This window comes from Trifolium pratense, linkage group LG4 (genome assembly GCF_020283565.1).
Source record: "Trifolium pratense cultivar HEN17-A07 linkage group LG4, ARS_RC_1.1, whole genome shotgun sequence".
Taxonomy (NCBI): domain Eukaryota; kingdom Viridiplantae; phylum Streptophyta; class Magnoliopsida; order Fabales; family Fabaceae; genus Trifolium; species Trifolium pratense.
The window spans coordinates 22,449,622-22,520,703 of record NC_060062.1 but is presented as its reverse complement, the minus strand read 5'-3'; the positions used below and the strand labels follow the sequence as shown (position 1 = coordinate 22,520,703).

Genomic DNA, 71,082 nt, shown 5'->3' with positions numbered 1-71,082 from the left:
GTTTTCAGTAATATTGTTTTTTTTTCTGTTAAAAAAATGAAGAAGAAAAGTAATATTCGTTGTGTGTTATATTTTTGTGTATGTTTGTATTAGTTTTAGTCATTGAAATAAAGATTGTTCGTTAAATTAGTGTTAATCATGTATATAATCTCTAAATTGTTAGTATACTGTGTTAGATTTCATTATCTATTTAGATCTCTTTGTTGCTGATATGGAATATATGTTAAATTCAAGTAACAATGATGATGTTATGTATACAGAGAGTTTTTTGTTTAATGCAACTATGCGAGAGAGTATTATGTTTGAGTTTCAGTATGTGAATTGACGATTTGTAATTTTTTTATTGTTGTTTCATTTTTGAAAGTATTAGGATTAGATTCATAGTTACAGAATTTTGAGAAACCCAAGTGAGTCACCGATTGGGGTTCTTTGATATATCAGTTGTTAAATTCGATGCAAGATTATTATGCTTTAGTATGCCAGTGAGTTTAGGGTTTGTCAGTTTTTTTTGTTATTTTATTTTTAAATGTATTAGAATTAGATGCTAGGTCACTAAATTCTGTCAAACCACCAGTGAATTTCGAATTTGGGTGTTTTTTCATGTATAAGTTGGTTTGGGTTAGGCTATGATTAGAAGGGTAATGAAACTATGAAACTATATGCTAATGATAAGGATGATAGGCTGTTTTCCAATGCAGAAGACATGAAGATTAGTCTAAGACTGTGTATTATTAGTTGGACAGACATTTCATTGATTGATTTGTTTTTATTTAGATTCACTAAACCTTCCCTTTAAGGTAACAATATCGAGACCAATTTAGTAAACATGATTGAAAAAATAGAGGTTGACAGTTTATGAATACATTACAGGTAGTGTACCGTACCGCATACCCAAAAATTGTGTACTATGTTACTATTTTTTGGCGTCTCTAAATTTAAGTTTAAAAATTAAGTATAAATGAGGAATTTTTTGGTTTAAATGCAAACTTCGATATTAATTTTTTGGTCATGATGCTTATAGGTCTTAGATTGTTATTGTGGTAGATTTTGTTGTGCAAGGTTTCTCTTTGTCAGAAAGTTCTTCCACTTGTATTTTTAGGGATATTATCTCTGTTGAATTTATAGATATGATTTTGTGTGGACTTTCTCAATTTGATTGTAGTTGTGATGTCTTATATTTGCACATTTATTTCTGTGATTGTTTGATGATTCCTGATTCAAGTTATTATTACCAGTAAACAATTATTTGTTCCCTTTGCCCTTCTTCCATTAAGTTCCCTTCACCACCAGAACCCCTGACCCTCTAAAACCTGTTTATTTAATGTTTATGTTATATGTCATTGCTGCTTTTTGATAACACGGTGATTACCTTGAAGTCAGCGTTTAATTGTTATGTTATATATCGTTGCTGCTATTTGATAACACGGTGATTACCTTGAAGTCAGTTTTTGGATGTATTCATACGATGGTCATAGTTATATGATCTAATCAATGTTATTTTGTTATGCACTATATAACATTTATTTGCATCACAGCGAGTCGTTGTCCTAAGTAATTTTTATATTATTGTAGGACGGAAATGAAGTATTTTTTAGGATTAAGAGAAACACTCAGCTGAAGAAGCTGATGAATGCTTACTGTGATCGACAATCTGTCGACCTGAACTCAATTGCCTTCTTATTTGATGGTCGCCGTCTCCGTGCAGAACAGACTCCTGCTGAGGTTTGTCCTTCTCGTTGACTTTTTTAACACCGGAAATATATGCAATAAACTATGCATAACACTAAATTCTTTATTCATTGTCCTTCAGCTTGAAATGGAAGATGGAGATGAGATCGATGCTCTGTTGCACCAAACTGGTTCTGTTAAAGCAAATTGTCAAAGCTTCGCCACTCTATTTGAGTGATTTTTTTTTATGATTCTTGAATCTTGAGTGAAAAATCAACTCATCATGCATGGTCGTGGCAATATGTCTATTGTATTTTAAAAGTTTTTCTTTGTGTAATTTGAGCAATCACTTAATTTATTTGGTCATTGAAACCTTCTACGTTATTAATAGAGCAAAAAATCATATTGTAAATGAGGCTTCAACACTTGTAAAAATTCCGCAACTCTTTATTTTGCAATGATATATAGTACTTTTATAATTCTAGTTTTCTTTACGAGTTTTCTACATGTTCTTACCAATGTTTTGAGTGTTCCAATTCTAAAATATGACGATGTCCCTTGATGGAGATTATGTAATTCATATCCTTACACATATACTTACTTTTAGGGCGGAAGAGGAATGAAACTTATTGGGTTCACTAGTCTAGTAACCGTAAAAATAGGGGATTAGGTTGGGTTAAGACACGCTTATGCTAACAGTTCTGTTTATTGTCTTGAAAGAGAACGTAAGTAATTTAAGTATACCATCTTTAATCAAGTTGATCACTTTAGAGTGAGGAGAGGATTAATAACTAACATAATTGTGATGACCTGTAATTCTATGATGCTTATTGATATATTTATTATTTTCTTTATTTTATTCCTAATAAGCCAATTCAATCTCATCTTAATTTTAATTTTATACCTTCAATTAGTTAATATACGAAACGAAACTTTTGTAACGCGAGTCTTTGTGAGATCGATATCTGATTACTATGACAGAGTTGTACGTTTGCGGACACAATATCATGTACATGCAATATACTCCGACGCTCAAGTAAGTATATGAGTGAAATGAGAGGTTTGAGAGTAGGGAAGTCAGATTACCTGATCCTTCTACACGAGAATGATGTATATAGCCCCAATGTGGGGACAAATCCATCAATGTGGGCGGTTTTTGCGACATCAACATTAATGGATGTTAGAATAACAATTGAAAAGCCATGATTAGTAATAAACGACAATTATTCTGATGTCGACTATTACAGAAGTGCAAGCTTCTATGGCCGTTGAGCAAGAGTGTGTGGGTCTGGGTCATCATGTCATTGGCCCGAGGTCGACGCCTAAGTGGGTTGTGCTCGACACCTAGTTGGGCTTAGGCCAGTCCAGAACAATTTATTTGTCACATGTCTGTTTGCGATGATAGTATGAACTATGGAATGCAATCTTTTGGTGGTTTAGAGTGCAATTTGTATTGCCTGTGAACATGTCGTAGGCATGACAATAGAACCCGTACATGTGGATACCTACCTTGAAGTTGATTGGGAAACTCTGAATTAACTGAGTTTGAGTTTTTTTTTTTTTAATTTCAAAATGGGAGGGTGGGATAAGTAATGAGAACATTGATACCTACTTGAACCCATCTCTGAACCCACAACACTTATATCAAAATTATATCTTACCTCTCATAGATTTGAAACCCTTAAACAAATTTTTAAATACATTCACATGTTTATTATTATATTTAGGCAAAATGCATCCATATTTTCTCTATTTTTTTTTGTTTAAAAAAATTATAATGTTGAAATATAATAGTTTTGGCTAGACAGAGATGAGGCTAGATGGGGATACCTGAACCCTATCAAGATACCGAACTCCGTCGAATATGAATTTAAAGTTTTACTTTTGATCTCTATTAAAAATTGCAAAGGATATTAGAATACTCAATCTCATGAATTTTGATTTGGAGGGTGCAAAACTCGTCTTCCACCCAGTCCTGTTGTCATACCTACATGTAGGTCCTTTTTGAGAGCTTCCTTAGTTCACTTAAACATTGTATGAAATGGTCCATAGTGTGTGTTGTTGGTGTGACATTCAATCATTTGACCAAGTCTTTGTTGTAAGGGGAATACTAGTACTACACGTACCCTTTGGTCATGTTAAATAGTTGTCATATAAAAATGAAAACAAAAACAAAAACTTTAAGTAAAAAATATTTTTTTAAAATATTTCTAGAATTTTATTATCTTTTTTATTTCGTTAACCAATGTACCAAAAATATGTTTAGCATTTTTCATACTTTTTTCACTACTAGAAATACTACTTGTACTAGGGACGAACATAAGGGGGGTAAGTAGGGGCTGAGGCCCCCCTCTTGTCATTTTTTTCCCCATATACATGTAACTTGATATTTGAGAGATGTGTTAAAAAATTAGTAACGACCGTTTGATGCAAAACATGCACCTAGAACATAACAATTGTAATAATTTACTTTAAAATATTTTGATTAAAATATATATTATATACTACTAAAATCCAAATTCAATTAAGTTAATCCTGATCGTTGACAAACAACATAAAAAATGAACTTCAAACTATATATTTTCATCTTATATTTTCACTACTAGAAATACTACTTGTACCTTTTCTCATCTTATATTAATGTGAAGTCAAATTGGAGCATTTGACTAAATGAAATCAAATGCCTTGGAGTAATCTTCGAAGCCACGGTAGATTCGTTATCACGGTGTATGCACTTCATGTGAATGTGATGTATCTCAAAGGTTAAAATTGTACTACTCTCCAAGAGATGCAAGAGCTACACATTGTACAGTAATTGTAGTGTGTTGGAACTTTCCCAACGTTGCATAGGGATAATTCAGTTGATGTATTAGTGGCATCGGTACAAAACAATTTTTATAGTAACCGACCAAGTATTGATTGTATTAGCCATTAGGCCTTAAATTATTTGTTCCTTACCAATACTATATTTATTTGTTTTTTTCACTAATTTCTTATTATTTCAACTTACTAATAAGAGTGCATTTTAGTAACTGAAACTCTTTGAAATTGAAATTAACACAATTAATTATTATCGTAAGAAATGTTTTTAACTCAAAATAAAAAAAAAATGCTAAACAGTGTCCCGAAATACTAGAAAAAAGAAATATTGCTAACTCAATTTTTTCGGGTTACAATATTGCTAACTCAATTGAAACACATGGGGTAATAAATTGTTAATTAAAAATTAACAGGATTTTAATATATAATAATATATAGTATTTTTTTTAAAAAAAAAATAATATATAGTAAATGAAATTAGTTACGTAAACCAATACATTAACTTCAAGTGGTTAATAATATCCTTTAAGACAGATCGTTCGGGAAAACTAAGTTCAATTTTTGGTGGAATACTGGGACCCCTTCTTCCTGGAACCAGAAGGCTAACGACAGAAAAAAGAAAAAGAAAGAAAAGAAATTAATAAGTACATCGTACATGTAACTATCCTTAGTAAAAAACAAAACAAATAAAGGGAGGTGTAAATGTACGAATTACGGTGCACGTCTTCTCACGACAATTTATTGCTTGAATTCGAAACGTTTATAAACTGGACCATTCAAGCCCACTATAAAAAGCCCATTAAGGAAGCTTAATAAAAAAGCAAAACTGACACACACACACACTTCAAAATCAGATTCGAAATAGAACCCTAATTTTCAGAGAGAAGAAGAAGAAGAAGAAGAAGAAGAAGAACCACGATGTCTGCTACTCCAAACCCTAACCCTACTCCCAACGCCGAGGAAGACAAGAAACCTAACGACATCGCTCGCATCAATTTGAAGGTCATATACCTGCAGGTTCGTTTTTCCGATCGATCAATTTTCGTTCCTTTTTGTTTTCGTTATTATTTTTTTATTAATTTTACTTTACTTTATCTGTGACTGGAAATTATGTTTTCGTTCTATTCGTGTTAGTTTTCAGTAATATTGTTTTTTTTTCTGTTAAAAAAATGAAGAAGAAAAGTAATATTCGTTGTGTGTTATATTTTTGTGTATGTTTGTATTAGTTTTAGTCATTGAAATAAAGATTGTTCGTTAAATTAGTGTTAATCATGTATATAATCTCTAAATTGTTAGTATACTGTGTTAGATTTCATTATCTATTTAGATCTCTTTGTTGCTGATATGGAATATATGTTAAATTCAAGTAACAATGATGATGTTATGTATACAGAGAGTTTTTTGTTTAATGCAACTATGCGAGAGAGTATTATGTTTGAGTTTCAGTATGTGAATTGACGATTTGTAATTTTTTTATTGTTGTTTCATTTTTGAAAGTATTAGGATTAGATTCATAGTTACAGAATTTTGAGAAACCCAAGTGAGTCACCGATTGGGGTTCTTTGATATATCAGTTGTTAAATTCGATGCAAGATTATTATGCTTTAGTATGCCAGTGAGTTTAGGGTTTGTCAGTTTTTTTTGTTATTTTATTTTTAAATGTATTAGAATTAGATGCTAGGTCACTAAATTCTGTCAAACCACCAGTGAATTTCGAATTTGGGTGTTTTTTCATGTATAAGTTGGTTTGGGTTAGGCTATGATTAGAAGGGTAATGAAACTATGAAACTATATGCTAATGATAAGGATGATAGGCTGTTTTCCAATGCAGAAGACATGAAGATTAGTCTAAGACTGTGTATTATTAGTTGGACAGACATTTCATTGATTGATTTGTTTTTATTTAGATTCACTAAACCTTCCCTTTAAGGTAACAATATCGAGACCAATTTAGTAAACATGATTGAAAAAATAGAGGTTGACAGTTTATGAATACATTACAGGTAGTGTACCGTACCGCATACCCAAAAATTGTGTACTATGTTACTATTTTTTGGCGTCTCTAAATTTAAGTTTAAAAATTAAGTATAAATGAGGAATTTTTTGGTTTAAATGCAAACTTCGATATTAATTTTTTGGTCATGATGCTTATAGGTCTTAGATTGTTATTGTGGTAGATTTTGTTGTGCAAGGTTTCTCTTTGTCCGAAAGTTCTTCCACTTGTATTTTTAGGGATATTATCTCTGTTGAATTTATAGATATGATTTTGTGTGGACTTTCTCAATTTGATTGTAGTTGTGATGTCTTATATTTGCACATTTATTTCTGTGATTGTTTGATGATTCCTGATTCAAGTTATTATTACCAGTAAACAATTATTTGTTCCCTTTGCCCTTCTTCCATTAAGTTCCCTTCACCACCAGAACCCCTGACCCTCTAAAACCTGTTTATTTAATGTTTATGTTATATGTCATTGCTGCTTTTTGATAACACGGTGATTACCTTGAAGTCAGCGTTTAATTGTTATGTTATATATCGTTGCTGCTATTTGATAACACGGTGATTACCTTGAAGTCAGTTTTTGGATGTATTCATACGATGGTCATAGTTATATGATCTAATCAATGTTATTTTGTTATGCACTATATAACATTTATTTGCATCACAGCGAGTCGTTGTCCTAAGTAATTTTTATATTATTGTAGGACGGAAATGAAGTATTTTTTAGGATTAAGAGAAACACTCAGCTGAAGAAGCTGATGAATGCTTACTGTGATCGACAATCTGTCGACCTGAACTCAATTGCCTTCTTATTTGATGGTCGCCGTCTCCGTGCAGAACAGACTCCTGCTGAGGTTTGTCCTTCTCGTTGACTTTTTTAACACCGGAAATATATGCAATAAACTATGCATAACACTAAATTCTTTATTCATTGTCCTTCAGCTTGAAATGGAAGATGGAGATGAGATCGATGCTCTGTTGCACCAAACTGGTTCTGTTAAAGCAAATTGTCAAAGCTTCGCCACTCTATTTGAGTGATTTTTTTTTATGATTCTTGAATCTTGAGTGAAAAATCAACTCATCATGCATGGTCGTGGCAATATGTCTATTGTATTTTAAAAGTTTTTCTTTGTGTAATTTGAGCAATCACTTAATTTATTTGGTCATTGAAACCTTCTACGTTATTAATAGAGCAAAAAATCATATTGTAAATGAGGCTTCAACACTTGTAAAAATTCCGCAACTCTTTATTTTGCAATGATATATAGTACTTTTATAATTCTAGTTTTCTTTACGAGTTTTCTACATGTTCTTACCAATGTTTTGAGTGTTCCAATTCTAAAATATGACGATGTCCCTTGATGGAGATTATGTAATTCATATCCTTACACATATACTTACTTTTAGGGCGGAAGAGGAATGAAACTTATTGGGTTCACTAGTCTAGTAACCGTAAAAATAGGGGATTAGGTTGGGTTAAGACACGCTTATGCTAACAGTTCTGTTTATTGTCTTGAAAGAGAACGTAAGTAATTTAAGTATACCATCTTTAATCAAGTTGATCACTTTAGAGTGAGGAGAGGATTAATAACTAACATAATTGTGATGACCTGTAATTCTATGATGCTTATTGATATATTTATTATTTTCTTTATTTTATTCCTAATAAGCCAATTCAATCTCATCTTAATTTTAATTTTATACCTTCAATTAGTTAATATACGAAACGAAACTTTTGTAACGCGAGTCTTTGTGAGATCGATATCTGATTACTATGACAGAGTTGTACGTTTGCGGACACAATATCATGTACATGCAATATACTCCGACGCTCAAGTAAGTATATGAGTGAAATGAGAGGTTTGAGAGTAGGGAAGTCAGATTACCTGATCCTTCTACACGAGAATGATGTATATAGCCCCAATGTGGGGACAAATCCATCAATGTGGGCGGTTTTTGCGACATCAACATTAATGGATGTTAGAATAACAATTGAAAAGCCATGATTAGTAATAAACGACAATTATTCTGATGTCGACTATTACAGAAGTGCAAGCTTCTATGGCCGTTGAGCAAGAGTGTGTGGGTCTGGGTCATCATGTCATTGGCCCGAGGTCGACGCCTAAGTGGGTTGTGCTCGACACCTAGTTGGGCTTAGGCCAGTCCAGAACAATTTATTTGTCACATGTCTGTTTGCGATGATAGTATGAACTATGGAATGCAATCTTTTGGTGGTTTAGAGTGCAATTTGTATTGCCTGTGAACATGTCGTAGGCATGACAATAGAACCCGTACATGTGGATACCTACCTTGAAGTTGATTGGGAAACTCTGAATTAACTGAGTTTGAGTTTTTTTTTTTTAATTTCAAAATGGGAGGGTGGGATAAGTAATGAGAACATTGATACCTACTTGAACTCATCTCTGAACCCACAACACTTATATCAAAATTATATCTTACCTCTCATAGATTTGAAACCCTTAAACAAATTTTTAAACACATTCACATGTTTATTATTATATTTAGGCAAAATGCATCCATATTTTCTCTATTTTTTTTTGTTTAAAAAAATTATAATGTTGAAATATAATAGTTTTGGCTAGACAGAGATGAGGCTAGATGGGGATACCTGAACCCTATCAAGATACCGAACTCCGTCGAATATGAATTTAAAGTTTTACTTTTGATCTCTATTAAAAATTGCAAAGGATATTAGAATACTCAATCTCATGGATTTTGATTTGGAGGGTGCAAAACTCGTCTTCCACCCAGTCCTGTTGTCATACCTACATGTAGGTCCTTTTTGAGAGCTTCCTTAGTTCACTTAAACATTGTATGAAATGGTCCATAGTGTGTGTTGTTGGTGTGACATTCAATCATTTGACCAAGTCTTTGTTGTAAGGGGAATACTAGTACTACACGTACCCTTTGGTCATGTTAAATAGTTGTCATATAAAAATGAAAACAAAAACAAAAACTTTAAGTAAAAAATATTTTTTTAAAATATTTCTAGAATTTTATTATCTTTTTTATTTCGTTAACCAATGTACCAAAAATATGTTTAGCATTTTTCATACTTTTTTCACTACTAGAAATACTACTTGTACTAGGGACGAACATAAGGGGGGTAAGTAGGGGCTGAGGCCCCCCTCTTGTCATTTTTTTCCCCATATACATGTAACTTGATATTTGAGAGATGTGTTAAAAAATTAGTAACGACCGTTTGATGCAAAACATGCACCTAGAACATAACAATTGTAATAATTTACTTTAAAATATTTTGATTAAAATATATATTATATACTACTAAAATCCAAATTCAATTAAGTTAATCCTGATCGTTGACAAACAACATAAAAAATGAACTTCAAACTATATATTTTCATCTTATATTTTCACTACTAGAAATACTACTTGTACCTTTTCTCATCTTATATTAATGTGAAGTCAAATTGGAGCATTTGACTAAATGAAATCAAATGCCTTGGAGTAATCTTCGAAGCCACGGTAGATTCGTTATCACGGTGTATGCACTTCATGTGAATGTGATGTATCTCAAAGGTTAAAATTGTACTACTCTCCAAGAGATGCAAGAGCTACACATTGTACAGTAATTGTAGTGTGTTGGAACTTTCCCAACGTTGCATAGGGATAATTCAGTTGATGTATTAGTGGCATCGGTACAAAACAATTTTTATAGTAACCGACCAAGTATTGATTGTATTAGCCATTAGGCCTTAAATTATTTGTTCCTTACCAATACTATATTTATTTGTTTTTTTCACTAATTTCTTATTATTTCAACTTACTAATAAGAGTGCATTTTAGTAACTGAAACTCTTTGAAATTGAAATTAACACAATTAATTATTATCGTAAGAAATGTTTTTAACTCAAAATAAAAAAAAATGCTAAACAGTGTCCCGAAATACTAGAAAAAAGAAATATTGCTAACTCAATTTTTTCGGGTTACAATATTGCTAACTCAATTGAAACACATGGGGTAATAAATTGTTAATTAAAAATTAACAGGATTTTAATATATAATAATATATAGTATTTTTTTTAAAAAAAAAATAATATATAGTAAATGAAATTAGTTACGTAAACCAATACATTAACTTCAAGTGGTTAATAATATCCTTTAAGACAGATCGTTCGGGAAAACTAAGTTCAATTTTTGGTGGAATACTGGGACCCCTTCTTCCTGGAACCAGAAGGCTAACGACAGAAAAAAGAAAAAGAAAGAAAAGAAATTAATAAGTACATCGTACATGTAACTATCCTTAGTAAAAAACAAAACAAATAAAGGGAGGTGTAAATGTACGAATTACGGTGCACGTCTTCTCACGACAATTTATTGCTTGAATTCGAAACGTTTATAAACTGGACCATTCAAGCCCACTATAAAAAGCCCATTAAGGAAGCTTAATAAAAAAGCAAAACTGACACACACACACACTTCAAAATCAGATTCGAAATAGAACCCTAATTTTCAGAGAGAAGAAGAAGAAGAACCACGATGTCTGCTACTCCAAACCCTAACCCTACTCCCAACGCCGAGGAAGACAAGAAACCTAACGACATCGCTCACATCAATTTGAAGGTCAAAGGCCAGGTTCGTTTTTCCGATCGATCAATTTTCGTTCCTTTTTGTTTTCGTTATTATTTTTTTATTAATTTTACTTTACTTTATCTGTGACTGGAAATTATGTTTTCGTTCTATTCGTGTTAGTTTTCAGTAATATTGTTTTTTTTTTTTCTGTTAAAAAAATGAAGAAGAAAAGTAATATTCGTTGTGTGTTATATTTTTGTGTATGTTTGTATTAGTTTTAGTCATTGAAATAAAGATTGTTCGTTAAATTAGTGTTAATCATGTATATAATCTCTAAATTGTTAGTATACTGTGTTAGATTTCATTATCTATTTAGATCTCTTTGTTGCTGATATGGAATATATGTTAAATTCAAGTAACAATGATGATGTTATGTATACAGAGAGTTTTTTTGTTTAATGCAACTATGCGAGAGAGTATTATGTTTGAGTTTCAGTATGTGAATTGACGATTTGTAATTTTTTTATTGTTGTTTCATTTTTGAAAGTATTAGGATTAGATTCATAGTTACAGAATTTTGAGAAACCCAAGTGAGTCACCGATTGGGGTTCTTTGATATATCAGTTGTTAAATTCGATGCAAGATTATTATGCTTTAGTATGCCAGTGAGTTTAGGGTTTGTCAGTTTTTTTTGTTATTTTATTTTTAAATGTATTAGAATTCAATGCTAGGTCACTAAATTCTGTCAAACCACCAGTGAATTTCGAATTTGGGTGTTTTTTCATGTATAAGTTGGTTTGGGTTAGGCTATGATTAGAAGGGTAATGAAACTATGAAACTATATGCTAATGATAAGGATGATAGGCTGTTTTCCAATGCAGAAGACATGAAGATTAGTCTAAGACTGTGTATTATTAGTTGGACAGACATTTCATTGATTGATTTGTTTTTATTTAGATTCACTCTATGTTGTTAATCTCGGATAGCGGCGCGTAGCGCCGAACCTCAAAAATGCTATTGCGGTATAGCGGGTAGTGCTATAGTGGTATAGCGGTCATGTACAAATTAAACATAAATTCCAACAACATACATAAATAGGAAAATACACAAAATTAAAAGGACTTTCTCACTTAATAATTATACTAAATATTGTCATTTACCATCAAAATATGTTCTAAATAAAGACTAATAACATTCCATGAAGTTCTAGAAGTACTCAAAATGACATCCCATTAAAATAAAGCATAAGCAAGTTCTAAAAGTAGACAAAATAATGACAAGCCATTAATCTTTTGAAGCCCTTGAGACCACATCTGCTTCTGCCTCATCTTCACTTCTAAGCTCCACCACATTAAGGTTTGAGAAAGGAACAAACCTTGTAAGAAGAGGAGAAGAGCAGTTGATTTGGAGAAAGGAAACAGAGGAGTCGATTTGGTGAAGGAGATGTTGAAGGAGAAGAGGTGATTTGGTGAAGGAGTCCGTTGAAGGAGAAGAGGAGAAGAGTGTGATGTGAGAAAAGAAAGAAGAAACAACTCAAATAGAAAAGTAAATCACGTGTTGTGATGTGTTGGTAGCTTTTTGATGTGTAGAAAAGTGCAAAATACCCCTCACTTATGATTTATTTCCAAAATAAAGATTTTCATCAATTTTTTCCCTCCAAAACGCTAAAGCGGCCAAATAGCGCTACCAAAACGCTACGCCACCGCTAACAAAACGCTATTTTCCTACAAATAGCGGCCGCTATTTCCGCTTCTCTAAATATCGGAAAGCAGTCTTATAGCATAGCAGAGAGGTGGTAAAACGCTACGCTATAGCGCTATAGCGCGCTATAGCGCCGCTATTAACATCCTAGGATTCACTAAACCTTCCCTTTAAGGTAACAATATCGAGACCAATTTAGTAAACATGATTGAAAAAATAGAGGTTGACAGTTTATGAATACATTACAGGTAGTGTACCGTACCGCATACCCAAAAATTGTGTACTATGTTACTATTTTTTGGCGTCTCTAAATTTAAGTTTAAAAATTAAGTATAAATGAGGAATTTTTTGGTTTAAATGCAAACTTCGATATTAATTTTTTGGTCATGATGCTTATAGGTCTTAGATTGTTATTGTGGTAGATTTTGTTGTGCAAGGTTTCTCTTTGTCCGAAAGTTCTTCCACTTGTATTTTTAGGGATATTATCTCTGTTGAATTTATAGATATGATTTTGTGTGGACTTTCTCAATTTGATTGTAGTTGTGATGTCTTATATTTGCACATTTATTTCTGTGATTGTTTGATGATTCCTGATTCAAGTTATTATTACCAGTAAACAATTATTTGTTCCCTTTGCCCTTCTTCCATTAAGTTCCCTTCACCACCAGAACCCCTGACCCTCTAAAACCTGTTTATTTAATGTTTATGTTATATGTCATTGCTGCTTTTTGATAACACGGTGATTACCTTGAAGTCAGCGTTTAATTGTTATGTTATATATCGTTGCTGCTATTTGATAACACGGTGATTACCTTGAAGTCAGTTTTTGGATGTATTCATACGATGGTCATAGTTATATGATCTAATCAATGTTATTTTGTTATGCACTATATAACATTTATTTGCATCACAGCGAGTCGTTGTCCTAAGTAATTTTTATATTATTGTAGGACGGAAATGAAGTATTTTTTAGGATTAAGAGAAACACTCAGCTGAAGAAGCTGATGAATGCTTACTGTGATCGACAATCTGTCGACCTGAACTCAATTGCCTTCTTATTTGATGGTCGCCGTCTCCGTGCAGAACAGACTCCTGATGAGGTTTGTCCTTCTCGTTGACTTTTTTAACACCGGAAATATATGCAATAAACTATGCATAACACTAAATTCTTTATTCATTGTCCTTCAGCTTGAAATGGAAGATGGAGATGAGATCGATGCTATGTTGCACCAAACTGGTGGAGCCCTGCTGTTTTAGGTTGTTCTGCTGGTTCTGTGAAAACTTCAATACATAATTAGGGAGTAGTTATTTGGGTGTATGTATCCTATGGATTTGCAATATGAGATTGTTAGACCTCTTTATCCTAGCTGTATTTGAAAAATCTGACATGCATGCTCTTGAGCAGTTGTCAGTGACATCAACTATGAAATCTGAAGTATTCTATTAATAGTTTGACCTTTTTGAGCCTACTGTATAATGTTGTCTTGGAATATCTCTCTCTTGTCTGCTAATCTGGGTTTGTTTATGATTGTATGCTTGTTTTGTCATGACTCATTCGAAGCGAGCAAGTAATGAAAGTTTAGAATTATTATATAGAATACTAATCGCGCATACTTGAAAGATATATATTCAAACATACCAATACCATCAGTAGTTTTATGCCATCTACACCATATATTATAAATGAAAGTTTTTTCTTTTTTTGACAATAGAAATGAAGTGAAAGTTTTTGTTGCACTGTTTTTTTTGGTAAAAAAATAGGTGTTCCATTCATTTGAATTGCTAAAAAGTCCCTGGCAATTTTGAATGCAATTCAGATTTGTGCAAAGTAATTATCAACCCTATGCTCTCTCTCATTATTGGTTTTAGTTTATTAGGTTAATGCTTACAGTTGTTTCCACACAGATCAAAGTTAAACGTGTACAAATTTATCGTTGTATTTGCGTAATTTTAAATTGATCCCAACGTACTCCTTTTTTGTTACAAGAGGTTCTTAAATTGAAACTTCAAATTCCAACTCCAAGGTCTGTCTTTCGAGTTGATACGTTTTGTTGTATAAGCAAGTTTAGCAAAATTGTAATTGAACGTCTGGTAAAATCCTTAATATCCTTTGTTTGGTGTGAATTTTATGCGGTGGGATGGTTAATGGAGACATATTATTAAATCGTTCAAGTCATATCAATATTATTCGATTTCTGAGTCATCAAAAGAATTGAGTAGAAATTCTAAAAAGACTATGTAGGCATATTAAACTAATAATAAATTAATTAAATATTTTCTTTTAAGAAAATGTATATGACTGAAAAATAAAAGTGGGATAGGGTTTTAATTTTTTCCGGTTTCCTATATAAACTCTCGCCATCCCTTCAAACTCTCTTGTAGCTGTTTTCTGCGGCGTAAGATCAACTTCACTGTTTAACATTTCATACTGAAAAACGAAAATTGAATCTTTCACCTGTCTTCTTGATTACTACTAGTATTTATATTTTCAAACGTGATTATATATATTTTCAATGAAGCCAATGATGATTACTTGTTATAGCAAGTGCCGTCTGAAACCTAAATCGTTTATACGATGCCTGATGCACACTTTTCACAATATCAGACTGAGGCTTCATTCTTTTCTTTTCTCCTTCAATTTTTTCTTCTAAATTAGTTTTCAAATTAATAATCTGTCCAATTTCATTATAATTTTTTTTAAACCATTGTTTTATTAAATTAATAAATCATAGTTTAGGGTGATCTAATTTGGTGGGATAGAATATTTAATTAGGCATATGAGTATTTTACAATTTGATTATCCCAATTTCCTTCAAATTTTAATTAACGGCTCGACCTGACTTTTTTTCCTCTTATTTAGAGCTTTTGCAAACAATGTAATTTTTACATATTATTATAAGTTTGTCAAGCTAGTTTATGATAAAATAGCTCATAAAATTACAATTTTCACCCGTGTGAACTTATAAAATAACATAAAACTTAATTTATATTGTATAAGCTGTTTGCATAAGCTCTAAAAAAAGCTGGGCCAAACGAACCCTTATTCAATCACTAAAATGTTATATGAAATTAGAGAGAAAAATAAAATACATAACAGAGCAGTTCAAAGTTCTACTGGAATTGGGAATTTAATTTTTTAGCTCAAGTTAAAGTGATATGATATAAAAGAGATAATGGTAGATTAAGGAATAAAGTCATAAACATAATTTTGTTTATTTATTAAGTAGCTTAGTTGCCTAGAAATTCATTCCGTGAGGTGAGAAATTTAGGGTTCTAACTTTAGTCTGCATATATTAAGTGATATCCCAACTAAGCTTGTTACAAACATCTAGCATAACACTGACATTTCAATAGTACAAAACACAAAACACAAATTATTATATCACATCGATTGTAGCTTACGCGAGATTATAGAAGTTGGGTTTAGATTTTCTCAAACTCACGGTGATACTAAAAAACACTATAACCACAAACACAAACTTATAAATGATAATGATAACATAACATTATTCATAGAGAAATCTAAGCTTAAAAGAACTACAATAGGACTAGTAACTCTGTTTGCCATTTGTCCATGTCAATTTCCCCTGGAAAACCATGAGGAGGCCAACCAATTGCCTCCATAGTTACCTGAGAGGTCTTCTTTTCTCCAATTTTCTTAAAAGTCAAGGAACTTGGTTGAACAAGAACCTTAAATTCTTCAAGTTGGAGAGTTTCAACAATATATGTGCTAGGAGACCTATCATTTGTTACGGTACGAGTAACATTTATAGTGTTCAATCCTCGATTTGTCATGGTAATTGAAGGATAGTTGAGATTTTCGATATTGTAAGACTCGGGACAAGTGTAAGAGTTGTTATTGAAGAACTTGAGTAAGTTTTGATTGTGACCAGAAGCACATATGAAGTTCAAGTAATCGGTTGTGGTTAGATCATAAACAAGTCATGGATCCATTGCGAGGTTAGGTTGAATATGTCCTGAACCATATTCAAATGGAGTTTATATCTTATCGAATGCATTATGAATCGGCTGATTGGTGTTATCTAGTGTGGTAGCTAGAAGAAGAACAAAGTTTTCTATTAGATAAAATTCTTCAAAAATGACACTATTAACATTTACATAGAACATTTGTCCAAAAAATAGGCCAATCTTTGATTATTTCAAATACATTGCAGGTGTTATATTATGCATATTTTGTTGATTTCGGTAAAAAGGTAACCTATAAGATAATTTATTTTCACCTATGGATATTAAGATGTTGATTTGCTAAAATACCGGTAGTCATGATGGATGATTTGATAGCTGTCGGACTCCAGTTAGGATGAAGTGTCTTGAGAAGACCAACAATGCCAGCAATATGAGGACACGACATAGAAGTTCCTTGTTACAGATTGTAAGGAACTCGACGTGTATCTGATGGTAGATTGGAAGGACTAGCGGCCTGTGAATAAGCAGCCATATATGTTGACTCTAGGAACAGTTATGTCAGGCTGAAACAGAAAACAAAAACATTGTAATCACAAAATGAATGAAGGAGAGTACTCATTGAATGTAGGACTAAAAAATGGGCGGCCGCTAGGTTGGAGAATTGAAGTGTCACATGTAGTCTACCGTACACTGATATATGGAAATCGCGGAACATATTGACGACTACCAACATTGCCATCTATAAGTAGAAGTTCATATTTCTCTATGTTCTTATGGCCTAGACAGTGATCATCAGTGCTGATTCAAAAACAATAAGAGAAGTCGAATTTAAGTTGAACTTTGAGGCACTAATATTTATTGTCTCAGTCATGAGAAGCAACATTAGTTGTTGTTAGAGTTTCAAATGATCTTCAAATATTGGTTCACCATAGATTATACGAGACACTTTTTCACGGTAGAAATACGAAAAATATTAATTTCATGAAGTTTGTAGACCTTAAGTATCAATGGCTGCACAACACTAGGACCCCTAGATGAGAATCCAGCCATAATAATTGGAGCTGGCTTTAATCCTGTATATGTTCTTGCAGCATCCATGTATGCAACCATTTTCCTGCAGTAAATAATTTATATAAATAAAGTTCTTCGTTTGCTACAAGTATTTTACAGTAACAATTAAAGTTTTTTTTTTTTGACAAAAAAAAACTCATCATTTCATTGCTCAATAAAGTAGTAATACAAAGAGGTAACGTCTCAAAAATACAGCGACTAGACCAAGATATGGCTACCCTAGCTAACGTGTGAGCCACCATATTCGCTTGTCGATTAATAAACTTTACCACAAAGTTTGGATTAGATAACAATACATGCTTAACATGACAAATGAGTGAACTAAAATCTGAGCTACCACTTTTTATATTGTGAATTGCATCCACTACACTCTTCGAATCCATTTCAAAAATAACGTTTGATATACCTCTTTCTGCTATTTCTTTCAATGCTTCTAGTAAGGCAATCGATTCACCTTCGACAATGGCGCAATTTCCTTCAAACCAATTGGTTCCAGCCGCGACAAAAACTCCCCGGTGGTCACGCAAATATCTTGTCATGTAAATATTTGCTGCGATGTTTTAGTAAATAATATAACATAGATGTGTTGCTGTTAGATGAAGAAACACATATACACACACAAACTCACAAGCAATATATATAACGATCAAGCAGATACATACCCTGCTATGGGGGAATAAGGTCAAGACAACTAACACCTAATAATAAAAATTGTAATAAGGATAATATTGAAATTCTAAAATATATTGAGGATAATTTTGTCCGTTTAATAAAATTAAAAAAAGCTTCCCTCCCCTCCCCTACAAATCCCCCCAATTTGGGGGGAAACGAAAATTGAGTTTAGGAGGGATTTGGCTCCCCTCCCCTCATATCCCCTTCTAAAAATTGAACCAAACATACAAAATTTAAAATATTACCTCCTCTCTCCTCCCCTCCCCTCCAAACCCCCCGAATCAAACACACCCTAAAATGGTTACATAGTAACTTAACATTTACATAAACAAATAAATAAATAAATAAATAAATAAATGGTATAACCTTACCAATGTGGACTTAATTATTTATTTTCCCAAATTACACACTAGTATGCTCTAGTACCCGATGAGTGACTCAAATTTTATTTTCAATTCACACACCAATGTGAAATTTGTTCCAACAATATCAAACTTCAAATCATACTTCATCAAGTAAGTTCGTTACCTTTTTTATCATTCTATGTATTCCTCATCACCATTAACATTTCTATTCGTTTTTTTTTTGTTCCTCCATAAGCAAATTTCTATCTCTGAATTTGTGTTAAATTGTTGATTATGTTGTTTGAATTGTTGATTATTGGTTAGTTGTTAGATTGGTTACATATTAGCATATGATTGTGTGTTGCAAATTAAGTTAAATGTGAATATGATGTTAATTTTATTATATTGTACTATAAGCGTTTGACAAAATGTCTGAGTGAAATGAAATGTTTTTCCATATGAATTATGTTTCTATTGGTGTAAGAATTAAATGTTTGATTGAATTATAAGTTTGAATTTATCATAGATTATAAGTTTGTATTAATTGTGAATTTATTTTTCTCCGTTTAGATATGGAAGAAGATCTTGGACGAGGTAGGCATGGAAAGAAGAGCAATGCACATTCTTCCGCTCGTAGAGAACTAGCTGCAAATCATCATAAGAGATAGCTTGGTGGAAAGTGTCGTAACATCCCCAACATGGAAGGGAATTCTACACCATACCTAGCAATCATTCATTGGTAAAGACAAGCAGCGCAATAGATATGCCGACAAGAAAGAACCACATCAACCCTTGCAGTATAATAAATGGAGCATTCTTCACCTTCATAAATCCTAGCATAGAGGGCTCTTTGCAAGGTAAAACCAACAGCCGCAATTGCTTAAAAATTTCATGGCAATTAACATAAGTCATACAACTTTCTAAAAGCATGCATATATCTGTTGTGGGTCGCCGCTGATTAGAATGGAAGTCGCTGATGAATTTCATTAAGATTCTTTTTTGTTTGTTTCAATCAAAGTTTTATTAAATTAATAACCAATACTTTGAATATGGAATAAAGAGAGTTTAGGGTTTAGTGATCCTAATTTGGTGAGACACATCTTTATTTGGTGGGATATAAACTTTAATTAGGTCTATGAGTATTTTACAATTTGGTTATTCCAATTTCCTTCCAAATTTAATTAACTATTATTCAATCACTAAAACAACATATGAAATTAGAGAGAGAAAAATACATAAGAGAGGAGTTCAAAATTCCGCTGGAATTGGGAATTCAATTTCTTTGCCGTAAGTTAAAGTGATATTGATATAAAAGAGATAATGGTAGATTGGCGAATAAATATAATTTTTTTTATCGAGTAGCTTACTGACCAGAAATTCACACTTTAAAGTGAATAAATGATAAATTTAGGGTTTGAACTTCAATCTCTGCATATATTATGCGATATCGCAACTGAAACTTATTACAAACATTTAGCGTAGATAGCATTGCCAATAAGACATATTTCAATAGTACAAAACATAAACTATTATTAATCTATTAGTTGAGTGTTTGGTATCATGTCAGATTGTAGCTTATACAAAATTTCATAAGCTCAATTAGATTTTGTCAAACTCACGGTGATACTAAACAAACAGTCAAACACTATAACAACCTAATAACCACAAACACAAACTTAAATGATAATGATAACATAACATTATTCATAGAGAAATCTAAGCTTAAAGAACTACAATAGGACTAGTAACTTTGCGTTTGCCATTTGTCCATGTCAATTTCCCAAACACCGGAAAACCATGATAAGGCCAACCAATTGCCTCCATAATTACCTGAAAGGTCTTCTTTTCTCCAATTTTCTTAAAAGTCAAGGAACTTGGTTGAACATGAACCTTAAATTCTTCAAGTTGGCTAGTTTCAACAATATATGTGCTAGGAGACCCAACATTTGTAACAGTACGAGTAACATTTATAGGGTTTAATCCTCGATTAGTTACGGTAATTGAAGGATAGTTGAGATTTTCGATATTGTAAGACTCGGGACAAGTGTAAGAGTTGTTATTGAAGAACTTGAGTAAGTTTTGATTGTGACCAGAAGCACATATGAAGTTCAAGTAATCGGTTGTGGTTAGATCATAAACAAGTCCTGGATCCATTGCAAGGTTAGGTTGAATATGCCCAGAACCATATTCAAATGGAGTTGATATCTTATCAAATGCATTCCGAATCAGTTGATTGGTGTTATCTATTGTGGTAGCTGCAAGAAGAACAAAGTTTTTATTAGAGAAAGTTCTTCCAAAATGACTATGAACATTTACATAGAACAACATTTGTCCAAAATATAGGCCAATCTTTATTATGCATGTTTTCTTGATTTAGGTAAAAGGGTAACCTATAAGATAAATTATTTTGATGCATAGATATTGAGATATCGATTTGCTAACATACCGGTAGTCATGATGGCTGATTTGATAGCGGCTGGACTCCAATTAGGATGAAGTGTCTTGAGAAGACCAGCAATTCCAGCAACGTGAGGACAAGACATAGAAGTTCCTTGTTGCAGATTGTAAGGAACTCGACGTGTATCTGATGGTAGATTGGAAGGACTAGTGGCTTGTGAATAAGCAGCCAATATGTTGACTCCAGGAGCAGTTATGTCAGGCTGAAACAAAAAACAAAAGCATTGTCATCACAAAATGAATGAAGGAGAGTACTCATTGAATGTAGGATTGAAAAATAGGTGGCCGCTAGGTTGGAGAATTGAAGTGTCACATGTAGTCTACCGCACACAGATATATGAAAATCGCGGAACGTATTGACGACTGCCAACATTGCGATCTATATGTAGAAGTTCATATTTGTCTATGTTCTTATGGCCTAGACAGTGATCATCAATGCTGATTCAAAAAAAAAAGTCGAATTTAAGTTGAATTTTGAGGCACTAATATTTATTTTTAGTGTTTTTGCCAAATAGATACTAGTTGGGTGGGTCATTGTGTCAGTTGTGAGGACGGGCAATATCATGAACTTCTAATTATGAGAAGCGACATGAGTCTTTGTTGGAGTTTCAAATGATCTTTAAATATTGGTTCACCGTAAATCATACGAGACACTTTTTCACAATAGAAATACGAAAAATATTCATTTCATGAAGTTTGTAAACCTTAAGTATCAATGGCTGCACAGCACTAGGACCCCTAGATGAGAATCCAGCCATAATTGGAGCTGGCCTTAATCCTGTATATGTTCTTGCAGCATCCATGTATGCAATCATTTTCCTGCAAATAATTTATATAAATAAAGTTCTTCGTTTGCTACAAGTATTTTATAGTAACATTTAAAGTTAAACATATTATATCTTGTCATGTAAATATTTTCTGAGATGTCTTAGTAAATAATATAACAGTGACATGATAGTGAAATTTGATTGAACATAGTAAATTTGTTATATATTGTCAGTGTATTCAGATTGTGATTCTTTAAATTCATATGTGTTTACCTGGTTATGTTCTCGTCAGTACCACCTTTTCCGAACCATTCACGTTCATCAATATCTTCATCTTCATTGCTATCCATACTTGCACCAGGTAAAGGATGAGGCTCAGCTAGAAGTACATTTCCACTGTTCTTATCATTCATCACAAAAACTCCGACTGCACCTGCAACAGCTGCTTCAAAGCCTTGAGCAATTGATGTTGTGTCGTCAAGTCGAATGCAAACTAATATCTTTCCCTTTACTTTGGTAGGATCAAGTGTTCTAGGCTTGCAATAACGGCTGCAATAACACACTATAAGTAACAAAACCAATACAAATCGAGATAATCTAACAAATACTATGTACTTGCTTGGAATCATGGTGAATTTGATGAAATCACATTAGCACATTGCTCGGAAATTGGAGCAAGTTTAGGGAATTAATTAATGCTTACGCATCTTGAATTGTGGCATTAGGAAATCTAGCATCGATAGAATGAATCATCGGATATATTTTCTTTTTCTTCGATGGACCTGTTGGTAAGCCTTTACTAAGACTAGCACCCTGAAATACAATCCAATAAAATAAGTTGATGCAAAATTTAATGGTTAAGTAATGTTCTTAATACTCCCTCGGTCCTTTTTATAAAAAAACAACTCACATATTAGATTCATTAAATAACTGATGCATCTGATCTATAATATAAACCAAATACATCAGTTATTTAATTAATCTAAAAAGTCAACTGTTTATTATAAAAAGACCTAGTAGTAGTTAAAACGAAAAAATGATACCTTCATGTAATGTTTGTGACCAATTAAAACGTGACTAACAAATTCCCTATCAATTGTACTAGCTGCAACCGTAAAAGACCAAGGTGCTACATTTGTAACAGTTCTAGGAGCTGGTCCATCATTTCCAGCAGAACAAATAACCACAACATTCTTAGCAACAGCGTGAAATGACCCAATTGAAATTCCATCGGTGAACAAAGCTTCAATATATGGATCAAAACCACCCAAAGAGATTGAAATGACATCAACACCATCATATATAGCATGATCAAATGCTTCTAGAATATCAGCTTCGTGACATCCACCTGTTTACGATGATATTTCTTAACGAGTAAATTCACCAAAATTCGATACACAAATAAATGTTTAATCACCTGCGTCTGTTTTTGACCAACACACTTTGTAGGCTGCAACACGCGCTCTAGGGGATCCACCTTTTGCTGTGCCATTACCGTTACCAAATATTGTTACATTGGGTGAAAAGTTACCCGCGGCTGTTGATAAGGTGTGTGTACCGTGGCCAACAAAGTCACGCGCTGTGAGGTTTGAGGGATTGAGTTTTCCAAATTGTGCTTCGTAGTTTTTACTGAATATTCTTGCTCCAATTAGCTTCCTAATTTGTCACATAATGTAGGGTTGGTTAGGTAATGTTGTATCATCATGTAAAAATATTTGGGATAATACAAAGTTAAAGCATCTTTTTCACTTAAATATGCTGTCTTTTATTATTGTGTGAATTGAATACAAGATGTAAAATTTAGTTATACTAGTTGGTTAGTTGTGCGGACGATATCTTGCAAGTGAAGATTCATATCTTGTTGCCGATCAATATGGTAAAAATTTACCGTAAAACTAATCTAAGTCAGTAACAACTAAGATCCATGTGTGCGACGTAAGTCAATGACATTAAAGATTTAAATGCACATAAACCTTTGATGGTTGTAACAAGATACTTAGTTGGGACGTAATTCTCACAATTGAAGTATGAGAATCAAACATTTCACAAAGGTCATATCTAAAATTAAGACTCAAATTAAGCATATGACTAAAGTGGGAAGAATATTGTTATATGAATTGTACATGTTTGGAATCATTGCGAGTTTGACAAATCATAGTGACACTGTGATTCTGATAAATTTACTGGGAATCCAACATTTTTTACTAGTGACACTAAAATAACAAAACATGTTTTAAATAGAAAAGGACAAACAATGGTATTTGAGTTTAATAATTTTTTATAACTAATTGCCGGAAAAAGGAGGACAGTGTTATTATGCTAAAATAGTTGTGGTCCTTGTCTCCTTGAAAGGAAGAAAAAAGAGTACAATAAAATTAGGTAGGAAAATGACCTATTGCAGAATGTTGTTGAAGTATTTGAAGTAGTAATAAAATGATCAATCTCACATACTCCATTCCCACGCCACTTTGATGGAACTGGACCATATCCAATGCCACTGAAACTTTCATGTTCTGGCCAAACACCTATTTCAACAACAAACCACACTTTATATATTTGTACAAACCTATATAAAATCACAAACGTTAAATTGAACCGCACTGCTAAGAACAAAATTGTGATGGATAGTTCACGAATTGAATTGAACTGATTTAGTTTAGATTATATGAGCTGTCGGTTATAATTTGGTTTATTTTAAGTTTTTAAAAGGATCATTTAGATTACCAAAGTTTCTCTATTACATTTACATCTACTATGAAGTATTTACTTCAAAATTTTACTTTTTTTTTTGTATTCAGGGTCACGGTAATTCAGAGTTTGACTGCAAGATAAATAAAATAAAAAAAAATTAATTATTTCCATCAAAAACCGTTTTGAAGTTTTATTTGATCAATAGTATAAGCGCGTTTGTTTCAGAATTTTGTTTTCCAAAAAAATCTAATGTTTTTTAAAAAGAATCATTTTTATCATTTTAATAGTGTTTGTTAAGATTTATTTAGAAAATTAATTTAAAAAAAAAAATCTTAAAATGAAAAGCTAAACGTAATAATTTTTCTAAAAACAAGGAACTTAAGTGTAGGAGAAAATTTATTCTTGTGATAGTAAACAAATTGAAATTAGATTTTTTTTAAAAAAATCTCTAAAAAAATATATCACCAACAATGAATTGATTCAAATAGTTAGAGGATTAAGCCTCTTAGACAAGTTTCATGGGTTCCTAAATAAGATAAAGATGTCAAGATTTTTAGTACTAGTCAAAGTATTCCTAATGCAATAAACACTTTCAAGGAAGCGAAATAGGAAAATATCAGTGAAAACTTTGTACCACGATAAAGAAAAGATTAAAGAGGTAAATATATACCTGAATCTAAATTAGCCATGATTGTATCTTCACCAAATCTGGCCATCCACCAAGCAGAATCAAGAGAAATTCCACCATATTTTTCCAGTCCAAGAAATTCCCATGACCTAGTAGTGTGCAATTTATATTCTTTGCTCAAGAAAACAGAAACTACATTTGAGTTCTCTGCACCAATAAATACATACTTATATTAATGCTATCAAATTGTGTCTTAAAAAATGACTCTACAAATCCATGGAAAATTAATCATTGCTAATTAACTTGCAATCTTTGTTGCCTCTTCATCTTCAAGTAATGCAGCAAATCCATTTATGTGCTTATTGTATGAATACATAACTGTTTCCTTTGCCTTCTCATGGCTGTTACAAGAACACAACTATTTTAGTACTACTCATCAATTTCCCATGGTCTTAGCCTAGTATCACGGTCGGTATGTCAGAATTACGGTGATCCACCGTGATTTTTCAAAATTTACACTTTGTAGCTTCTGTAAAATCAATATGGATCATCGTGATTCTCACATAGTCACCGTGATACCAAACACAATCAGAATATGTAACATACACTTCATACATTCTATACCTTCCTAAGATTGAAGCAAGTAAATCATAATGTGAATTTGTGGCTAATTCAAGATCATCAAGGGAAGGATTTGGACCATGAGAATGTCCTCCCAAGTATACAATATATGTCTACAAAAGAGAAAACAATTATAAAAAACAATTATAAAAAATATATTATTAATTTATATATATTTAAAAGCAAATGTGAATTCTAAAACAACTTCAAAATTTAGACTATAGAAGTAACTGTATGAATGAGTATAATTCAGAAGGGATTGAGCATATGCTTACCTTTCTAATGGCATGAGTGTGTTCTTGCAAGAAACTGCAAAGAATGAATGATGATAGAAAAAGTTTGGTGATAGAAGATGACATTGTTTTTCTTCAATATTTTTAAAGTATAATAGGTTCTAATGCTTGCTTATATAACACATTCACTGGTTTTTGGAGTCAACTTTTATCTTGCCAACTTTTTCCTTTTGCCATAAATATTTTAAGTGCAATGCTCTCTAAGGTGCATACTACTTTCACAAATGGTGCACCCATGCACAACTTAATTACTATTATGATTACAAGTTTCATTCTTAAAATTTGAAATTTCTAGTTAATCTTTATTTAACATTAACTAAGAGCACCATTATCAGTGCATGTGGCACCGTGTCTTAACTGAACACAACGGTGTCTTAACTGAACACATGATTTTTGCTCTTTTCTTCAAGCAATTAAAACTTACTTTTTAAATTATAAATAAATTAAATTATATCATACTGGGTCCAATGTAACCCATTTGAGAGTTTTTGGTGAGTTGTATGAATATTTAAGAAATGTTGTTGAGTAATTTAAATAATTGGAAAATGTAAAATAACATAAAGAATTAAAAGGGACCTAGTTAGAGAACCTACTATGGATAATTATCTATTGCACCCACATTAGTTCTTTAAGTAGGTCCCATTAGATTTTTTATATTATTTTACACTTTCAAATTATTTAAACAACTTAACCATATTTCTTAGATAGAATAACACCACAACTTAACCATTTAAGCCTATTTTATTTATTTATTTACTCTTGCAACAAAAAAATACACAATTACCCCCAACTTTTCAAAAAATTACGAAATTACTCAACTTTTTCTTGTGTCTAAATGCGCCATTGGGAGTGTAGCACTGTAGCGTCCATAGACTGGACACGCCAATGGAAATGTTGCATCCTGTTTCCACTTTTTTTTGTTTTTAAGAATCGGCAAAGGTTTACTCTTTCTCGTTTCTCGCGCGTCCTACACCTTTTTCGTTTTACTCTTCTGCTACTTAAGTAGCGGACGTTGTAAGAATGCGAATTTTTTTAAAAATTTTGTCATTGCCGCCGCTACTTAAGTAGCGGATCAGTCGATGATCAATTCTTCTACATCAGTCAAATGCCTGTCAACTGGTCAATTTAATTGGCCACTTGTGCGGCCAAAATTGCTATAAATAGACACATTCAGAAACCGAAGGCTCACACCTCTCCCTTCTCTTCTTCTGCTTCTTTTTCTCCTTTTAGTAATATTAGTTTGTTTAGTTTTTTTTTATATATTTTTTTTTATGTGTAAACGAGCGTAAAGTCCGTCATTGGTTAGACATAACGATCCATTCGATCCCTTTTAAAGAGGATGTTTGGGATATTTATACTCATCAACAAGTGACTTTTGTGTTCAACTTGGGTGGTAGTATGGTTAGCCGAAAGGTTCAGGCCACTTAAAGTATCCGGTGGACTTGCATGAAGACATGTAGATTACAATGTTGGAATCTAACTAAATTACATAAAACAAAATATCTAACCAAATTACTAAAAACAAAATAATCAAAACTGGTTAGGCATAACAATCATGGTAATCTTGGGCGAGATCAACAGTTTCAGGCACAATATGCTATCTACAAGATCAAGATCTACAACTATCTTCGGACGTGTGTCATTATCTTTAACTATAAGGGAACCGTGTCATAAGCAAATTTTCTAATGTATTATATCTATTAGAAAGAATGAAAATTGTTATTTTAATCAGTTTTGTTGTTGTTGGAAAACATACATTTATAGATCAGAGGAGTACTTCATAATTCAACATGACTGACATGAATGGATTCATTTATTCACTAAGATGTAAGAATTCATCAAAAACACATTAATTTCCGGTTGGAATTAAATCCTTATAATGACTTATCGTGTTAGAATGGTGATTAGGTTTACTATTTGGGCCTACATTCACAATTTGAAATATGACCAATCAGCCAAAAATTTGTGTATTTACTGTTTTTTTCGGTCTTAGATGAAGTGGTAATCAACTGAAATTAAACTCACATAATTGTGAGATTTCGGGTTCGAATTCGGGTCACGACGTCCGACCTAACAATTTTGGTATTATTTACCAGTTGAGCTAGAATTTTTTTTTTTTTTTTTTGACATAATGTGTATTTACTTATGAGATTTACTTTTCACACCATACCCAATTTCTCGCTCGTCCTACAAAATTAACAAAACATCCGGTCAATGTTAAAGGTAAACCAAGGAGGTAGCAATAGTACACTCCACCATAACCCAACAATTTCAAAGATAAGATAAGAAAACAAATGGAAAAAAATCTACAAAGAGACACATCATTTATAAATATCCCATGCCAAGTTCACATGTTTCACTTTGATAGTGTTGTTGATTTGTACCACCAGCGGCATTAATCCCCTGTACTTTCTTGCATATATGTTACCCGACACAAAATTTATGTTTACTATTTGGGTCTATTTGTTTCATTTTGATAGTGTTGTTCATTTGTACTACCACCATTGGCATTAATCCCCTGCTGTACTTTCATGCATATTTGTTACCCGACACAAAATTTATGTTTAGAAAATCATTTCATAAACGTACTACCAATGGCAGTGTCGCATCCCATCTTCACTTTTTTCTTACATTTACAATAACCGGTTCCCTTAGATGGTAATACGCAACGCTTTAAACCGTTCTCTAAAGTCGTCTTTGAAATGAAAATTTATATTAAACGCTTACAAGAATGTGTGAGAATGAAGAGCTAAATTCTTAATCCTTTCTTAGTACTTGATCATGAGTTTCTTACAATTGTTTTTTGGATATGTTACAATCTATAGCCTTTGCCAATCTAAAGATAACAGGCTTAGGATCTTCGACAACGCTTGAAAACTGTTGCTGAATCTAAGAAACTAAAAAAGTGGACTCTGGACGCCACACTGCCATGGGTGCGTCCAGTCTGTGGATGCTACACTCCCAATGGCGTGTCTGGATCTAACGTATCTAAGGGATTTTCTTTTTCTATTGATTTCGTAATGGATCAAAAACTCTTCTTTCTTTTCTCACTTAGGAGTCGTGCCAGACAATTCGTAATTGAAGTAATCAACTCTAGGGATAGATATACATAAATTTGTGTGCATTATTAAACTAGAGTTGATATAATTTTAAGGATTAAGGATTTAGTCTAGTGGTAAAAAGACATGTCCTGGACCCGTCGTTGGATGCTATGATCTTCTCCTTGTTTTAGACCGGGGCACCATTTTACGTTAAAAAAAAAAGAGTTATTATGGACATGAGATGGTGAGAGTAGCATGCTTTTATTCCAGCAAGATAAATTGAAGGACATGACCCTACTTCAACTACATAACTAAGCATGCAAAGGAATCCTCTGTATGATTATTCCTAATCCTAACACCTTATGAAAAGCACTCTACACCTTAAACATAATGTCCACAAAGCTTCTGTCTTTTCATTTTATTCTCATCATGTTTTTCAATTCACTTTTATGGCTTTCTACCCTCCAAGTTTATGGCATTTTCACTTTTGCTGCCACTAATGCTACAAAAGTTCAAGGTAGTGAAGCAATTGCTCTATTAAATTGGAAAACTAACCTTGACAAACAAAGCCAAGCTTCATTGTCTTCTTGGTCCATCATTTCAAGTCCTTGCAATTGGAAGGGGATTGTTTGTGATGAAAAAACCAATTATGTGACAATTATAAATCTTGCAAACTTTGGTCTTAAAGGTACTCTTTTAAGTCTCAACTTCTCATCCTTTCCTATGCTTCAAACTTTGGATATAAGTTACAACTTTTTTCATGGTACTATTCCACATCAAATTGGTAACTTGCCCAAAATTTCTAAACTAAAAATGAGTCATAATCTTTTCAATGGTTCCATTCCACAAGAAATAGGGACACTAAGGAATCTAAGTCACCTTCATATTGCAATATGTAAACTCATTGGTTCCATTCCCTCAACAATTGGAATGTTGATAAATCTTGTTGAACTTGATTTATCAGCTAATTATCTCACCGGCAAAATTCCTTCCATAAAAAACTTGATGAACTTACAACAACTTGTTCTATACGGAAATTCTCTTTCTGGACCGATTCCTATGGATTTAGGCACAATCTCTTCTCTTAGAACAATTAAATTGTTAAGCAACAATTTTTCTGGTGAAATTCCATCCTCCATAGGAAACTTGAATAATTTGAGGAAACTTCAGCTTAGTTATAATCAACTTTATGGATCAATTCCTTCTACTATAGGAAACTTGACAAAACTCATTCAATTATCACTTTCTCAAAACCAAATTTCTGGATCAATTCCATCTTCATTAGGAAACTTGATCAATCTAGAAATGCTTAGTCTTTCAGAAAATCATCTTACTGGTCCTATTCCTTCAACCTTTGGAAACTTGACCAAACTAACCTTTCTATTACTTCACATGAACAAACTTAATGGTAGCATTTCACAAGCAATGAAAAACATTACCAATTTGAAAAGCTTACAATTAAGTTCAAATGATTTCATTGGCCAATTGCCACATCAAATTTGCCTTGGTGGATCACTAAGAAACTTTTCTGCTAATGAGAATCATTTTAGTGGTTTAGTTCCGATAACCTTGAAGAATTGTTCAAGCCTTGTTAGACTCAACCTTGCAGATAATATGTTAGTTGGAAATATTTCAGATGATTTTGGTGTATATCCAAATTTGAGCTACATTGATTTGAGTCACAACTACTTTCATGGCAAAATTTTGCAAAGTTGGAGGAAAAGTCATAATCTAATTGGCCTAAGGATCTCAAATAACAATTTATCAGGTACTATACCTCCAGAACTAGGACAAGCCCCTAAGTTACAATCACTTCAACTTTCTTCAAATCACTTAACAGGAAAAATTCCTAAAGAGCTTTGTAACTTGACTTCATTGTATGAACTCTCCATTAGTAACAATGAACTTTATGGAAAAGTTCCTATAGAAATAGGATTCATGCAAGGACTTGGAAACTTGAATCTTGCAGAAAATAGTTTAAGTGGCTCAATTCCAAAACAAATTGGAAAGCTTCTCAAACTAGTTCATTTGAATTTGAGCAATAATAAGTTCATGGAAGGAATTCCACATGAATTTAACAGATTGCAATCTCTGGAAGATCTTGATCTTGGTGGAAATTTGTTAAGTGGACAAATACCCGAAGAAATTGGAAAGTTGCAAAAGTTGAACACATTGAACCTTTCTCACAATAATCTCTCTGGAAATATTCCATCTAATTTTAAAGATATGATTAGCTTGACAAATGTTAGCATATCTTATAACCAATTAGAGGGTCCAATTCCAAACAATCAAGTGTTTTCTAAGGCACCTTTTGAAGCATTGAGAAACAATAAAGGCTTGTGTGGTAATTCTTCAAGCTTGGTTCCTTGTGTGGTAAGTCATCACAATACAAAAAGTAAACACAAAAGTGTGATGATATTGATACTATTTATATTTCTTATAGTCTTCTTGGTTGGTGGTTCTTTGTATATTCATTGGAAAAAGGCAAGAAAACTTAAAAAGCAAGCTAGAGAAGAACAAGAACAAAAACAAATTGAAGATGTTTTTTCCATATGGAGTTATGATGGAAAAATGGTTTATGAAAATATCATTGAAGCAACGGAGGATTTTGATGAGAAATATCTCATTGGTGAAGGAGGTTCTGGTTTGGTTTACAAGGCTAATTTAGCATCTGGTCAAGTTGTTGCTGTGAAAAAACTTCATGCTGAAGTTGAGAGTGAAATGAACAATTTCACGGCTTTTACTAATGAGGTTAAAGCGTTGACGCAAATCAAACATCGTAACATTGTGAAGTTGTATGGATTTTGTTCGCATCCGCGCCACTCTTTTGTGGTTTATGAGTTCTTAGAAGGAGGGAGTTTGGATAATGTGATGAGACTTGATACACAAGCAACAACATTTGATTGGAAAAAGAGAGTGAATGTTGTTAAGGGTGTGACAAATGCTCTTTACCATATGCATCATGGTTGCTCTCCTCCTATTGTTCATCGTGACATATCGAGCAAAAATGTTCTTTTAGATTTGGATTGTGAAGCTTACATCTCAGACTTTGGAACTGCTAAGATTCTTAATCTTGATTCACATAATTCAACAACATTTGCAGGCACTTATGGATATGCAGCACCAGGTTAGGCACTTCTTTAAGTTTTTATGAAATTCTACACCTTTTTTATATTAGGTTAATTAATATTCTTAATTGGCATGAATCGGGCCTTGTTTGATTAAAGCATCCTATCATATAAGTGCTTATGTATAAGCCATTTTTATAACCAAGGATAAAATGAAGTCAAATTGTTTTCTTATAAGTTATAAGCTGTTTGGATAAGCTCTCTCAAACAGTCTCAGAGTACTTATATTAGTAGATGAACTCAAATAAGTCAATCCAGTTAAGTTCTTAGTTTATTTTTGCATATATTTGAGTCAAGAGTAGTAGTATTATACAATTGGCTTGTTTGGATTTGTTTATTTGATATATCTACTGACATGAGTACTTATGAGATTGTTTGGGAGAACATATGAAAATTGCTTATGACATGTTCATAAGCTGTGTTTAGCCTTTTGTCATAAACTCTTCAAGTTGGCTTACCCCTAGAAATAGCTTATACATAAGAGTTTATCATGATAAGTTTTTATGCTATAAGCCGCAAATTAAACTGTTTATTCAAACAGATGTTACTTCGGCATTAATATCATTTTTCATATGTTTAATAATTTTATTGCAGAGCTTGCATATACTCATGAAGTGAATGAGAAATGTGATGTGTTTAGTTTTGGAGTGCTATGTTTGGAAATAATTATAGGAAAGCATCCAGGGGATCTGATTTCTACATTGTTTTCATCATCTGAAGCACCAAAAGCATATAATTTACTATTGAAAGATGTATTAGACCAAAGACTTCCTCTTCCAGAAAATTCAGTTGCTAAGGATGTGATCTTGATTGCAAAAATGGGATTTGCTTGCTTGAGTGACAATCCACATTCTAGACCAACTATGAAACAAGTTTATAACATGTTTGTGATGCCAAAATCACCATCAATGGAGACATTCCGCATCGTCACACTTGGTCAACTTTTAAATTAGTGAACTTTGTTTTACTTGTATTGCAAGTTTCACTGTTTTTTTTTTGTGCTACTAATAATGTGTTTGAGATTCTGTCATCTTTATTATCTTGTGTGCTAACTATTAAGGGTGTAAGCTCAAATAGACTATTAATAAATCAATTCAATCACCTATGTGTGCATGTTTGAACTCGCTGTGAGTAGGGAAAAATCACAGTGAGCTACAATGATTTTCCAAAATCTACTCTTTAGGGTCTCAACAAAATCATGATGCCACAATGATTTTCACAATGCTATTGAAACGCCTACGTGTGGATATTTGGATTTGCAGTGAGTTTGACAAAATCACAGTGTGAATTTGGAAAAGCTACACTTTGGAGTCTCAACAACATTATGGATTCGTGATGCTACCGTGATTTTCTTAAACTCACTATGATCTCAAACGCATATACAAAGGAAATGCCAGAAAAGGAAAGTAAGGACTGCCTTTCAAATTTTATCAGCTAAAATCTCAAATAAGACCTTTATAGTTAGTTTAGGCATTTGCAAAGAAAAATCTCAAATCTTATATGAAAACAGAAACAGCTACGACACCAATTATATATAGCAAACCTACTTAAATACCAAATTTACTAAATTCATTTGTTGAGGCATATACAGCTAAAAACAGAATTTACCAGAAACTATTGCAATTTACATCTCAAAAGAATTCACCAGAAACTATTGGTCCAAACTTTACATATGGACCACAAAAAAATCGGTTGGTGGTGAATATGAAAAATAGCATATGTTTGTCATGAATTATGAAATGTGCAGCTCCAAGAAAATCTAGTATTCTAGTTGTTATACTTCACATCCTCATCAAGATCAAGTAGGTGGAAAGAGCCTATTGAGATCGAGTTATCCAAGTATATGTAAAACATCAGCTAACTGAAATTGTGATAGCTGCTTGTATATTATGACTTTCAATCTTCAAGTATATTTGTATGCAACAAAGCAAATAAATCAACTCTTGTTTACCAAATCAACTCGGTTGAGAAAGTGCATTTCAAATTCTACCTTTTGTTCTGAACGTGTACTTTGATTTTATTAGCTAATTTGAAACATAAAAGAAAAAACAAAGGCACAAAATGTAATGAAATCCAAACCAAATCTAATTTGACACTATTTTCAAAATTCTCACCGGAAAGAGAATACGAATTATGTACTAAAATAATATCCATTGGAGTGTACTGTTCAAAATAATTTGTCCCTACGAGAAGACATGTATCATCGTAATAAGAACAATCCTTAGATAAGAAATTGTTGCGGTATATTGTCATGAAATAAGGATCATCAAATAAGAGGGACCATGATTTATGTACACATTCAAATCGCTTAAAAGATTTGTGAGGAAGTTTAGAGAGAATAGAGGGGATAATATCATCAGGAATATGATTGCTAACCTCAAGATTTGTTATGGTCGGCGGTTCCTCCATTTCTCCAATGACGGCAGGTTGAAGAAAAACAAAATCTAATTGAGCAGAGCTGATACCTAAGGTTACTGCGGACAGTGGCGACTCCAGGAATAATATTAAGCCTGGGCACAATTTTAACCACAAATGTACGAATATTTATTGGTTTAAAGTTTTCCGATCGGAATTCAACCGGATCGGACCGTTTCTAACGAATAAAATATATATTATTTATATACTGAAATTATAATAAAAATAATTAATTTTAAGGAATTAATCTAAATATTTGATAGTCATAAACAAATAAAGAAAATAAAAACAAAAAAGGAAAGAAAATAAATGAGTGAGGTGGGAGTTAAACACAAGTCCCCCATGTGAGAAACAAATCACAGTGCCACTGGGCCAGGTTACGCGTTCTGTTTAAAATCATGCTTCCTTAATATATATAGGCTTTTATTAAAATAACCTTAAAAACCTGTTCATCATCTTCAACCTCTGGACCAAAATAAAAAAACGATATTTTTCATTCTTGCACCAAACTGGACAAGTAAATATACCATTTTGCTCAGAATTTCATGAGGATTATGCATATGCACTTAAATTTTATTAATTCTTACTCAAACATTCGAATTTTCAGATTAAAGTAAGAACCCTAAAAAAAAAAATTATATAATTGGGAGCCCAGGCACGTGCTGGGCATGCCTGGCGGCATAATCGCCCCTGACTGCGGATGTTTTTTTTTTTTTCTTCTTTCGAAATTTGAATATTAAGTTTAGGGCTTTTAGATATTTTTGAAACAAAAATAAACACTTGATAAATTTATTATTCGTCATGCCCTTAAAACATAAGTTATAGTACACTAACAAGTGTTTTAAGGCACATGTTAGTTTTTCCCATTACATGTTCGGTAAATGGTTCACTTGGTAGTTAGCTACCACCAGAGAGACATTGTTAGAGGGTCACTTTGAATTTAATTAGATTCTCTATAATTGTCCACACTTAAAGTGTATTCTAAATTCAATGTTGTTAAGTTGGACGTCTTCTTCATCAGAATACGAACTTATACTTTACATTGTCTGGGTAATTAAGGCAAGGTGAGGGTCCGACAACGAAGAGTTTACTCCATGATTCCTTTACACCGAGCTCACCCAAAATTGAAATGTGAATTGTAGACGCCCTATTATATTTTAATATGAAAGCAATAGATTCATTGAATATCACCAAGTCTTTGGTGACCCCAAATCTATCATCATCTATGTAATTAGGATATGGGTGTTGTAGTGAAAGATTCATTGTCGAAGTCAAATGACATCAAATATGAATGTGTTTCATTTCTATCCCACCAATGAGACACTCCATTATGTACACGTTTTTTTTAGTAGAATAAAGAGGCATGTCGACATCAATTTTCCTCCAAAGGTTACTGTTTAGGCTATATATCTCCCAGAAGGAAACAATTTTGTCATCATAGTCGTCGTCATCATCGTCACCATAGTCGTCATCATCATCACCATCACAGTCCATGAACCGAATCACCTTATAGTCATCTTTAATGTGATCATAACCAACTAGATGATAACGGGGAATAGCAAACCCCAACATCAAAAAAGCTCCTGACTCGTCAAGGCTGGAAGGAATCACCTTGAATTCATTAGTAGCATGGATTCCATAATATAAGTTTCCAATCGAAATGGTGGAAAGCACACATACTTTTCCAAAACCAATGTAATACTCATCCCCATCCCCATCCAGATCCAAATCCTCATCCTCAGGAAATGGAGGATTTGGCCAATCTAATTTGACACTATTCTCAAAATTTTCACCGGAAAGAGAATACATATCACCTACTAAAACACCACCCATCCTGTAGTATTCAGTACCTTCTGTCACACCTACGAGGAGACATGTATCATCATAATAAGAACAATCATTCGATAATAAATTGTTGTGGTACATAGTTATGAAATAAGTATCATCAAATAAGAGGGACCATGATTTGTGTACACATTCAAATTGTTTAAAAGATTTGAGAGGAAGTTTGGAGAGAATAGAGAAGATAATATCATCGGGTATATGATTGTTAACATGAACATTTGTTGAAGTCAGTGATGCCTCCATTTCTCCAATGGCGGCAACAGAAAGTAGGTTGAAGAAAATGAGAAAGGCAAACCCTAATTGAGCGGCGCTGCTAGCTAGGGCTATTGTGGATGTTTTTTAAATTGGCGAGGTTTTAAAATCTAATATTTTTTATTAGCAGTGTTGGGGAGTCCGGGGGAGCTCGTGAGAAACAATGGGACAATGCTCTAGGACCATACAAGAGTGGGAGACGCCACATCTCCACCCAAAAACTTAAGGCATTAGTGTAATGGGTCACCTCTCTTATAAATCCAATATTCTTCCCATACATAGTAGATGTGGGACTTAATCACTCACACTTGAAACCCAACATTCTCCCCCCAAGTGTGAGTTCCCACATCCTCTAGGTGATCCAATACCGGATCCACTCCCGCTCCCCCACCAAGCCGAACCACGACTCTAATACCACTTGTTGGAAAATAACAAGCACAGAGAAAATAAAATAACACAATCACAACACAAGAATATAACGTGAAAACTCCAAAACCAGAGAAAAAACCACGACCGTTGTCTAGACCGATAACCAGAGAATAAACACCATGTGAAAATTGTTACAACACATAGACTACCCTCAACCTTCTCACGACCCCAGTACACTCACACTCTCCAAAGAAAATACCTAACTACATCTCACAATACTCTAATAAAAGATCGTACAAGAGAAAAACAAAAAAGTCAGATATAAGCTTAAATTGCTACTGACTGGTGCCATTATAAACAAAGAACTTAGGTCTAATATATAGCTTTGGTTTCCCTCTTGCTTCACCACTCTAAGTGATGTGGGATTTCTCCAATAGCTTTTTTTCAACCTCCTTCTTTATTTAAGAAACTAGGCAATGTGGGAGTTGACAATCAACCCCAACAAACAGAAACGTTTCACTTATAGAATGTTGTTATTTGACTTTAAACACCTGAACACAATTTTATGCATTTCAAATTCTACCTTTTATGCATGTATACTTGATTTTATTAGATAATTTGGAACATAAAAGCAAAAACAAAAGCTCAAAAGGTAAGCATAGTGGCATAGATATTTCAGGTAGAATGTAATGAAATTCAAACAAAGATATGTTGCTTAAAATCATATTAGTTTGCAGAAAGAGAGTAAATCATCAATATAAAACTGATAAAACAAAATTCATATTATGAAACAGTTTCTTAAATTTGCATATACTAGAATTCTAATAGCCATAATCATATATCTATTGGATTGAAAACTAGAGAAAACAAATTTAATCATATATTCCTCCAATTGGAAGAACGCTTTCTTTATCGAACAATATGCGACTAGACACACGACCAGATAGTTGTGTTGTAAGATCAATCTTATCGATCATCCCGGTACTTAAATCAAACCAGACTAATCCTTTTTTTTTTTTTTTTTGTCTCTACTTTTAAACAATATATTTCCCTTCTTCGCCGCTATAATTGGATAATTAAAGCAAGGTGAGAGTCCAACAACGAAGAGTTTAGTCCATGATTCCTTTCCACCGAGTTCACCCAAGATTGAAATGTGAATTGTAGAAGTCCTTTTATAATTTAATATGAAAGCAATAGATCCATTCAATATCACCAAGTCTTTGGGGACCTCAAAACTATCATATATGTAAAAGGGTATGGGTGTTGTAGTGAAAGATTCATCGCTGAAGTCAAATGACACCAAATATTTATGTGTTTCATTTTTATCCCACCAATGAGACACTCCATCCAGGTACACGTCTGTGTGTAAGAGGGTATGTTTGTCATTGTCAGGAAAAAGAGGCATGTCATTGTCGACATCAATTTTCCTCTCCAAAGGTTACTGTTAAGGCTATATATCTCCCAGTAGGAAACAAGTGAGGCATCATAGTCGTCATCATAGTCTTCATCTTTGTCATGATCATATTTATCATGGTCAATGAACCGAATCACCTTATAGCATCTTTAATGCGATCATAACCAACCAGATGATGACGGGCATTAACACCCCCCTTCATAAAATGTTCAGACTCAACAGGGCTAGAAGGAATGACCTTGAATTCATTAGTAGTTGGGTTCCACAATATAAGTTTCCAAATGCTTTCGCTTTCGTGGAAATTATATGATTCCAAAACCAGAGTTATCGTCATCCGAGGACGACGAGCCCATATCCCCATCCGGATCCAAATCCTCATCCTCTGGAAATGGATTTAGCCAATCTAATTTGACACAATTCTCAAAGTTCTCACTAGAAAGTGAATACAAATGATGTACTAAAGCACTAAGTGAAGTATCAATGATCTTCTGTCACACCTACAAGGAGACATGTATCATCATAATAACAACAATCCTTTGAAAAGAAATTGTTGCGATACATAGTTATGAAATAAGGGTCATCAAATAAGAGGGACCATGATTTACCTGCACATTCAAATCGCTTAAAAGATTTGATATGAAGTTTGGAGAGAATAGAGAGAATAATATCATCAGGAATATGATTGCTAACCTCAACATTTGTTACAGTCAGCGACAAGGTTTTAAATTGCAGTCCGCATCCGCAATTGCGGCCGCAGTACTGCTGATGCGGTGGCCACTGCAACCGCATCGCACCGCAATTGCGGTGTGATCTTAATTCACGTGTACAGCTGCATCATAACCACATCACAACCGCATCGGAAGCCTCATTCAAATTTTCTCTCCAAAAAGTAAAATGTATGAACTTCAAATCCTAATTTGTGTCAAATTAATGAAAAATCTTACTTTTAACAATCTTTCAACCGTGTATTTTAAATACATTCAAATTATTGTTTATTGAATAAACTAAAACTATGCAATGGTGGATAAATAGTGTAGTTACATAGTAGTTTCAATTTATATAGCTCCTGAAATTTCAAAATGATTTCATGTCGTGACAACCGCATTGCGCGTTGCAGCAACCGCAATGACCGCATTTGCAACAACTACAACCGCAACCGCAACCTCATCCGCGACCGCGACCGCAACCGCAATTTAAAACCTTGGTCAGCGATTCCTCCATCTCTGATCTCTCCGATGACGGCAGGTTGAAGAAAAACAAAATCCTAATTTAGCGGTGTTGCTAGCTAGGGCGACTGTGGATGTATTTTAAATTTGCGAGGGTTTTGTTTTTTTTTTTCTTCTGAAATTTGAATTCTAAGGTTTGGGCTTTAAATATTTTTGAAACAAAAATTAACACTTGCTATACATGGGTGCGCGCCCTATTTTTACTCTCGCGCTACTTAAGTAGCAGGTGTTATAAAATGAGAAATTTTAGAGAAAAATATTGTAAACTACTTAAATAGGGGACAATGTTTGAGAAAATAGCAGAACGACAAAAGTAACTATATATTTCGGTCGGTAGCTCACCACAAAAAAAAAAAGAGGATACCACTTAAAAAAATTCAATTGGTACTCAGCATTGGATGGTCGATTTGAATTTGGATTCTCTAATTCTCCATACTTAAAGTGTATTCTAAATTCATCAAAGTTTGAACTCATACTTTACATTGTTTGTGTTAAGTTGGATGTCTCTAATGTTGATCTAGACCGTCGAATTTTACTTTAATGATATAAATGATAAATCTACAAATTAAAAGAAAGGAAAAAGTAGTTGAAATGCATGGAGAAAAAGTGCACAGGAGAGTATCTTCTCTCGTGGATTTTTAAGTAGTGTTTGCCACTTACAATTTTGTATAATTATTACAAATATTATGATTATCATTACAATTTTTTAATAGTATGAGATTTCTTAATAATATCTCTTGGGAAACTTTTAAATTAGTGAACTAATTAACTTGGTTTACTTGTGTTACAAGCTTCTCTCCTTTTCATATTGTCATAAGATATTTTGTATAAGTGCTCTCTATACAAACTCAAAATCTATGCTAAATTATCTATATATATTTTTTGGTTTTTTAATCTAGTTCGGATGGCAGTTCTGGCATCAAGTGGTTTCAATCCCCTCCCGATCGCAAATTATCGATATATATATATATATATATATACACACAGAAACTTCCCCAACATTTATAAAGTCAAATAATAGTACAATAATTTAATTCTATTTCATACGACTTTATCATATTTTATCCCAGGACACATCCATTTATTTATAAAGGAAAGTAAGGATTGCATTTCATATTTTATCAGCTAAAGTCCATTATCAAAATCTTATGAAAACAAAAACATCTATGTCACCATGTTAATTGTAGAAAGACTACTTAAATAGCAAAATTACTAAATTCAGTTGTCGATTGAGACATATACAGCTTAAAAAAGAACTCATTAGCAGGTAGAAATTATTGAAATTTGCATCTACTAATCCTATGTTGGACCAAACTTCACACATGGCCTCCAAAAAATTTGGTTGGTGGTGAAGGAAGAATAGCATGTGTTAGTCATGAAGTCTGAAATGTGCAGCTTCAAGAAAATCTAATTGTTATGGTTCACATCATCGACATCAAGATCACTTAGGCGGGAAGAACCTATTGAGATTGAATGGCAGTGTATAGAATTCTTCATTTCTATTGTCTCCTCTAAATGTTCTAAACTTCACCCACCATGGCATCCCTCGATCTTTCTTTGACTTTTCTACCTCAAGAGTGTTGTCGAGCAACACCGCTATTATCAAACCAACTGTTACTGGTGATGAGAATATGGTGTTTAAGAATGCATTGAACTGCAAAGATGAAAAATGACGGCAATGTTAAAGCAAAAGTATAATTGTAAGGGCGTCGAAGTTTTGAGCAGGTAAAAATAGCTGACAGATGAAAACTCACCCATCCTGCTTTAGTATGGACGTATCCGGGAAGCGAAGGAGACGAGGACTGATTGAAAAGTTGAGGAACAGATATTCCAAGGAACAATGTAAGGCCAATGATAATAAGATTTCTCATAGAGTTCATGTTTGTGAACTGAAGAAATGATATTCCAACTGAAGCTGATGAAAAACAAAAGGTAGAGATGTAAATACATGAACAAAACTATGTAAATGAAATCGTAAGAAGATGATATATGACATACCGACAACGCCAAAGAGAAGGCAGTACAGTGCAGCAAATATCGGGAAAGGTATAGATGCGAAAACAGCTCCAAATTTTCCTAAATGGAAGAAAAAGATATTTAAATTAAACCACATGTAAATGAATTTGTCTTTTCTTTTCTCATTATTCGTTCTTATCGCAAAGGTAAAAAGCTTCAAAATTTTGTCTATACCAACCTAAAGTAGAGAAGAATATCATGAAACCAGCAGAAACTTGAACGACTCTTCGACTTCCAACTCGGGTTAGTCCAAGTAATCCAACATTTTCCCTAGAATAACCGGCCATGATGTTCATCAAGTTACGATTGAGAGATAGATATCATAAACAAGAAGCAACTTGCATTTTAAAACTCAAATGTGAGAATTAAACTTACACAGAAACAGTAGAACCTGTCAATGTTCCAAAAAGACCATCAAGCATGACACCAATCCCCTATTCAAAACAAACAAAATCATCGCCAATGTCATTTTACTATTATACTTCCTTCTAATTCAACAATGGAATGAAAACTTATATTGTTTCATTGTAAAATATTTAAACGTTGATACGATAAGTTTATTACATTCCACGTCATTTCATCATTATGTTCCATCTCATTCCACCAATCACTATATATTCAAACATAGCATTGCGATTCAATAGCCTAGTAACTGACCTGCCAACCAATGCCTCGACTCAACACATACGCAGGAGGTGGTGTGGCGATGGCTAACCGAGCTGCTGCCTGGTATGCACCAGTTGACTGCAACCAAAATTCCATGGTCAAGACTTCGTTGATAATTTCAAATTTGGAGTAGTTAAAAATGCAAAAACAAAATCAGGAAACAAAAAAGATACCTCCACCATAGAGACTATAACTGCCGACATCATGGCAAATGAATGGCCAACAGAAAATGTAGGTGCCCCCCATTGAAGAGGGTATGGAAACATAAACCTATTACAATAATAAAAATGAAAAGAACATAGGAACTCAACAAAACTTTGCAACACAATATAGTAACTTTTTTTTTTTGTGTACCATGGAGCAGTAGATATTAGATCGGCTCTGTCTGTACGACAATTATGTTGTGTTTTGAAAGGTTTATCTCGGTAAGCGCCACTGGCAGTCAAGATAACAGCATAGATCCAAATAATTGGGACACAAATCAACACTGGAAAACGTTCAAAGATAGGGATATCTCTAACTGGTCTCACATGCTTTAGATACTGCAATATTATACCAAATTAGTTTGAGTCATAATTTGAATCAAGTTACCTGATGTATATTCTTATTATTATACTAGAACACTTACTTGTGACAAACCAATTACCAACAATAGCATTGGTATACCAATTTCTACGCAGTTTCCCAACTGAAAAGAGTATAATAAACAAAATCATGTAAATTTATAACAATGTACATAAAGTATGGTATATATCAAGCTATTGTAAGCTGGGTGAACTAAAGGATTTTGCTAAAGAAAATGTCATCAATGTAATGTATGCAAATGTAAATTAAGCATTATTATGCACTATCAAAAGATTTAGGAGTGTGCATCTATGAAGCACTGACATGACGCTGACTCAAAGACACCACACCAATAATAATTTAAGAAAATAGAAACGATTGAATGTAACCATATGTGTTCGTTTAGTGCCAGTGCTGGTGACTGACATGTGTTAGGCACCGAACATGCCATCAATTTGAGGTGTCGGTACTACATAGGTCTGCATGCAAATTAAGCATTATGCAGAAAGATAGAAAAAAGTCAAAGCTTAATCAAGTAAATTTCGGTCACCATTTAGTCAAAATATATTTCTGTAAAGATTGTGATAATTAAAATTGAGATTTGAATCACACCTACCACAGAAAATCCGCGTTCAAATAACCCTAATCCAACTAATCCAACTACAGGTGCCATTCCAAGAGGACTGAAAAACCTGAAGAAGATATCCATGAAGAAATGATTAATTTTTCCATTATTATTTAAAAATTTATGTTTGTTTAACCAATTTTCAATTCATAAACAAGTCATGCAACTAGTATAATGTATATACCTTGAAAATAGTCCCCAGACTTGGCTGTAACCCAAGATTATCTGAATACTTGAGGCTACAATTAGAGCTCCTTGTATTGCTTTCATTGATTGTATAAATCTCTGCAAACCAATCACATGCCAACATCTCTTTCAATATCCTAGTACCAAATAAGAAACCGGGCCCTTATATATAAATTATATATGCTGATCAAATCTCGTGTGTTCTTTTTTTGGACTCACAATGTCAATTGTGGCCATATCAAATGCATTCATCAGCAATTTTCTGAAATATCAAAAAGTTTCTAATGTTCAAGGATCACATTGCAATCGCAACCACAATTTAAATCCTTAATCAATGCCATACCTAGTTTAGGGTATGTTTGGATTTACTTATTTGAACTTATCTACTCGCATCAGCACTTGTAAGTGAGACTGTATGAGAGACCTTATGGAAACAACTTATGACATGTCCATAAGCTATTTTCAGCTTTTTTCCATAAGCTCTTCAGAAATGCTAATGAAAACAGCTTATAGCCTATACAAAAATAGCTTGATTTTACTTTATTATCTTTTATTATAAAAATAGTTTATACACAAGCCCTTACATGATAATGATAAACATTTAATTAAGCTATTTAACCAAATCACCAACAATGAAGAGATGGAAGGAGGAAACTCACTTCATGAGAGTTACTAATATGTTTCAATGAGGGGTCATTGATAATATAAGCAATCGGAAACAGATACGCAAAGGAACCTCCAACTACTGTAGGCAATCTTGTACCAAATAGCGTTTGAAGAAGTGTGTTAATGCCGGCTACAAAGAGTATAGTTTGTATCACATGTGCCGTATCACGCTGGTTATATATGAGCAACAAAATCACTAAAATGTGTGGCAAAAGCAACAAAATGCTTAAGACAATAATGAAGAAATTCAGCTTACATGAGTTCCTCCCATGGCTGGAACTATCATTGAAGGAAGCATCACACTTGTTCCAAGCATCAATATGTAATTTTGAAATGCTAGTAGGATAATTTCAACTGCAATATAAGCCCTTCACAATAAGCCAACAACAAAGAAAAGATAGAAAATTACTAGGGGTATGTTTGCAAATTGCAATGCCTTGTTTATGGGCTTATTTGAGTTTTATCTTATGGCATAACTCATAAGTGCTTTTGTTGTAAGTGTTTGCATGATGAGTTCACAAAAATGGTTTATGGCATGTCTATATGCTGTTTTCAGCTCATTTCTATAAGCATTAAAGATAGCTTATGAAAACACTATACAACTTATATGAAGACACTAACCTTATTGGGTTATTCTATCTTCAAAATTCAAATATGAAAATAGCTTATACTTATAGATTAGTGCTTATATGATAAACTCTTTTTAAATAAGTGCTTAAGTAAATTGCTTATCCAAACACACCCAATATGTCTAAATTACACAACTACACTTATGTTAAGAAATCAAGCCCAATGAAATTATACCAATTAAAAAGTCAAAATTACTCAAATCAAATCACACGGCCCTCTATGTTTTTTAACATGTAAAATGACCCAAGAGTGCTTAAATGAGATGATGCGGGTCTCTTCTAACTTAATTAATGTTCTTCTAACTTAATTAATGTTCTGTGTTTGATCACTAGCTTTAACATACAACCGTGTTAAAAGTTAAAACTCTTACGGAGAGTTTGCCACCACTCGAGGAATTAATCTTGAAAAAAACATGTAAAATGACTTTAGTCACTACTTAATTAAGTTCCATTTTCTTTGTTAAAAAAAATTAAGTTCCATTTTCCATTATTGATTTTTTTTTTTTTTTCATTTAGCCATGTTAGAATGAGAAGTGCTATTCCACATTACACAATCTCAGGGAAAGGGTAAAAATGGTAGATAACTGTATAATATAATGTCATAATTCATGAATTAATGTTTCATAGTGCTAAAGGACAAGTTGAATTGATCAAGAAAAATCTGAGAAGTCCAACATACAATACACTATTTAAATTTTAAATAAACCAGAATGTTTTATGTTTTACACATTTTATATTATTTCTTCAAATAAAAAACAAACTCAACCAACAAACAGAAGCAACAAAGTAGGAGAAAAAGCTAAAATACAGCAACAGAAAATTTCAAAAGTTCAACCCCAAAATTAAAATAACATAAAAATCTCAACTTTTTATCCTTATCATCATTAGAACCAAAATAATAGCTTAATCTCAAACTTCTGGGGCAATGCATTCAGATGAAAACCAACCCAACATGTGAAATAGTTCCAAAACAAGAAAAAGTAAAGAACTTTATATTAATTTCTGCAATCCATCTACCCCACAAATCACAATGAACTCAAAGTCAAATACTATTTAAAAAGCTTCAAACTTTTTTTTGGTCAGAAATGGAATAGAGAAGAAAAAAATGCAACTTGAAAAGAACATGACACAAATGTGAGTGAGAGAGAGAGAGAGTACCCCATGAAGGATTAGAGTCTAAGCAGTAGTCAAGGTCTTGAAGCTGTTCCATAGGAAAATGGGTAATGTCTGCCATTGTAGTAGCTTATTATGGAAAATGATGACTTCAGAAACCAGAGGCAGAAGAAGAAGAAAGCATGTAGAAAGAGGAAAAAAGTACTCACAAGAACAAAGTAAAGTACTGATACGAATAAAGTGTATCAATATTAAAAACCAAAATTAGGGGATTTAATAATAATAATAATAATAATAATAATAATAATTTAGCTTGGGACATGAGAGTTGGTCTGGGTTGCTCTGGGTTGGTCCGATGGTATTATCTTGGGATCTGAGAGTGGACTAATTTAGCTTTTAAAAAAAAAATAATAATAATAATTTTTTGAGTTTAACTTAGTTAGGCATTAAAGGTGGGAGTTTAACTTAGTTAAGGTGGGGAGTTACATTCATTTATTTATATTAAAAATGAAATTTCTAGTCATTAGGTATTAAATTTTTGCTCTAATAATTTTTTACCGGATAATTGTATTATAAAATTGATCGTTTGATTGAAAAGTACTATAGCATAGATCATGTATAAAAAATATGACATTAATCGAAAATCATTTGAACGTCAATGAGATACATCAAGATTAACTCATTTTATGAAAGTATATCAAATGATTTCTGGTTAATGTCATATTTTATTTTTGAAAAAGTTAATGTCATATTTTATAGACATGTCTATGTTACAATATAGGGTATTTCAATCAAACGGTCAATTTTGTAAAACGATTATCCAGCAAAAGATTATCGGATGTATCATATTTTTTAGTTTGATACCTTGGTGTCATTTTATCTAAGCCATAATAATAATAATAATAATAATAATAATAATAATAATAATATGTTTGTAAAAATATAATATATATTGGTCAAATAATATTTTCCTGAGTATATTTTAATTAGTTTTAGTAATACGATATGACTGATAATAAAGATTTTTTATTTAAAAAAATACTAAAAGTGTCCTAAGTTACTTTTTCGGAAATTATTATATATAATAAAAATTATTTTGAAATGCTGTGTAATTAACTTCAAAAAAATGTCACCAAGTTGGGGAGAGTTTTGAAAGGGTTAAAAAAAGAGTTTAATTGTTGTGTATTGTTACACACGCATCTAGTATCATGTCATTTAATGAACGTGACACATCATGTGTTTTTAAAAATAATATAAGATGTGTTGGTATATTATTAGACGCATGTGTAACATAACTTTACACTGACAGTGTATATAAATTAAATTATAAAAATATACTATGAAAGGTTGTCCGGGTACGGTATCGGTACCCGATACTGATAATCATATAGAATGCGTTATTTTTAGAAGATTTAAGATATTGGTACGTTAATATAAAATTATAAAAATTATTTTTAAGTAAATTACTATCATTATGCTTTAGAGATTTATTTTTTTTTATCCACCTTCTCTACTATTTTCATCAAAATTGAGACAGATGATTGAAATATAATAAAAAATCAAAATATTTTAAGAGATTTTTCAACCGTCGACAGATTTTTGTTGTATCAACCATCCCAAATCAACCAAATAAAAATGGATACGGATTGGTGTGTACCATACGAGTACCGCACACGTATCCGATACGTATCCGGACAGGTACTTAACCATTTTAGAAATACACATGCTTCGTAGGCTTGATGTAGTTGAGGTGAATGTTGATTCTATTGTAGTTGCTCAGATTATTAAGACATATCTTTGTTAAGAAATATGTCTGGTAAAACATTGGTGAAGAATATTTGTCAAATGAGGGATTATATATGTCTTACCCCAAAAGAGTATACTAAAAAGGAATTAAATAGTGTGATATTGAGGGATTCCAAGCTTATCCCACATAAGTCGGTGAAGTAGGCACATGTATCAACGTCTAATCCCACAGTAAGCATATGATGAGCCCAAACAAGAAATCCAAGAACACCTATAGTGATCATGGCATAAACCATGCCTAGTTGCCCGAACAAAGCAAATGTGGTAACGACTCCCTCCACTCCATAGTCTCATAAGCATGTCTAAGGTTAACAATTTTATTAACACACAAATTATCATCACGATAAATGTGAGACCATTGAAAAGTAAGTCCAAAAGCCAAACAATTTAACTATCGATTACGCAAGTTCCATGACACAATATTAATATTATCAAAAGCATGGAGGGCAACCTTTGGAACACTTTCGAGCCAAAGGAAGTTCCAATGCTTTTTATGTGCAATTTCCATAACAATTATCAATGTCATAATCTCCGTGTGAATAACAGACAATCCATAATAGGATGCTCTTTAGATCATGACTTTGTATTTTTTAAGATTTTTTTATATTATTATTCCTTGATGATTTTGTGTAATTATTTTTTTAGATTTGGAAAAAAAAATGTACAGTTCTCTTTTCAATAAAAACGTACGAGGTTTACAAATCTACCCCTTAAATTTGCGCGTGAATTTGGTGTCAAGTCAATGAAGCTGAAAAAAAACGAATGTAGCATTAATGCTAGTGAAAATGACGTAGACGAAGAGTAGAAAAGTACTGTACTAGTACTGTATATTAATAGAATAAAAAATTGAAGAAAAAAGTCAACTGAAAACTGAACCTATGGCATGCATAGCATTGAAGCCTAGAAGAGGAGATATATATTCGCATGAAAGGGAACTGTCTCTTGATGTAATGTAAGTAGCAACTAGCAAAGCAATGCGCGTCACTATTTGGATTTTGATCTCATCTTATATTATCATGAAGGTACACGGTTCGATCCTCACAAATGTGAATGAGAGAGGACTGAAATTACTTGATGGTAAAATTATTCTCTGAACCATTTAGGCGCGCGGTCCAATAGACTGAATACTAATGGTAAAAAAATTATAATTATTTATCTTTACAAGAGAACAAATCATCATCAAGCTATGGGTCAGTTTGAATTTGACTTATTTTTGTACTTATGAAAATAACTTATGCAAATAAATAAATTTTTATATTAATTCATAAGTTTTCACATAATCTCAAAAATAAGTCAATCCAAACATATCTTAAATTCCCCTTAATCATAACAATAACAAATTTTACACAATAAGAGATATTAAACCTAAAATCATAAATTGAGATATTAAACAAACCTAAACTCATATCACTGTTCTCATTCATCCTTGTAAATTCAAATGAATAATCTCAATCATTGTCCATATCTCCATGACCAAAAGAAAGCGGTTATGAGAAGTAAACATCAACCTTGATGAATTCTTCGATCCACATAATATGTACTGGAGTGTTCATCGCTCACCTTTATCTCCAACAGTGAACAGTAATAAATTTCAGTTACATGCAGGGCCGGTCCCGAGTATTTGGATGCCCTGTTGTTTGAAAAATTAAAAATGGATCTTTAATAAAAATAGAATTTTTTAAAACGTCGTTCTCTGTTTAAATTGTAAATAACATAAAAAATAGTCATAATATTAAATAACATCTAAAAGCGACATATTGTAATAACAATAAAATACATATTCAATATAATATCATTATGCACTTTACATTTTCGTCGGGAAAAAAAAATTCTTGTAATGTTGCTTTTTTTTTTACAATCAACCACAAGTTGCTTATATTTTTTTTAAAAGAAATTACTTATAAAATTAAGAGTGTGTCTAATAATTTTTTTTTTGAGTAACAAAATAAGTAGTAATAAAGTCATTAATTTATTTTACATATATAAATTTTTTAATAGACTGATATAAACAATTAGATATCCTTAAATGTTTGAGGCCCTACACGGTGGCTCACCTTGCACACTCACATGGCCGGCCCTGGGACAATCACAAAGTTACCTCTGCTGGAGGTGCTCTTAGAAATTTTCACACATTCCAGCAAAATACGTCTGAAAAGTAGTGTAAGGGAGCAACATAAGAGTGATGTTTTCTCTCTAGGCCTCCCATGTATCTTTTATACCCCCAAATATTCCAATTTTGCCCTTGCTATAAACTTCAGTTCGCAGAAATCGAAGTTTTTTCTAGTTTAAATTCAGGAAAAATTCTGTTAACAGAAACCGATTTTTTTTTTCAAGGCAAAAAAAAATCGGTAGCAACCGAAATTTTTATTGAAGGGCAAAAAAGTAAATTCCAAGAGGAAAAAGAACTATGGGGGCCTAAAGAGGAAACATCCATAAGAGTTGGATACTTTTTTTTAATCCAAGCCCACATTCGAAAGGGATGGGCTACAAATGAAAGGAGGTGCATATAGAAAAATATCATTTCGTTGATTTTGGTCCCTATCATATTTTTGAACTAAAAAATGGTGATGTTATGTTTTTGTTGAAATGAAAATGTTTACGGATTCAATTCTTACTTTCAGCAAAATTTAACTATACTAATAACATTATTTCTAAAAAATAAAATAAAACAAGTGTGATACAAATATTAACATAAGTGAAATTTTTAAAATTTAGAAGATATAGTCTATAGAGCCTAGATACATTAACAAATTATACACGTGCAGAATACTTTGTACGTACACAATTTAGAGTATATACTATCTAGACTTCATAAATATACATTAAATCTTGAGCCTTCACACTAAACAATAGGGACCGACCCAATCCGATTGAAACCGTTCGGCCCAAACCGAAACAGAGCATTTGGGCCGGTTTTATGTGGAACCACGGGTTGGAATTGTGTAAACCGTGGATATTAAGGTATTAAATGAGTGATTTACGGATGGAAGCTTTCGACCCATTGCAAACCGAAATCGAACCGTTATTAATTTATTATTATTAATTATTATCAAGCATATAGCTATTAATAACATAATCATTTGAAAAAACAAGTAATTAAAAATTTAGACCAAAGATTTGGACAAGATATTTGGATAAAAAAAATAGAAAATAACGGGCTAACAATATGGCTAAATTTAAAGCCTAAAAATTGGGGGAAAAAAGTTTGAACAAAAAATGACACAAGTAACATGCAATTGTATTGGGCCAATTTTAATTAAAAAATTGAGAAAAACAAAATTTTTTAAAAAATGATTTAAACCGTTGAACCGAACCGAAACCGAGTCAACCCGAGAAACCATAAACCGACCAAACCGAGTATTTAATTGGTTCCCTATGGTTATGCATATGTCACCCATCGGTTCGACTGGTTCTAGAGTTTGAGCCCAAAATCGAACCGAACCGAACTGATGCCCAGCCCTACTAAACAAGTAGTGGTTGGTGGAATTCACATAAACCATTTTCAGTGCATCATGATAAAATTAATATTCTTTTTGGTAGAATAATAAAATTAATTTTCCATAATATTTTTTTTGCATAGAAATATTTTATAACTTGAGACCAATATAAATATTGGATCTAGTCTCTCACTAAATCTTAAAAAGATATTAGATATTGGATCTAGTCTCTCACTAAATCTTGAGCCTTCACACTAAACAAGTAGTGGTTGGTGGACTTCACATAAACCATTTTCAGTGCATCATGATAAAATTAATATTCTTTTTGGTAGAATAATAAAATTAATTTTCCATAATATTTTCTTGCATAGAAAGATTTTAGAACTTGAGACCAATATAAATATTTCAACCCAAATTAAAATATGGAATCTCAGAAACGAATTATTTATTTTTTGGCCAAAGATTTTGTTTTGGACCACATGCATGTATATCTAATTTTATATATTGGCCTACATATATATGCTAACTTTAAATTTGTGATACAGAAAGCTCCCAAAACTTCTAAACTTGTATAAGTCACTCAAATTATTTTCAAGGTATATACCACCCCATTTAAAGGCACTGTCCTACGTATGGCCCAATTCAAAATAAATTAATTTCCTCACCGTCAAATTATAAACATAAAGAATGAAATTATGAAACCTAAGCTTATAATTATTAGTTGATAACTGAAAATCCGTACCTATAACCGAAGATTAGGATTTTAAGATTGTTCTATAAGGTTTAGTCAAAAAAAAAAAAAAAGATTGTTCTATAAGGTGACAATGAGGAATTGGGACATAATTGTAAATTGGTCCACACGAAAGACACTGAATTTAATTTTGAATAGGTTGGTGGGTATAACTAAAAAATAATTGCGGGACAGACACCTAAATATGAACTGTTGTGGGAGTTATACATAAATATTAGTCGGTGATTTATTATTGATTATAGCATATATATTAGCATTGTTCTTCTAATATTTTTTTTGAACAATTGTTCTTCTAATATTAAGTTGTTGATCGATATGATACAAATTTGACTATGGCTGTATATAAATCAAAAGAAAAATGTTATTTAAACACAGATTTAGCTATAATACGGATACAACACAACCTTATTTCAATATGGTTAGTTCGCAGTTTTTATTGTTTAATATTTTTCAATCTTAGTATATGCGCGTCAACCTAGTTATTGTGGTGGAGACACCCTGATAATTATTTTATTCAAAAAATTACTATTTAAAATGCTTAAAGATTCGGGAACATTCGTTAGCAAAATCTTTTTGTGTTTAAATAGTTAGCAATACTCGAATCAAAAGAGTATAAATAATAGTACAAATCATTATATACTATTTGCTTGTCCATCCCTTTGCATAATAATGTGTGACATTTTTATATATGAGGCCATCAACTTACTCCAAGAATAGTTCTACATAAGATTGAATTGTTACCCATCATAAATAAAATGGACATACAAATAATATATAACTAGAAATAACTAGTGTAAACATATATACATAAAATTTAACTTTTGTCAAAAAAGATACATAAAATTTAATTTTTGTCAAAAAAAATACATAAAATTTAATTGTCTATATATTGCAATTGTGACTCTTGATCTCAATCTATGAATTTTATCCTAATTTGTAAATTTCATTAGAATGTGACGATCAGGCACCCTAAATTGCATGACTGCAATGGACCCGAACTCCCCTTATGCTCAACGATATAATTCTATGCATTAATTAGCGCAATAAGAATCTTGGCGAATGTACCAGAAAAAGAAAGAATCTTGGCGGCTGTTCACCATGTCATCCAATCTTAATCGAACAATTATTGATCTCTCAAATGCTTAATTGTGAAATTTCTAACTTTAAAGAATTCAAATTCAACTACAACAATGCATGCTTTTACTATATGCAATTGTGATCCATGGTCTAATTGTACATATGTTTATAAACCATCTATTTTGGAGTGAGTGACGTATAGATTTTAATAGAAAAAAAAAATGGTTTCTATTTCAAATAACTCAAATCATAAGTTAATAAAAACAATCTCGGCAACCCCATCTTTAATTAGTGTCCAAATTATGTTTGATATACCAAATTGTATTGAACACATTTTAATCAATAATAGTATGTTATAAGCACTTTTTCGTAAAAAAAATAAAATTGTCTCTTATAGATGTTGAATCTAAGAAGACCTTAGATGATTAATCCATGTTGTGAAAGCTGACTTGGTGTGCAAGCTAGCTAAAATTGGAGGAATAACTAATTGCTTCTCAAGCAAGTTAGTTAGTTTGTTAGTGAAGTTTGTTAAGAAAGTTTGTTGAATTCAGTTTGATTTTGTTTTGCCTAGGTAGTTAAAGTGTTTAGAGTCAGTTAGAGATTAGTTAGTTGGTTAGAGCCTAGGAGAATCATCAAAATGTGATGATCTAGTGTTAGTATAAATAAGGCTCATGATTAGTGATTGTAATCAACCTTTTCTTTCCCCATTGAGGATGAATAAAACTGACTCCTATTTTCTCTAATCTTCTTCTTCCTTCTCCTCTGTAAATTGTGTGTTTCTTTCTTCCAAAACGATTCACCATTGTTGCAGCAACAAGGAAAAGCAGATCCTGCATAAACTGTGCTCATAGGCAAGGCCAGAGTGACAGTGCAGCGCGCGCGAGATTCCTTGCTTGACTGCTGGTTAGTGAGGCCTGTGCAGGCCAAAGTGTGTGAGGTTAAAAGCTTAAGCTGCGCCAACATCTGGCATCAAGAGCCTGGTTCGTGCTTTAACCATGGCAACCTTTAACAATGGTCAATTCCCTGCGAATCTTCCAGTTTTGGATGGAAAGAATTATGATAATTGGAGCAAACAAATGAAAGTTTTGTTCAATTATCAAGATGTGATGGAACAAGTGATTAGTGGTGTGGAACCACTCTCAGAAGGTGCAACAGAGGTTCAAAGAACACAACACAAAGAATTGAAGAAGAAGGATTACAAGGCGTTATTCATAATTCATCAAAGTGTAAGCCCTGATATCTTTGAAAAGGTTGGAGATTGTGAGTCAGCTAAACAAGCTTGGGATATTTTGGCAACAGCTTATGCTGGAGATCAGAAGGTGAAGAAAGTGAAGTTACAAACCCTAAGAAGCAAGTTTGCGCAGCTACAAATGGAAGAGAAAGAAACTGTAAGTGAATTCTTTACAAAGATTGCAAAACTAGTTAATGAAATGAAAGCATGTGGTGAGATTGTGTCTGGTACAATGAGAGTTGAAAAGATACTGAGATCTTTAACTCCTAAGTTTGATTATGTGGTAGCTGCTATAGAGGAATCTAAGGATCTTGACAGTATAAAAGTTGAAGAACTGCAAGGCTCTTTAGAAGCTCATGAACAAAGGATGAATCAGAGAAACTCTGACAAGTCCAATGGTGAAATAGCATTACAAGTTCAGCAGAATAACAAGAATAAGAAAGGAAAGGGAAAATGGCAAAATAACAAAGGAAAGGATAGTTATCAGAATGGAAATGGAAAAGAGAATCAAGATACAAATGGAGGTGGCAGAGGTGGAAGAGGTGGCAGAGGTGGTTACAATGGAGATGGAAGAGGTGGAAGAGGTGGCAGAGGTGGAAGAGGTGGCAGAGGTGGAAGAGGAAAGTTTGACAAGAAACACATTCAATGCTATAATTGCCAAAATTATGGTCATTTTGCAGATGAATGTAGATTCAGAGAGGAATCAAGTGATGCTGAAGCCAAAATAGCAAGAAATGATGATGATGATGAAGGCTCAGTTATGCTCCTTGTAACTACAAAAGATGAAAGTGATCTGCAAGAAAAGTGGTATCTTGACACTGGATGTACAACACACATGACAGGAAGGAAAGATTGGTTCACAAGCCTAAAAGCTACTCAAAATCACAATGTCAAGTTTGCAGACAACAGCAGTCTTGCAGTACAAGCCATTGGTGATGTAACCATCAAAAGAAAGGATGGTAAGTGTTCAGTGATTTCTGGTGTATTGTACATACCAGGTATGAAATGTAATCTACTTAGCATAGGCCAATTGCTAGAGAAAGATTACAGAATTGTGATGGAGAATAGGTTGCTGAAAGTGTATAACACTAAAGGTAACTTGATGTTAAAAACTGAAATGTCAAAGAATAGAACATTCAAGATTGAGCTAAATGTTCTGAACCACAAGTGCTTGATGACTGCATCAAGCAGAGAGGAATGGAGATGGCACTATAGGATGGGACACTTGAACTTCAAGGATCTCAATCTGTTGCAGAAGTCAAAAATGGTGACTGGCTTACCAAACCTGCAAGTGCCTGAGGAAATTTGTGAAGAGTGTGTGCAGTCAAAACAGCACAAAGGAAGTTTCAGCAAGTATGCAGTAAGCAAGTCTAATTGTGTACTTGAAGTGGTGTATTCAGATGTATGTGGTCCAATGCAGGTGAACTCAATTGGAGGTAACAGGTACTTTGTAAGCTTCATAGATGATTATAGCAGAAAACTATGGACTTACTTGATAAGCAAGAAAAGTGATGTGTTTGAAATTTTTAAGAAATTTAAAGCTACAGTTGAAAGACAAAGTGGTAAGAGGCTCAAAACCCTAAGAACAGATGGGGGAGGAGAGTATGTATCACATGAATTTGCAAAATTCTGTGACATTGAAGGTATTGTACATGACATAGTTCCACCATATACTCCACAACAGAATGGGACTGCTGAAAGAAAAAATAGAACAATAATGGATATGGTGAGGTGTATGTTGAAGGGAAAGCATTTACCTAAGGAGTTATGGGGTGAAGCAGTTTCTACTGCTACTTATACATTGAATAGGTGCCCTACAAAGAGATTGAAGGGTATCACACCAGAAGAATGTTGGTCAGGACACAAGCCAAATGTGAATCATATGAGAGTGTTTGGTTCACTAGTCTTCAGACACACACCTGATCAATTGAGGAAGAAGCTGGATGATAAGTCAACAATGATGATATTGGTTGGCTATCACTCAACTGGAGGTTACAAACTCTATGATCCAATCAACAACAATGTGGTGATCAGTAGAGATGTAATAATTGATGAGCTTAAGGAATGGGACTGGAACACTAATGACAGAAAGAAGTCAACTAGTGTGATGATTGAAGAGATTAGTGAAGAACAAGTAAATCAACCAGTTTCTGAGGTGAGAAGATCAAACAGGCCTAGAGTTCTGCCAGCAAGACTACAAGAATGTGAAATGAACTCAGATGGTCAAGTGAATAATGATGGTGAGTTGATCCATTTAGCATTCATGGCTGAATCTGAACCAATTGATGTGCATAGTGCTCTACAAAGTGAAAAGTGGAGAGGTGCTATGAAAGAAGAATTGGATTCAATTGAAAGCAATCAAACATGGGAGCTGGTGGATCTACCACAGAGAAAGAAAGCAATAGATGTGAAGTGGGTTTACAAGCTGAAAGTGAACTCAAAAGGTGAGATAACCAGATACAAAGCAAGGCTAGTGGCAAAGGGATTTCTTCAGAAAGAAGGTATTGACTATGATGAAGTATTTGCACCTGTTACTAGAATGGAAACAATTAGGTTAGTAACTGCTCTTGCTAACCTAAATGATTGGCCAATGTATCAAATGGATGTGAAGTCAGCTTTTCTGAATGGTCCTATAGAAGAGGAAGTATATGTTGCCCAGCCACCTGGTTATGAAGTGAAAGGTCAAGAGCTTAAGGTGTATAAGCTTAAGAAGGCACTCTATGGATTGAAACAGGCTCCAAGAGCCTGGAACAAAAGAATTGACAAGTTCTTAAATGAAATAGGGTTTAAGAAGTGTGTCACAGAACATGGAGTGTATGTCAAGAAAGATGCTGCAAAGGGAGTCATTATAATTTGTCTATATGTAGATGATTTGCTCATCACAGGAAGCAATGATTCTTACATTAGTGAATTCAAAAGTGACTTGAGGGAAGAGTTTGAAATGACAGATTTAGGCCTAATGACATATTTTCTAGGCATTGAGTTTCTGAGAAATGAACAAGGAATCCTAATGCATCAGACTAGATATGCATCAGAGATATTAAAGAAATTTGAGATGGACAAATGCAATGTTGCATTGTCACCTGCTGAGCCAAGGTCACAGTTAACAAAATGTGCAGAAGAGGAGGATGTAGACCCTACATTCTATAGAAAGATCATTGGCTCTTTGAGGTACTTGTGCAATACAAGGCCTGACTTGGCTTACAGTGTAGGGATTGCAAGCAGGTTCATGGAAAGGCCTAAAAGTTCACATTTGATTGCAGTGAAGAGAATACTTAGATATGTGAAAGGGACCATAAACTATGGTATTATGTTCCCTGCAAGTGATAGAGGCAAAGAATGCAAATTGATAGGCTACACAGATTCAAAATGGTGTGGTGATCATGAAGATAGAAAATCAACAGCTGGCTATATGTTTTTCTATGGTGGATCACCAATATCATGGTGTTCAAAAAAGGAACCAGTAGTAGCCTTGTCCTCATGTGAGGCTGAATACATAGCAGCTTCACTCAGCACTTGTCAAGCCATCTGGTTGAAAAACCTGATTGAGGAAATCAGTCAAGACAAGTGTGAGTCAGTGACTTTGAAGATTGATAATGTGTCTGCTATCAATCTGGCAAAGAACCCTATTGCTCATGGAAGAAGCAAGCATATAGAGCTGAGGTTCCATTACTTAAGAGAGCAGGTAAGCAATGGTAACTTGGCCCTAATGCACTGCAGAAGTGAAGAGCAAGTTGCAGACTTGTTAACCAAGGCTGTAACAACACAGGTTTTTGAAAAATTGAGAAGTGAGATGGGAATTGAGACAGTGGACAACATGAATTAAGGGGGTGTGTTGAATCTAAGAAGACCTTAGATGATTAATCCATGTTGTGAAAGCTGACTTGGTGTGCAAGCTAGCTAAAATTGGAGGAATAACTAATTGCTTCTCAAGCAAGTTAGTTAGTTTGTTAGTGAAGTTTGTTAAGAAAGTTTGTTGAATTCAGTTTGATTTTGTTTTGCCTAGGTAGTTAAAGTGTTTAGAGTCAGTTAGAGATTAGTTAGTTGGTTAGAGCCTAGGAGAATCATCAAAATGTGATGATCTAGTGTTAGTATAAATAAGGCTCATGATTAGTGATTGTAATCAACCTTTTCTTTCCCCATTGAGGATGAATAAAACTGACTCCTATTTTCTCTAATCTTCTTCTTCCTTCTCCTCTGTAAATTGTGTGTTTCTTTCTTCCAAAACGATTCACCATTGTTGCAGCAACAAGGAAAAGCAGATCCTGCATAAACTGTGCTCATAGGCAAGGCCAGAGTGACAGTGCAGCGCGCGCGAGATTCCTTGCTTGACTGCTGGTTAGTGAGGCCTGTGCAGGCCAAAGTGTGTGAGGTTAAAAGCTTAAGCTGCGCCAACAATAGAAATATAATTTGTCTTCACTCATGATTTTAAAATTCTAAACGTAAAAATCTAAGCACATTTATATGTTCATAAAAAGACACTCCATATCATAAGGCCCTTAATTGTCTTATACGTAGTTTTTTTTTTGTTTTTTGACAATTGTCTTATACCGTTATACGTAGTTGAGATGCGATATCATAACAGCTCTCACACTCACTATTACATAATTCTTTCACAAGTAATTGTGCTGGTAAGATTAATTATCAATTTATCATGGGGAAAGCTAAAGTACTTATTTATGGTTACATTATTTATTAATATTGAATACATCAATATTTAAATTATGGAAGTGGTATTAACGCAGAGTTGAAAACAGAACCATTGAAGACTTGAAGTCCTTTTCCATTATAGTTGTCATTTAATCATGGTTTTATTTTCTTGGTAGCTTTTTTTTTTTTTATTTCTTAACATATTTTTTATCTTGGTAGTTCTTTTTGTAATATGTGTCATTTGCTGAAAAAAATGTTGGTACCAATAATTATTTTGAGGCAGTCCTCTGATTTTCTTTTTTTGACAAAGACTAATGCTCTATTAATTATTTCTTTTTTTTATTTAATAAATCATGTTTTTTTTTATTTTTTTTAAGAAATAAATCATCATTTTGTATCGATAAAAATATTATCTACTTCAATAACAAAATAAAAAAACTTATAATAATTGATTCAAGTGGTAAGAGTTTTAGACTCCTTATAAATAATCATGGAGATCAGATACGACGAAGATTAATCAACACCGGATAAACTTCATTTCCATAACATAATAATCCAAAAAAACATATATAAATTAGATGAGACTTTTCAAAGAAGCAATCTAATTTGAACATGATGTTATTTTAATTATTGGATCGGATAAATATTTACTTCAAATCAATTTAAAGTAAACTATAATACCCTAATGTAGTAAGATGAAAGAATATATAAAATATAAGTCCAATTAAGTTGTTTGAGATTTTGTCCCTCTAGTGTTGTGGTTAGTACGGGAATGGATCCTCTCCGGTGGAAAATTTATTGGATTCTCTCAAGTGTTGATCCAAACCATCAAAAGTCATCTCTTTCTTCAATTTTTTTCTCTCCCTATTTTTATGGATGACTGTGATTTCACTGAATGATGATGTCACTGCAGGCAATCTATTCCCAGTTAGTAATCATGTTATTATCATTACCATATCATTAGCGAGCCCTTCATTAGTTTTTGTCCAAAATTTTGAACAATAGATAAAAAGAGGTAGAGTTTGTAGAAGACAATTTTTTTATATAATGATGAAATAATATAAAGGTGCTGAACTTACGACATGTGCAGCTAGTTTCCTTTTAAATAATTTTCAAACTAGTTTTTGCCAGCACCAAAGCATGCAAACGTAATCTCTTAAGGGCAGGGAAATCGCTTTTGATGTAAGAAAATGACCAACTTTTTCCATAAAGAGCTATTTTTTCATCTGCTTAAAACTTGTGTCTAGTGACATAAGCTAATAAATTTAGTAGTCTATCTATTTGTAAATGACCGTGGTTATAAACATTTTACAATTATAATTGTGACCCAAGTTTTATAATTGGTGATTTTCGCCTCAAGTTTTAATTGCTTGATTTTAATTTCGATTTTAGTCCAGAGTTTCAATTGCTCAATTTCGGTCCTCAAAATTTATGCTCTTTTTTATTTACGGGCCTCTCGTTGATTTTTTTAGCTAAAAATTGCTCATGTGGTATTTTAAAAATTTTAAAATTTTTTAAAAAATAAAATTAAAAAGATGTTTTAAAAATTGAAAAAATGACAAATTGTATTAAACCTTTTATTAAAAAACATTTTTTTAAAAAAATATTTATATTTTTCTAAACATTTTTTTATTTTAATTAAAACATATTTTAAATTTTAAAAACACTTTTATTTATTTTAAAAATATTTTTAAAATTTTAAAATGTCACATACGACTTTTAGTCAAAAAGGTCAATAAGGAGCACATGCAAAAAGCGGATAAATTTAGGGGCCAAAATTGAGCAATTGAAAATAACATTTAAGCAATTTAATTAAACTTAAGGGTTAAAATCAAGAAATTTAAACTTGTGGGGATCAAAATCGCACAATTATAAAATTTGGAGGGTCAAAACAACATTTAAGTCTAAATTTTAAAGTAACATGACAACTTAGCATTTTTTTTTTTGACATTGACAACTTAGCATCTTTGAAGCACCAGTTAAGAAAACAAAAGAGGAAATGAGCAAAAAAAAAATTATGTGAAAAAAACAATTTTTATAACTTCAAGATATATTTTTTGACTGCCTAACTTCAACATTTTTTTTTGAAGAACATAAGATATTGAATACACAACTTTAGCATTTTCCAATTTTATAAGATATGTTTTTTTGTCAATTTTTTTTAAAAGATATGTAAATTAAATAATACTAAATGAATCTCACACACATAAATGAAAATTTCAAGTTTGAAACCAAGATACGAGGCCTATCCGAATCAAGGTCGACCCTGGGCATATGGATTTGGGCCAACGACTTAGGGTTCATGTATGTAGGGGCCCAAAATAAAAAATTATACTAACTTTAGTTAGTCTGATCGACAAAGTTCTCAATTTTAGTTAGTTTGATCCGAAAGGTTTAGTGTTATAATTTTTGTTGGATTAGTTTTGAGCCATTTGATATAAGCATGGAAAATGACACGGATCCACCATCTCGGTCTCCAAATTTAACGAAAAACACTGATCTAACTGGGTACGGGGATGGATACGGGGAAAATCCGAATTTTGAATATGGGGGCGGGTGTGGGGACGGGGTGTGCTTACACCCGCATCGTCCTACTTAAAATTTCATATATTTAATAACATCATCGACTTATCCATCTTAAGATAATAACATACACATAAAAAAAGTGAGCTTTAAAACATAATTTTTTTCACTTATTTATTATTTTATTTTTTAAAAACTGAATATAATATAAAATAAAAAATGAAATGATATGTGGTTACTACGATTAGAGCATTTCCACATCAATATCACTCCAACAATTAATTTTATATTTTTGCTGTAATCCTGAAATCAAACTATTAACATTATCCAGTCGTACACTATTCCTTATACATGAAGCTAAAGAAATGACTTGGAACTTCGAAGCTACACATGCATGGATGTTGGATCATACATCTAACAAAAGTCAAACTGAAAACGGATCCTGTAATAAATGTAGTTAATGGCTGCAATGATGAAGCCTTGAAATTTCACAACAGAGCCCCAAAATTTATCCATTATTTTTTTTGGGTACATATTTATTCATTATTTTCTTTTACAATATTAAGTGACAAATTCAGCTCAAAGTAAATTTTTTTTTTTTGGTAGAGCTCAAAGTAATTTATATATAAAAGTATATAACAGTGAGATTTTAGTAGTACGTCGTTTAAATATACACCATTGAAATGCCTTTAATTCGCTAAAAAATAAATGTCTCAACAAGACAAATTTATGTTCATGTCTCCTTAGAAATCAAGGACACAATAGTACGATCTTATAGAAGAGATCCTCTTCAAGTAAGGTCGTATGAACATGACAAATTTAGTTATAATGTGTATTTGATTTTAAAATCGTTTCTGGAACTCGACAAATTGGGGGGACTAAACAAAAACTAAAATTCTTGTCACTAAACCACAAGACATCATTTTGTCCTCTATACAAGTTGTTTAAATAACAAAAATAACATTTTGTTCACCAAATATTGCACCAGACAAAATTTGATCAATACCTTAAAATTTGTCTTGTGTTGTTCTGTCATGTACTATTTTGTCCCGTACTTATATTTTGCAGATCAAACGGATCTTTGAAATAAAACTAAATTGTAGGTTATATAAATGTGACGTGGCACACCGCAACCCAACAAATAAGAGATAAGCTATCCAAAATGACTTTCATAAGTTATGTCCATTGAAGATGCTCCAAGGTGAATAAGTAGAAAATCTCAGATTCAAACTCTACACTACATAAATAATGTGATATCTCTATCACGCATAATTAGTGGATCATTAAAAATGTTTAATTCTGTCTTAAAATATAAAAAACAATTTGGTTAAAAAATTTAACTAAATACATTAAAAAAAAAAATTATCAATTTTTCTTATATTTTGAAACAAATAAGAGTAATTTTTTTTCAACACCAATATTCGGTCCACTGGACCGTCTAATATGGTTCGGGGGTCGTTCTGACAAGTAGTTCTAGCCCCCTTCCGATCGTAGTTGCGGGAATCGAATCATGATCTTCCCTATTAAGTTCAGAGTCGGTCACCACTGAACCAACTAATTATTGATAAATAGAGTAATTATTTTTAAAGTCAAACAAACCATTTATTGACCATATATTTGGAACATTTTACACTAAAAGTTAAACTCATAATTAATACTATAAAAGTAATAGAGTTTCACTTTCTCATTTTGTGGGACTCTACCACAACTAGGACTCAACCTTTAAAACCCAATTCAAACATCTTATGTCATATGTTGTAGTCTTAGTGTAGTGTAGTGTTCTAAGCCTTCACTTTTCTTCTTTTCCATTCCCTTCATTCACTCCTAGAAGTTGAAGTTGGAAACAATGGAAAAAAAACACCATTTTAGAGCTTCTAAAATCCCATTACTTATGCAATATTGTTGTCTTTTCCTTTTCATTTTCACCATTTTTACTACTAACACCACCCAAGCTTTTGATTATAGTGATGCCCTTTCAAAGAGTCTCCTCTATTTTGAAGCACAACGGTCAGGGAGATTACCTTACAACCAACGTGTCACCTGGCGTGACCATTCTGCCCTCATTGATGGTCTAGAACAAGGGGTTAGATTAATCCTCAAATTCTCATAACCCAAATGCATTAATTAACATTTTATATATTTTGGTATTGTAATTCAAGTTAAAAATTTAATTTTTTCCAAGTCACTAGATTTGGTCCAGTGACCGGTGAAGAGTTTAGATAGTACGCATGCATGATGTCTGAGTTCGATCCAGCTCCATTGTAAAGAAAAAAATTTAATTTTTTTGTTGTTGTTTGTAGGTGGATTTGGTTGGAGGGTATTATGATGCAGGTGATCATGTGAAATTTGGTTTACCAATGGCATTTACTGTGACAATGCTTTCATGGGGTGCTATAGAATATTGGAAAGAAATTGAAGATGCAGGGGAATTACAACATACAATGGAAGCAATCAAATGGGGCACTGATTATTTCATCAAAGCTCATACTAGTGCTAATGTTTTGTGGGCAGAGGTAACTCAATTAATTTTAATGCTTTATGGGAGATAATTAATTAAGAGGGTTATCAAATTAATTAAGTTGTTTAACTTATTTTAAGGTGGGTGATGGCGACACTGATCATTATTGTTGGCAAAGACCAGAGGACATGACAACATCAAGAAGAGCATTTAAGATTGATGAGAACAATCCTGGTTCAGATCTTGCTGGAGAGACATCAGCAGCTATGGCTGCAGCTTCTATTGTGTTTAAGAAAACAAATCCTCATTACTCTCACTTACTTTTACACCATGCTCAACAGGTACTAAATCTCTTGTTAAGTTGTTATTAACTGAGTATTGTTTTCCAATGTAATCATGATTTGATTTGACTAGGTACTATGATTAACAACAAGTGTTGAGGCAGTTTTTGTTTGAAAATATTGAACATGTTTGGTTATTAAAAATGATGCACTAATAAAGTTGATTAATTATTGAAATGAATATTTGTTTTTATGTAGTTGTTTGAGTTTGGAGACAAGTATAGAGGAAAATATGATGCAAGTGTTGGAGCAGTGAAAAGTTATTATGCGTCGGTGAGTGGATACATGGATGAATTATTGTGGGCTGCCACGTGGCTATATAAAGCCACCGACAAAGAAGAGTATTTAGAATATGTAATTAACAATGCTAATTACTTTGGTGGGACTGGTTGGTCCATGACAGAGTTCAGCTGGGATGTTAAGTATGCTGGTCTCCAACTCATAACTTCTCAGGTAAACTTTCTTAATTTAGTTGCCATTTTATCCTAATTCTAAGTTTATAAAAAATGGAAAGATACTATATCAAAATCTTTCTTGTCATCTATGCAACCATTAACCAATTATCAATTGGTTTAAGTTATAAGAATTTTGAAACTTTTCTTGGTGAGTGTGTGAGCTTTTTTTCTTTAAAAACTTTCCTTGGTCCATGTGGATGACTTATTTCTATTTAACTTTATCAAGATTTGGCTTTACTAATATGAAAATGATTGGTTAAATCTTACTCTTATTTTTAAAATGTCACTCATGGAGTATTCATGAATTAAAGTATATTGGTATATAATAATCTATAGGTATCACAAAATGAAAACTATTAAAAGTGTACCCAAGCACAAGGGCACGTGCTTTTGCCTAGTGGTGCTTTAGCTTTCCATCATGTGTAATTAAAGTGATGTTGCTTATATGGTTGAGCCAAATGTGAGAGAAGCAAAATTAACCTTTATATATATATATATATATATATATATATATATATATATATATATATATATAATCTTAATGGTTAGTTAGTTAGTTAGTTAGTTAGGGAAAGAGAGAAGTTGGAATTCAGACCGTGATCATATTTCGGTATTTTTCTGATAGTTCAACTATGACTTGTGGCCAAGAAAATAGATATTTTGTTAGAGCATAGATTAAACATAAAATAAAAGTTTAGATTCTTTGTATCTTCAGGACCGACCTAACATATTAGAAGGCTTAAAGCGAATTTAGTGATAATGTTTGTAAAATATGAAACCCTTTATAAAATATATTTTTGATAACCTGATAGCCTTACCCTTTTGTCGGCCCTGCACGTCTTCATATTAGTGCAAGAAAGTTGCAAAGTATTTGTAATCTAACTACAATGTCATTTTTTGCAGTTTTTAAACCAAGCAAAACACAAGAAACATAGTGATATACTTGAACAATATAAATCAAAAGCAGAGTACTATATATGTTCATGTCTCAACAAAAACATCAATGGAAGCAATGTGGAAAGAACTCCAGCTGGATTACTATACATTAGACAATGGAACAACATGCAACATGTTTCAACAGCATCATTTTTACTCACAATATATTCTGATTTTCTTAAAAATACAAATCAAAAGCTCACATGTCATGGTGGCATTGTGGATCACAATGAAGTTCTAAGTTTTGCTAAATCACAAGTTGATTACATTTTGGGCTCAAATCCAATGAATATGAGCTACTTAGTGGGATTTGGGCCTAGTTACCCTAAAAGGGTCCATCATAGAGGTGCATCAATTATGTCATATAAGGAGAATAAAGGGTTTATTGGATGTACTCAAGGGTATGATAATTGGTATAGTAAGGAGGATCCTAATCCTAATGTTTTGGTTGGGGCTTTGGTTGGAGGACCTGATTGGCAAGATAATTTTGAAGATAAAAGGGAGAATTTTATGCAGACTGAGGCATGCACATACAATACTGCCCCTTTAGTAGGTCTTTTTGCAAAATTCTTGCATATAGAAAACAATAAAATGGTACATGATTGTAATTCACTTTTGGTTGCATCCTTTAAATAAATAAATATAGTAAAAGTATATTTATGTAATACAAGTAATATATATGTTTCTCATAAGATAAATTAATGTTTTTCTTTTTCGGTTTTTTATAGGAATAAATTTATGATTCAGTTCGAGAAACAAACTGATCTAAATTGTTACAACAATTGAGTAAAATCGAACCAATCTGCTATGGTTCCTCCCAAACAAACCGAACTAGTAGAAAGGTTCGGTGTACTGGTTATGTGGTTTGGTTTTAAATTGAATTGAAACTACCTTTATAAAAAAATGAACTGAACTTAATTTTTAAAACCGAACTATACCAAATCTCTGTTATTGGCTAAAACCTAGACCAAATAAGATGAATGGGTGTGAACAAACACTTTCATCAATATTTTACTATCTACAGACACAAATATTCTTATCAAAGGATCAAGTATTCCACATAAATATTATCCTTTCTCTGTTTGCCCCAAAAACAGTGTGATGTTATGCATCCATGGCCATTTATTCCTTTGCTACATCTTTGAGTTTGGACTCTCTTGGGGTTGTTCCACAAATTTGGAGAAGTTGGGTTCCGTCAAAGGTAATTGTTTTTTCTTGGCAATTGCTTCTTGGCCATCTTCCCACTAGAGCAAATTTATCGCATAGAGGGGTAATCGGGAATGACGTGGATACCTTGTGCCCGTGTTGTGTCGGGGAAGTTGAATCGGAAAATTAACCATCTTTTTGTGTTATGCCCCATGATTTGAAAAGTTTTTACTTCATCGGTGGTTTGATATCTCTTTGGTGGTCCCGACTTCTATCTCCTCTTTGTTCGATAGCTTTCTAACTGTATGTCCGAAGGGGAAGCTAGGGCTCAAAGGAGTTCTTTTAGTGTGGCATGCCGTGGTTTAGGAGGTTTGGCATGATCGGAATGATACGTTTTTTTGTGCAAAACAAGCAAATGTGGTGGAGACTTTTGGTAAGATCCAACCTGTATATTTGGAAGTGGTTGTTAGCTAAAAACTTTAAGAAGATTAATTCGTCTTGCTTATTGTAGGAACGGTGTGTTAATTCTTTGGATTGTATAGCTAGATAGTTGTTTGGATGGGTGTAGTTCTAGCCTTTGTTGACCTATTCCCCATTTCTTTGTTCTCTTTGGTGGTTTGGGTGAGTACTATATGTACTTATCTTACATTATGGGTGAGGACCTCTTATGCTTATTCCAAATTATTAATATAGTTTACATCTTTGCCATTAAAAAAAAATAACAGTCCACTCCTCATGTCAAAACTGCACGCTTAATCCATAATTCATGTTTATAACTTTATAAGTGTCATTGGCTTTACAAATTATATATTCGTTGTGAAGGAAAATTGAGAACAACCATTGAATTAATTAATGAAACTCAAGCAAAAAATATTATGATATACTTTCCGTACCTTTTGATTAAAAGTGTATACGGTGAAATTTTTCGAAGAATAATTGAAAATCCTTTATGTAAAAACCGAGAAAGTTGAGTAATTTTTAAAATGAATATCCAAGTTTTTTATTGTTTTTTTTACAAATTGAAGCAACTCTGCCACTTACAATACCTGTCGCGCGCATCTAGTCAACAAATTAAGCAAGCCATTAACACTAAGACTACACATAAAATCTAACTGCAAACAACTGCAGATAATGTCAAAATTAACCAGGAAACCAATGAACCTACACCAGAAACTAATAACAAACATATGAAGACATAAATATTGTTTCTTCCACTCCAATACTCTTCTAGAATTGCTACAGAAGCAGAAAGAAACAGACGTATGAGAAGCTCCGACACCAATTAATTTGCTTTGCAGCGATCAATGGAAACCACTTCCATTCCTCGATGCATTGGCCATATGGCCCATATCGTCCGGTGTCAGAGTGGCCAAAAAAGGACAGTTTGCCACCAAACAACTTATCCCATTGTCCACTCAATGAAGATACTATAATCTGCAATGTGTGTATATATATATAAGTGCCAAATAATAAACCTTGAAATTAAGATGAGACATTTAAATTAACCTTGTCTGGCCTCTGTTGCGTTGGAGTAAATTGATGCCAAAGCAAACGGGAAACTGAAATTAACCTACAAGTGTTTATAAAAATTTATTAGTTATTTATAGAATATGTGGAGTCATATTTGATCAATTACATATTTATAACAATATTCTTTTAAAATAGTGATCAAAATAAAATTAGATCTTTTGTTTAAATGGATTGTAAGGAAAATATTCAATAGAGTCAAAATGAAATTGAGCACCATATTATACCGCAAAAGTAATTGCCACTGCAATGATGCCAAAGAAGATGAATGGGCACGGTCACTGTAATAGCCGACGAGTGGCTCCATGCGAAAACATGGCTTCCAAAGCCATACGTTAGCGGCCCATTGATGTGGAACTCCCAGAAGCTGCACATAGGGTGTGAGCAGGGAGAGCTGCAGTGTCCATCCAAATTGGATGCCGGCTGCGATGGAAGCCAGTGCTACCATCTTACGGAGAGGAGTAGCGGGAATCCAGCTTATGACCAAATTATTGTTGTTAACTGTGGAACAAAAGGGATTATGGGTGGAAGTGGAGGGTGTATGAGAGTATCCATTGGAAAAGAGGAGTTTGAATTTGTTTCATTGTTTGGGGTTTCAAATGTGTGCATTGTATTGGAAAATCAAATGAAAGAACAATTCATACAAGTAAAAGAAAATTGATAGAATGAAAAGAATGGGAGCAACTTCATTCATTTCATTCATGCCCTCTTATTCTTCACCTGCATTCTCTCTTATATCTCTCATGCTCCCTCTCATTTCTTGCACGTGTTTTTCGGTTGCAACTAACATTTCTTGCACGTGTTTTTCAGTTGCAACTAACTTGGTTTTTTTTTACTACTTCTCTACCCTCCCATAAATTGAGGGTATATATATACTCTATGCTGACATGACACCAATCAAATTCAGTCATATATGTGTCCAAGTCAAACATAATTTTTTTTTTACCAAAAATTAATTTTGACTACTTTAATTTTCAAATAATTATATTTATTTGTCAAATCTTTCTAACCCTAAATTCAATTTAATTTCATTCTAGTCAACAATCAATTCATAATTAGCCAATTTGTTTTTTGTTTGCGACACTCTTTCGTTCTCCGTCAATCTTGATTATCACGCTCAAAAACAAATAAAATCAATGTTACCTGGATGAACCGATTTTGGAACAAATGTTAGCCGAAACAAAATTCTGAAAGACAATTGTTTTTATTCTCAATGTTACCTAGATGAACCGATTCTGAAACAAACATAGCCGAAACAAAATTTTGAAAGACAATTGTGAAGAGGCCGATGATGGAGAAGTGATTCAAGATCCTAAGGAAGCGGCGATCTTTAAGGATCACAAGTGAAGCAGCGACAACAAGCGAAGCGTCGGCGAAATTTTTTGATCTTACGGAGAAAGAAAAGATGAATAGAATTTGTGAAAGTATTTTTTTAGTAAATGATAAGAATATGTGTATCCTAAAATATAATTAATGAGAAGTAGTAACCTAAAATATAATTGTTTGAAAATTAAAGTAGTCAACATTACTTTTTGGTAAAAAATTATTTATGTTTGACCTGAACACATATAGCTGAATTTAATTGATGTTATGTCAGCATAGGGCACACACTACAAGAAAACATTATATTCTTGACCAAACTTATTGAGGGCTAAAAGCCCTCAGTAATGTATTTGTGAGTTAATTAGATTTTTTTTTTAAATAAGCGGTTGCAACTAACTTAATTGGTTGTTTCCACCGGCTGACTTTGATTGGCACATGTCACTCATTTCATTTTCTAATCATTTATTTAATTTTTATGAAATTTTTTTTCTACCCCTACATTTATCTCTATACCCCTACAAACAAACCAATATTCCCATTTTATCTCTTCAAAAAAACTTAAAAAATCAGTTTTGAACATTTAGCCACGGTACATTTTTCGGAATGCTTTCCCACAAGTGTTCCGGTAACAATTGTAAATCGGAATAGTTGAAAAAAATATTCTGAAAAGACTTGGCCACGGTTAAACCGTGGCAAAATATTAGAATCTGGAAAATCACTCTACAATTAATTGAACGTCACACCCTTAACCAGCATAGCAAAAGATTGCAACTTATGATTGAAAGAACTACTCAACAAAGCTAACAACGATGAAGAAGTTTCAGCTCTTAAAAGAAACAAATTACAAACTGTTCTGGGTCGAGCTCAGATGCTCGAGTCAGTGACAGTGTCGAACAGGCAACATCCCGAACTAGCTACCATGAAGAGCCCGCGAGACGTGCTCGACTCTCCAACGGTCTGATACTCTTACGTATCGTAACGGCCGTAAACCGGAATGATGAGCATTTACTGCACATCAAGGCCTCCAAGCCGTTTTCCGGCAGCCACTTGA

The 71,082-nt window shown here is 32.9% G+C and overlaps 9 protein-coding genes and 1 pseudogene across 9 annotated transcripts in view; 5 read left to right on the top strand and 5 right to left on the bottom strand.

The window, feature by feature from the left end:
• Positions 1-2,147, top strand: part of LOC123882029 (small ubiquitin-related modifier 1-like) — a 2,450-nt gene extending 303 nt beyond the window's left edge. The window contains exons 2-3 of the mRNA XM_045930810.1: positions 1,573-1,722; positions 1,811-2,147. Coding sequence (XP_045786766.1) covers positions 1,573-1,722; positions 1,811-1,906 — 246 coding nt within the window. The 3' untranslated portion in view covers positions 1,907-2,147. The remainder of the gene's footprint in view (positions 1-1,572; positions 1,723-1,810) is intronic.
• A 3,199-nt stretch (positions 2,148-5,346) lies between these two features.
• On the top strand, positions 5,347-14,213 carry LOC123923228 (annotated as a pseudogene).
• On the top strand, positions 5,367-7,768 carry LOC123923229 (small ubiquitin-related modifier 1-like). Its single transcript, XM_045975914.1, has 3 exons — positions 5,367-5,505; positions 7,194-7,343; positions 7,432-7,768. Exons 1-3 carry the CDS (start codon positions 5,407-5,409, stop codon positions 7,525-7,527), a joined length of 345 nt encoding a protein of 114 aa, XP_045831870.1. The 5' UTR covers positions 5,367-5,406; the 3' UTR covers positions 7,528-7,768.
• A 2,964-nt stretch (positions 14,214-17,177) lies between the features above and the next one.
• Positions 17,178-18,281, bottom strand: LOC123922304 (subtilisin-like protease SBT3.13). Its single transcript, XM_045975033.1, has 3 exons — positions 17,971-18,281; positions 17,668-17,785; positions 17,178-17,234 (listed from the first exon to the last, which is right to left on the bottom strand). Exons 1-3 carry the CDS (start codon positions 18,279-18,281, stop codon positions 17,178-17,180), a joined length of 486 nt encoding a protein of 161 aa, XP_045830989.1.
• A 2,039-nt stretch (positions 18,282-20,320) lies between these two features.
• LOC123923417 (subtilisin-like protease Glyma18g48580) lies at positions 20,321-26,305 on the bottom strand. The gene is made up of 12 exons (XM_045976105.1): positions 26,198-26,305; positions 25,926-26,035; positions 25,605-25,702; positions 25,344-25,508; positions 24,375-24,507; positions 23,400-23,638; positions 23,026-23,330; positions 22,686-22,795; positions 22,256-22,531; positions 21,920-22,034; positions 21,205-21,418; positions 20,321-21,013 (listed from the first exon to the last, which is right to left on the bottom strand). The coding sequence occupies exons 1-12, from the start codon at positions 26,279-26,281 to the stop codon at positions 20,481-20,483; spliced, it is 2,382 nt and encodes a 793-aa protein (XP_045832061.1). The 5' UTR covers positions 26,282-26,305; the 3' UTR covers positions 20,321-20,480.
• A 2,839-nt stretch (positions 26,306-29,144) lies between these two features.
• On the top strand, positions 29,145-33,452 carry LOC123922303 (MDIS1-interacting receptor like kinase 2-like). Its single transcript, XM_045975032.1, has 3 exons — positions 29,145-29,148; positions 29,627-32,383; positions 32,979-33,452. Exons 1-3 carry the CDS (start codon positions 29,145-29,147, stop codon positions 33,335-33,337), a joined length of 3,120 nt encoding a protein of 1,039 aa, XP_045830988.1. The 3' UTR covers positions 33,338-33,452.
• A 2,628-nt stretch (positions 33,453-36,080) lies between these two features.
• Positions 36,081-36,887, bottom strand: LOC123922302. Its single transcript, XM_045975030.1, has one exon. The coding sequence runs from the start codon at positions 36,885-36,887 to the stop codon at positions 36,081-36,083; it is 807 nt and encodes a 268-aa protein (XP_045830986.1).
• A 4,140-nt stretch (positions 36,888-41,027) lies between these two features.
• LOC123923150 (nucleobase-ascorbate transporter 1-like) lies at positions 41,028-46,582 on the bottom strand. Its single transcript, XM_045975814.1, has 14 exons — positions 46,416-46,582; positions 44,885-44,982; positions 44,622-44,798; positions 43,961-44,061; positions 43,768-43,843; positions 43,216-43,275; positions 42,942-43,129; positions 42,761-42,857; positions 42,579-42,665; positions 42,297-42,355; positions 42,100-42,191; positions 41,904-41,981; positions 41,660-41,820; positions 41,028-41,559 (listed from the first exon to the last, which is right to left on the bottom strand). Exons 1-14 carry the CDS (start codon positions 46,489-46,491, stop codon positions 41,347-41,349), a joined length of 1,563 nt encoding a protein of 520 aa, XP_045831770.1. The 5' UTR covers positions 46,492-46,582; the 3' UTR covers positions 41,028-41,346.
• Positions 46,583-63,553: 16,971 nt separating this feature from the next.
• LOC123921879 (endoglucanase 11-like) lies at positions 63,554-66,750 on the top strand. The gene is made up of 5 exons (XM_045974583.1): positions 63,554-63,928; positions 64,146-64,358; positions 64,444-64,644; positions 64,843-65,097; positions 66,003-66,750. Exons 1-5 carry the CDS (start codon positions 63,692-63,694, stop codon positions 66,669-66,671), a joined length of 1,575 nt encoding a protein of 524 aa, XP_045830539.1. The 5' UTR covers positions 63,554-63,691; the 3' UTR covers positions 66,672-66,750.
• A 1,554-nt stretch (positions 66,751-68,304) lies between these two features.
• LOC123924349 (sucrose transport protein-like) lies at positions 68,305-69,388 on the bottom strand. The gene is made up of 2 exons (XM_045977211.1): positions 68,936-69,388; positions 68,305-68,751 (listed from the first exon to the last, which is right to left on the bottom strand). The coding sequence occupies exons 1-2, from the start codon at positions 69,154-69,156 to the stop codon at positions 68,664-68,666; spliced, it is 309 nt and encodes a 102-aa protein (XP_045833167.1). The 5' UTR covers positions 69,157-69,388; the 3' UTR covers positions 68,305-68,663.
• Positions 69,389-71,082: the final 1,694 nt, after the last annotated feature.

Excerpts from the sequence above, each read along its gene's own strand:
- LOC123924349 (XM_045977211.1), bottom strand. The coding sequence starts at position 69,156 with ATGGTAGCACTGGCTTCCATCGCAGCCGGCATCCAATTTGGATGGACA. Across the intron at positions 68,752-68,935 it reads CAGTGGCAATTACTTTTGCG|GTTAATTTCAGTTTCCCGTT; the intron begins GTATAATATGGT and ends AAACACTTGTAG.
- LOC123922304 (XM_045975033.1), bottom strand. The coding sequence starts at position 18,281 with ATGACAAGATATTTGCGTGACCACCGGGGAGTTTTTGTCGCGGCTGGA. Across the intron at positions 17,786-17,970 it reads GCGAATATGGTGGCTCACAC|GAAAATGGTTGCATACATGG; the intron begins GTTAGCTAGGGT and ends TATTTACTGCAG. Across the intron at positions 17,235-17,667 it reads TGCAGCCATTGATACTTAAG|CCTGACATAACTGTTCCTAG; the intron begins GTCTACAAACTT and ends TTTCTGTTTCAG.
- LOC123923229 (XM_045975914.1), top strand. The coding sequence starts at position 5,407 with ATGTCTGCTACTCCAAACCCTAACCCTACTCCCAACGCCGAGGAAGAC. Across the intron at positions 5,506-7,193 it reads TGAAGGTCATATACCTGCAG|GACGGAAATGAAGTATTTTT; the intron begins GTTCGTTTTTCC and ends ATATTATTGTAG. Across the intron at positions 7,344-7,431 it reads CAGAACAGACTCCTGCTGAG|CTTGAAATGGAAGATGGAGA; the intron begins GTTTGTCCTTCT and ends ATTGTCCTTCAG.
- LOC123923150 (XM_045975814.1), bottom strand. The coding sequence starts at position 46,491 with ATGGCAGACATTACCCATTTTCCTATGGAACAGCTTCAAGACCTTGAC. Across the intron at positions 43,844-43,960 it reads GTCTGGGGACTATTTTCAAG|GTTTTTCAGTCCTCTTGGAA; the intron begins GTATATACATTA and ends TATCTTCTTCAG. Across the intron at positions 42,356-42,578 it reads GTCGAGGCATTGGTTGGCAG|GGGATTGGTGTCATGCTTGA; the intron begins GTCAGTTACTAG and ends TGTTTTGAATAG.
- LOC123922302 (XM_045975030.1), bottom strand. The coding sequence starts at position 36,887 with ATGGAGGCATCACTGACTTCAACAAATGTTCATGTTAACAATCATATA.
- LOC123923417 (XM_045976105.1), bottom strand. The coding sequence starts at position 26,281 with ATGTCATCTTCTATCACCAAACTTTTTCTATCATCATTCATTCTTTGC. Across the intron at positions 26,036-26,197 it reads ACACTCATGCCATTAGAAAG|ACATATATTGTATACTTGGG; the intron begins GTAAGCATATGC and ends TCTCTTTTGTAG. Across the intron at positions 21,014-21,204 it reads ATCAGCCATCATGACTACCG|CTACCACAATAGATAACACC; the intron begins GTATGTTAGCAA and ends TTCTTCTTGCAG.
- LOC123921879 (XM_045974583.1), top strand. The coding sequence starts at position 63,692 with ATGGAAAAAAAACACCATTTTAGAGCTTCTAAAATCCCATTACTTATG. Across the intron at positions 63,929-64,145 it reads TTGATGGTCTAGAACAAGGG|GTGGATTTGGTTGGAGGGTA; the intron begins GTTAGATTAATC and ends TGTTGTTTGTAG. Across the intron at positions 64,359-64,443 it reads CTAATGTTTTGTGGGCAGAG|GTGGGTGATGGCGACACTGA; the intron begins GTAACTCAATTA and ends ACTTATTTTAAG.
- LOC123922303 (XM_045975032.1), top strand. Across the intron at positions 32,384-32,978 it reads TTATGGATATGCAGCACCAG|AGCTTGCATATACTCATGAA; the intron begins GTTAGGCACTTC and ends ATTTTATTGCAG.